Source organism: Felis catus, chromosome A3 (assembly GCF_018350175.1).
Source record: "Felis catus isolate Fca126 chromosome A3, F.catus_Fca126_mat1.0, whole genome shotgun sequence".
Classification (NCBI taxonomy): domain Eukaryota; kingdom Metazoa; phylum Chordata; class Mammalia; order Carnivora; family Felidae; genus Felis; species Felis catus.
The window spans coordinates 19,595,315-19,666,624 of NC_058370.1; the positions used below are offsets into that span (position 1 = coordinate 19,595,315).

A 71,310-nucleotide genomic window follows, 5' to 3' on the forward strand; every position below is an offset into this window, starting at 1 on the left:
GGTGACATATCTGAACCCAGGTCTGTCTGGCTCCTAAGCCTGGGCTCTTAACCTCAAGCTGCCACCAGTCTCCTTTGAGCGGAATTTGGAAGAACAAAGCCAGGTATTTTCGGAGTCACAGCGATGTGGCTCTGAGACCTCAGACCGTGTACCTGAGCCTTTTAATCTGTCTCAGTTATAGCGACCACTTCTCTAAGGTGGGGATTGTGAGTGTATATATCTAATAAAATTTGCGGCTTTCCTAGAGGTCCTTGGGTTTTGACTTTGGAAGATAGTTCAGTGATGATCCTCCCTACCCTAGATTTAAGAAGTCATCACTCTCTTGAATATCTCCCAAGACGGGCAGCTCACTCCCCTTGCGAGGCACCCCTTTCCCAAGTTGTAGAGTATCCCGTCTTACGGAGCCCTGGCTGAGTAAAGGTGTGGCCAAGGAATGGCCTTCACCCCCAGGGGATGGGGGAAGAGGAGGAGGAGGGGAGGGGGTGGGAATTTAATGGCTGCGTCCTGGTGGGTGTCCAGGGGGACGCCCCTGTGGTTGTGATGACTAGATGATGATAATGGGCCATTTTCCTAATTGGCATTAATGACACCATCCGGTCTGAACATCCACCTCCTGCTTTCTCGCCTGCCACACCTTGCTGAACCTCGGCTCTGAATGGTGACACCTGACCTGCCGACATCCTGACCTGTCTGGCCAGCACCAGGTGGTTCTGGAAGCTGGGGCCGATGACGTGCCCGGGGTCTCTGAGGACTGGGGTTCTGGTCTCTCTTGCCCTGGACACACGTGAAAGCCTGCGTTTCTTCCGAAGTGAGCGTTATAGGCCTCCCATGGCGCAGACAACGGCCCGGAGCAGAATTTGCTCCTCACTGGTTTGACGTGGCTTCCCAGGGCTGTGCCCACAGATTGTATGGAGACAGAGAGAAGCGGGGACCTTGAGATCCACAGGCAGAGGGAGGCACAGGGGGTCAGGATGAGCATTAGGAGAGAAGGGAGGGAGGGGGAAGGAGAGAAGGAAGGGAGGGAGGCAGGAAGGAAACCACAGCACATACTTTCACAAATGTTGATTTGGGGGAGGCAGAGATCCTCAGGCACCTCCCTCCCCGCCTCTCTACATTTTACCCGAGTTGTGCAGAGACTCTTAAGGACAAAGAGAAAACGCAGGGGTCCTAGCTCTGCCACTCAGCAGAGTCACTTCAGGCAAGTGTCTTGGCATCTCTGAGATGTAATCTTCACTGTCGAGCGGAGCTCCTCACTTCCAAATGGATATGGAGCTGCCCTGAGCCGCAGTGTCCCCGTTCTTGGCCTCTGGGGCGGGGGGGGGGGGCTCCAGGGGAGAGCTTAGGTCACGCCTCACAGGTCAGGGCCCGTAGGGCCAAGGCTGGGTCGCCTCACATGGGCTGCTGCGACCGTTGAGAACGTTTCTTGCCGCCCACGGGCACAGGCTGCCCGATACTCAGGGTCAGGCTGCTTCCTGGGGCCAGAGGGCCTGGGTGCCCCCGTGGGTCCCGGCAGCAGCTGCTGAGGGGGCAGCCGATGACATGGGAGTGACGCTTTGCAGTGGGGCTTGGTGGGAAAGCATCGCTGGGGACAGTCACCATCTGCTGTGTGCTCTGCCCTGTGCTTTTGACTGGCACTCCTTGCATTAACTTTACCAGGTGGGTTTCATCATTCCCATTTTACTGATGAGGAAACTGAGGCATAGAGAAGCTAAAGTCACACAGTGTGTGTGTGTGTGTGTGTGTGTGTGTGTGTGGCTGGTGAAGCCTGTACCTCCTTTAAAGCAAAACCAGAGAAATGCTCTTGGCCATGTGAGGGGTCTGAGGCTCTTAGCACATGAGAACAGAGTCCTGCACAGCCACAGCAGGCGGAGGGAGGCAGAGGGGGTGGTGGAGAGCCCCTTCTCTGCTCTGGGCTCTGGCAGGGGCCAGCTGGCAAGAGACCCCTGTCCTCCTGACCACCTCCTGGCCTCTCACCGTCCTCTGACCTGGGCTGACCGTGACTTGGCCCGTGCAAGGCTGGAAGACAGGAAACTTGCCCAAGACCACAGGCTACCAGTGGAGGGACTGGGAGTCAAACCAGGTGGGTCTGATTCCAGGGCCCGTACCTTTTTCTTTCTTTCTTTCTTTCTTTCTTTCTTTCTTTCTTTCTTTCTTTCTTTCTTTCTTTCTCTCTCTCTTTCTTTCTTTCTTTCTTTCTTTCTTTCTCTCCTTTCCTTTAATTTCTTTCTTTAATTTCTTTCTTTCTTTCTTTTCTTTCCTTTAATTTCTTTCTTTAATTTCTTTCTTTCCTTTAATTTCTTTCTTTCTTTCTTTCTTTCTTTCTTTCTTTCTTTCTTTCCTTTAACTTCTTTCTTTCTTTCCTTTAATTTCTTTCTTTTCTTTAATTTCTTTCTTTCTTTCTTTCCTTTTCTCTTTTTCTTTCTTTCTCTTTCTTTCTTTCATTCTTTCTTTTTTTCTTTCTTTCTTTCCTTTCTTTCTTTCTTTTCTTTAATTTCTTTCTTTCTTTTTTCTTTTCTTTCCTTCCTTCCTTTCTTTCTTCTTTCTTTCTTTTTTTCTTTTGTCCTTCCTTCCTCTTTCTTTCATTCGTTCTTTCTTTTTTTCTTTCTTTCTCTCTTTCGCCCTTCTTTCCTTCCTTCCTTCCTCTTTCTTTATTTCTTTCTACTACTTTTCTACCTTTTCTTAAATTTTTCTTTCATTGTGGATAATACATTAACATAAAATTCACCATCTTAACCATTTTTTAAAAAGTTTAGATTCAAGTTAGTTAACATATAGTGTAGTCTTGTTTTCATGAGTAGAATTCAGTGATTCACCACTTACATATAACAGCCAGTGCTCATCCCAACAAGTGCCCTCCTTAATGCCCATCCCCCATCTAGCCCATCCCCCCACCCATTTCCCTCCATCAACCCTCAGTTTGTCCTCTATAGTTAAGAGTCTCTTATGGTTTGCCTCCCTGGTTTTAGTTGTTGTTGTTTATTTATTTTGAAAGAGAGAGAGACAGAGAGAGAACAAGTGCACACATGAGCAGGGGAGAGGCAGAGAGAGAGAGGGAGAGAGAGAATCCCATGCAGGCTTTGAGCTGTCAGCATGGAGGTTGACACGGGGCTTGAACTCACGAGCTGTGAGATCATGACCTGAGCCAAAATCAAGAGTCCAACACTTAACCGACTGAGCCACCCAGCCACCCTGCCTCCTTCTCTGTTCCTCCCCTTCCCCTCTGTTCATCTGTTTTGTTTCTTAAATTTCACATATGAGTGAAATCATATGATATTTGTCTTTCTCTGACTTATTTCACCTCTTGCTTTGTTGGTGGGAATGCAAACTGGTGCAGCCACTCTGGAAAACAGTATGGACGTTCCTCAAAAAATTAAAAATAGAACTACCCTATGACCCTGCAATTGCATTACTAGGCATTTATCCAAAGGATACAAAAATGCTGATTCGAAGGGTCACATGCACCCCAACATTTATAGCAGCACTATCAACAATAGCCAAAGTATGGAAAGAGCCCAAGTGTCCTCCGACTGATGAATGGATAAAGAAGATGTGGTGTGTATATACGTGGAATATTACCTGGTGGTCACAAAGAATGAAATTTTGCCATTTCCATCTTAACCATTTCCAGGGTGCAGCTCGGGGGCATTAAGCACATTCACACTGTTGTGCAGCCACTGTCCTCCAGAGCTCTCGACACTGATACTCTGTGCACATTAAACACTGACTCCCCAGCCCCTTCCCCTCGGGCCCTGGAAGCCACCCTTCTACTCCATCTCTACGAACTTGTCTATTCTATGTGTCTCGTGTAAGTGGAATCATACAGCACTTGTGTTTTTGTTTCCGGTTACTTCCCTTAGCATCATGCCTTCAACTTTTGTCCAGATTGCAGCATGGGTCAGAATTTCCTCCCTTTCTGAGGCTGGAAAATATTCCCTGTATGGAGAGACCACATTTTGTTGATCTGCTCATCTGCTGATCAACACCCTGGTCGCTTCCCTGTTTCAGCGATTATGAGTCATGTTGTTATGAACACAGGTGGGCAAGAGGCCTTGCACGCTTCACCTGTCCACCGTGTGGTTGCCAGCTTCCCGGAAGTCTCCATTTGCCATCAACCTGAAGGCGTGCTATCACTATCACGTCTTTGAGGCTGCGGGATGGGGGCATTGTTTTCCCGAAGCTGCTATGCAAGATTATCAATCATTCTTTGCAAACCCAGGCTGTGTCCCCCCCCTCCCCAAACACTCATGGGGCCGGCTCACTCATCAGGCTGAAGAAGGGGCCGAGCCGGAGAGGTGAGGGATGGGTGAAGCTGGGGGTAGTTTGAGAAACAGCAAACTAGCAGCCAATCTCCGAGCCCAAGAAGCAGAAGTCAGAGATACTGCCCTGCTCTGTCCAGCAGCTGGCTGGGGACACTTTCTATCTGACATGTGGGCTGTGGACCAGGAAATCACAGGTCGTCTGGAGTGAGTCGTGCTCCCAAAGTAAGATATCCAGGTTGCCTTGTGTCATTGTGTTATTGCTTAATTTCTGCTTTTACCCCTACTTACCCCCTGTTCCCAAAGGCTGGTTCTCCATAGCTAGCACTATTCCCCACGACCCAGTAGGACATAAAATTTGGACTAAGTGCTACCTGCCTCGGAGACCCACTGAAAATAGAGGCAGTTCCCCATGTCTCGGTCCTGACCATAGCTAGTTTCCCCAACTCCCGCTCCCCCCACCCCGTGCCTCCTCCTGTCTCCCCTCACCCTTCAGTGTGTTCCCAGCATGCTCCACACTTGAGCCCATATGTCAAAGACCTCCTTTTGGACACAAGCTTTTATTTAACCTTGAGATCAGAGAATCTGTCCTTGGACGGAAGTCTGTCTCTGATGTGGTGTGCCCTGGGCCCTCTTTTGCCCGGGCCCCACAGACAGGGCAAGGCAAAAATCGGTGTTGATAAACCAATCATTCATCCATTCCTTTATATCGATGTTAATTCAGCACCACTATCAGCAGAAATAAGAATTAGAATACAGGGGCGCCTGGGTAGCTCAGCTGATTAAGTGTCTGACTCTTGATTTCAGCTCAGGCTATGACCTCACAGTTGTGAGATTGAGCTCTGCGTCGGGCTCCCCACTGAGCGTGGAGCCTGCTTGCAGTTCTCTCTCTCTCTCTCTCTCTCTCTCTCTCTCTCTCTCTCTCTCTCCCCTCAAAATAAATAAATAAACATTTGGAAAAAAAAAGATAAGAACACAGTGATAGTTAATGAGGGGGAAGTTAACCAGGAGGCTGTATCTGAAATGCATTTCATTGGGACCGGGGAATCAGGCGTGATTTTTTTAGGAGGCACTGATGTGTGAGTTGAAATCTGAACTAGGAGTAGGAATTTGCTAGAGAAACAAAAGTATTCCAGGTTCTGGAAGGTACACGTGCAAAGGCCCTGAGGTAGGAGAGAGCGTGGGGGCTTTGCCGGAACCTCAAGAAGTTTAGACAGGTTTAGGGGTTGTTTGTAAAGGACAATGTGTGTGGAAGAATCAGGCTGGAAGGTCCTCTAGCTTGTAAGGTAAAGATTCCTCAGGGTCTTGTCCACTGGTTTTTTTTTTTTTTTTTTAATCACATAATCCTTTTTCTAGAGAGTAAAGGCCATCTCAGAGGTAAATTATTGCAGAGGAGGAGCACAGATTGAAAGTATGGTTAACTTCGACTTTTTCTGCTGCCTTGCCTTCACACGTAAAGTAATTTCTGTGGGTGTCCCTTGACTTCTGAGGCTGGTTCTCCTCCCTCAGGCTCCTGTCCCGCCTACATGGCCCCCCACTTTTCTAGTTTCTCACCTAGCCACCTTTTTGCTCTTCTTTGGTGAACATCACCCCTTCCTCCCTGTGAGTTACAAGTTGCAGGGCACAGGCATGGCTAGGCAGACCCCTCTGCTGCCACAAAGGGAATGAATGCGAGGGAGACAGCAGGGCTGGAGAGAGACCAGTTAGGGGGTGTCGGGGTCTCCCTGGACTGGGGTAGTGGCAGAGTGGGTGCAGAGGAGAAGTTAGGTCTCAGAGGGCTTCAGGAGGTCTTTCAGATGGCTTGGGTGTGGTTTGGACGGACCTTTGGATGGACACAGACACTGAAGAAGAAACACAGGGAGGAGGGGACGGACAGTGGAGAGGGGCTGGAGACCAACGTGTATGTGACAAGTGAGATGACTCATTTTCAGAAATGGCAAATAAAAGCAGTGCTGTCTAGTTAACAACAGGCTCACAACCTATTGGAAATATGTACGAACCACCCGTCCACCCACAGTGGAGCCCCAAACCCTTAGACATTTCACTTCCTGGTTCGTCTCCCCCCACCCCATTTCGTGGACTTCTTTTCGTGGGATTTGCAATGAGCATGAGTCAGAGAACTGAAGTGCCACCTCAAGGAATGTACTTTTTGCCTTACGTGGGCATAGGGGACCTCGGGGTAAGGCTGTAAACTCTGCAGTCCTCAGCCAATGAGGAATCAGGGGAGGGACTTATATGCCAGGAGACAAATTGCCTTGCTGCGACTACCCGATTGTGCCTGTCCATCAGACACCCGCTCTTGCAAGGACGGTGATTAAAACCTCGCTTCACTGTGCTCCCCTTTGATTGGGGCAGTGGGCACACGGCACAACCTTGGGCAAGTCATTTAACCCTCTGACCTTCAGTTATTCCACCTGCGAAGCGGGGATGAACAGTCACCCTATGTCGCAAGGTGGCCGGGAGAATGAAACGAACAATGGTCAGTACTGTGATGGGCACCGGCCAGCTCTCTCCCCCTGCTACTCGAATACACTCTGATATGTTCCAATAAACGCACGGTTACCACAGGTCCAAAGTCTAGAAGGAGCAGGGACGGGAGATTCACTTTTGTGGGGTCATTGCTCCTGCCCGCAGGGTAAACGTCTGCAGGGTTCACGTCAAAGCATTGAAGGGCATCAGCTCTCCACAGATAGAGGTGGGTTCTTTGGAGGAACATATCAGAACGCAAGCAATTAATATGCCAATTGCAAACCAAGTTACTGCACTCAGCAGACCTTCCCCAGGGGGCAAGCTGTTGGTAGCGCTTGAGAATTTAGCTTGAGTTACCATATGAGTTCGAGAGCCATAAAACTACAGGTCACCTTTTTTGAAAAAGTGCAGTTCACTTCTTATTCTGACTGGTCTTCCCTCCCGTTAGCCTGGATTAATGCAGTGTCTGGAATCACTTCGAACTCACTTGTGTTTTAGTTCTCAATGGCAGGTGGCTGTGCTCTAAGGTGGGGATTGGGGGACACGCTCCTCTGCCTCCGGGGAGTCTGTCTGAGTAGCCGTGGGCGGCGGATGTTGTGAATTAGGATGATAAACCCAAGACCCCTCACCAGGCTCCAGGCTGACCATTTCTCCAGCCCACAGAGACAGACCAGTTGAACCAGAAGGCTTGAGAAAGGGGGCCTAGTGACAGAGGGGAGGAGAGGACAAAGAGGTAGGCCCTCTCTATCAGTTCTCTATTGCTTCGTGAGACACTGCCCCGGACTCGGTGGTTCAGGGCAGCGGCTCATCTGACTGGAGGCTTCTCTGCTGGGCTCACCATGGGGCTCCATCCAGTTTGGCCCCGGGCCCTGCCTGGAAGTCTTAGATGCCTGAGCCTCCTCCAGTGCCTGGGTCATCCTGACCTTCCCCTTGTTGCCAAACCGGATCACGTGGCCAATGCCAGCGTCCGTGTGGGCGAGGGGACCACATTAGTGTGGGTTCTGAGAAGGGGGATTTATTTGTTGGGGTCGCTACTAAGAAGATCTACTCCGGGAATCTACTCACTGTTTCCAAGATTCCAAGGGCTCACTGAATCACAGGACAGCGATGATGAGGATGCTGGTAATAACCCTACTACTACGATTAATAATGTATACCTTCTTCTTTAGTGCTTATTAAGTCCTGGGGCCTAAATAACGCGTTCGCTATTTAATCTCAGCAATTCTGCGAGATCAGGGCCGCTCCCGGGTTACGGAGGAGGAAACCGAGGTTTGAAAGGTGACGTTTGTTTCTCGAAGCGCATCTAGAGGCTGTAATTCTCTCTGAAGGGGGAGAGGCCTGTGGGGGCAGAGCGGGCGTGGAATCGTCCCACTCTGGCCCGGAGATCTCAGGACAAAGCCAAATCACCGTTTGCAAAGAGGGTCCTTGGATTTGCCGAAACGTAAGCAGCTTTCACCAAATAGCGGTTTGAGGAGCTGAGATGGTGTGAATCAGAAACACGAGGCTGATGTTTGTCTCCATCCTCGTGGGGGTTTGGCAGGCTCTGAGTTCCCTTGGCAGGCGGGATTCGGCCTCCGTCAAAACCTGGAGGTCTGGCAGAATAGTGTGGACCTTCCGGTCAGGCCAGGCCTCCCTTCCTGCCGTTCAAATCCCAGTCCCAGCCTCTTGCGGCTTCTGGCTTCTCCTGCTGCCTCTCCCGGCCCTTGAGCCCCGAGGACAGAACAGCAGGAGGCGTCCGCACAGCCCCGTCCCCGGCAGAGAAAGACGGCACAGAGCATGATTTCCTGGAGCCCAGTCAAGGAGCAGTTCCCCGGTGCCAGGAAACCCAGGGACGGAAACTGTGGCTGCGGGACCCATCCACGGGACGTGCTGTCGGGAATAAGCCCAGAGAGAGGAGGAGTGCGGCCGAACAGAAGGGCCAGACCTGCCCTGGGGGCGCCGACCAGGAGGTGACCTCTGCCGGGTTCCTTTAAGACCGTGGGATGTAATTCTGAGAAAAAGCGGCTTTCGGGCAGAAAGTGTTTAGAGCAGACCGGGTTCATCAGGCTTTTCTCTAATTGCACACCTTCTCAGAGCCTTCACTCTCTGAGGTGAAGTCCAAGGTGGGAGCAAGGGCTGTAGCAGATTCAGGCTCATCTGACAGAGGAGCACAGTGCTGGGCATTCTGTGGGACTGCTGTTCTACCGGGACGCACCGGGAGGAAGGCGTGCCGGTGTCCCTGCAAGTGTCAGGACACAAGCTCCGTGACGCGGGGATCTCATCTGCTTTACCCGTGTCCCCAGAGTCGAGTACAATGTCCGGCACAGTAAAGAGTGGATCAATCAATCAATCGATGTGTGCAGGGCTCTCTGCTTTCTTCGTTCTTGTTTCTTTCCCTTCCTGCAAAGCCATGTCCTCCCAACCTTCCTTCTTGTTCTTCCTTCCAAGTGTTTACCGTGACAAGCTCTGTGCCGATCCCGGGGACACATTAGTGAAAGAAAACAGGCCTGCTGTGTGCTCACTAATCGCGGGTGAGTAGCTGGAGAGAGGGGGGATGGGGTGGGGGCTGCCCAGACCCCCTCACGGCAGGCTGGTGGCTGGCTCGTCTGGGGCAGACCTCGGTCTCCTCCTTGCTTCCGTTGATACCCTTAACATCCCATTGTCCTGAGGTCCCAGATACCCCAGACCCGGCAAAGCAGGCCAGTAGCCCCTCACGGCTCCCCCAGTTTTCCTTGCCTGCTGCTGCAGGAACAAGCCACTGGCCTGTGAGCTCTGCGAGAGCATGGCCACATCAGTCGTGCTCCCAGGGCACCTCCAGGTCTGGCTGGGACCTGGCACTAAGGAACGTGGGACGAAAGATGAGGCCCCGGGGATGAGGCTGGTTTAAAGCAAAGGCCCACAGCCAGAGGTGAGGGAGAAACAAAAGGGGCAGGGGATGTTCTGGGACGTTCTGGGACGTTCTGGAGTTCCCGGCCACGGACGCAGCTCTGGGGATCCAGATGCCTCTCCTGTGAGGGCCGCAGGATGTCCTTCCTAGCCTTAGTCTCTCCTGTCCCTTATTGATCCCCAAGGCTGCAGCTCAGTCAGTGCCCCTCTTTCTCCTTTCCTCATCAACTCTTCTTCTGGGGATCCAGAAAGATCTCTTGGCCCCTTAGGGAGCTTTGCAGGTGCCATCAAGGAAGAGCGGTGTTGTTACTCTGAAGGGAGAAAGCTCGTGTGGGTTTAAGGTAACCCCAGCTTGCTCCCTATTGGCTGAATGCTTCGGGTCTTAGAGAGTCACAGGGGGTCCCTGGGGCCGTTCCTAATCCCCTGTCTGCCCTTAGTGCCTGCATCTGGTGGTGACACTGTTTGGTTTATCAGGTAGATGATGGAGCTCCCCTTGCTGGATTCAGGGCAAGGATCTGAAAGTGTGGGGAAGGTCAACGTTGTCTTAACCTAAGTGTGAAATCTGCTTCAGACCACAGTGAGGTGATTATGAGAGATGTGGTTTGAGAGGGCTTCCCCCAGGACTGAGCCGACATGAGGTTCAGGGCGCTGGACTAGGCCTTGTACTCAGGCTCCATACAATCCTGCAAGGGGCGGCTGGGGGGGGGGTGTTGCTGCCCACTTTACAGATGAAGAAACTGAGTCCCAGAGAACAAACATGACACGTCCAATTTGCTGAAATGGGGTTTGAAATCAGGAATGGCACATCTGAAGCCAAGGTGACTTTCAGACCACCCTCTGTCTCCTGTGATCAGAACGATGTGTGCCTGCTGAGGCAGCCTCCCTTGGGAACCTTGGTGACGGAAGGGGAAGGCCCAGAGGAGAGTATGACCAAAAGGCCATGTGGTGAGGAGAGAGGAGGAAAGTTACTCCTTCGTTCATTCAGATAATACTGAGCATCTATGTGACTGAAATGCCGGAGATCCAGCAAAGCGATACCCAGCTCTTGGCCTTGGAGACTCAGTAGGTGAGTCAGATATTTTTCAAGTATTACACAGAAAGTATAAATTGCATCCGTGGGCAGTTCTCTGAAGGAGAAATACAAGACACTAAGAGAGATTCTGAGAGGGCTGTGGCATGGTCAAGGGGATCATCAAGGTGGCTTCCCTGAGGAAGGAATGCTTTAACTGAGATCTCAGACAGGAGAAGGAATCCGCAAAGTGAGTGTGAGTGTGGAAGGGGAGGAGCAGGAAATGTTTCAGAGAGTCAAAAACACATGCAAAGTCCCTGTGGCAGGAGACATCTTGGTGCTCTCTGGAGACAGAGAGCAAAGGGTCGGGTGAGGTCCTGAAGTTAGAGCATAGGAAGCCAATGAAATATCTCAAGCAAAGGAGGGGACGTGATTCTATTTAAGTTTGGAAAAAGATTCCCCTGACTCCTGTGTAGGAGGATTTGCTTCCTCTTAACCATTGAGAGCAGGCTTGGCAAGAAGGGACTGGGAACTAATGGGCAAGTCAATTTCTTTGGCCAGGCTTCAGTTTCCCCCTCTCCCTAGTGAGTTTGGCTTCAGCGGTTGATCATTTTCACCTAGAGCAGATGTTCTGCCTGCCTTCCTCACTCCCTGAGCTGCCTCTCAACAGGACACTGAGTACCATTTACTATGAACCCTTCAAAAGGGAGTTTCCATGTGCACATGGACACATATCTGTACCCCTGGAAAGCAGAGAGGAACTGCTGTCTTGGGAGCACCATGCAGTGCTATGTACGAAACCTAAATGTGCTGGGGTGCGCAGATTCTACCACTTGTCATCGACTTTCGAGAACTACCTGCAGTGGGCAAAAGAAGAGTGTGTGTGGGTGTTCATGTTAACATTGTTTATGAGCAGTGCAAACCCTGGAGTCTGGACTTGGCAACTGGTAAAGACTAGGGCACACACCCAGTATGGGATACTAAGTAGCCATTAGAAGAACTAAGTGGAACCTTGGGGTGCTCAACGGGCAAATCTCCGAAGCATTGTGATGGATGAAAAAAGCAAGTTGTAGAAAGATACATTGTGCAGCGCTAAGAATAGAAATGCCCCCTTCCCTTCCCTCCCCCAACCCGGCCCCTAGCCTTTACCATGAGCTTCTATGTAACACATAACACCATACAAAGAACAGAGATTTGCAAGAGAAATAATTGACACTAGGGGTTGCCTCTGGAGTGGATCAGGATTGGAGGTACCGGCCTTCCCAGTAATATTCTACTCTTTTTAAAAAGAAGGATGCATTGGGACACCTGGCTGGCTCAGGCGGTTAAGCGTCCGACTCTTGATTTCAAGTTCTCGTGATTTCACAGTTCGTGAGATCGAGCCCCGCGTCGGGCTTTGTGCTGACAGGGTGCAGCTTGCTTGGGATTCTCTCTCTCTCCCTCTCTCTCTCTGCCCCTGCCCTGCTTGTACTCTCTCTCTCTCTCTCTCTCTCTCTCTCTCAAAAATAAATAAACTTAAAAAAAGAAGGGTGTATTTATAGATTTCTATGTAACTTAAAAGTACTTAAAAAAATAACAGGGCTCTTGAACATGCTCGGGAAAATATTGACTAGATTTGCTGCTGCAAAGGGGTGGCTTCCTGTTTCTCGTGTTCTATATTTGATTGTCTTTACATTGTTCAGAACGAGAATATATTTACACATTCATGGTGCAATAACACAAGGAAAAATGAAGCAGTTCTTCTCATTTAGTCTTCTCTATCTCCTTAGCCAGGAGCGCTCGGGGGGGAACTGAGGCCCAGAAACCCATGTGACTGCAAGCCAGCCTGCAGTGAGTCAGTGAGTGAGGGAAGAAAAGGCCATCCCAGAGCCCGCTGAGTCACGTGATGCCGAACACAGCAAACTGGCTTGTTTTGCAACCCAGGCAGGCCCTTTAACCACAAGCCTGCTGGCCGGCCCCATGCAGGGGCGGGGGGTGTGGGGGTGTGGGGGGAGAGTGGAGACGATGCCAGTAGTCTCCCCTCCATGAGTCATGCTCCTTCCCGCAATAGTTAGGGGAGGATGTGGAGACGATGGGCTGGGGAGTAGAGGCTACTACCTTTAGACCCTGCCGGGCGGGGTGCCCCAGAGGGTGACGGGCCCCGGGGCCCTTGGGGAAGTCCCAAAGGGGCTGCTGCTCCCCTGTGTAGATTAATAGAAGCACGGACGTTTGCATCAGACCACCGCTGTGAGTGCCTGCGTGGTGACCAAAAGGACGAGGGCTTTCGGGGGCTTTCGCTGACCACTGAGAGCCTGTGGATGTGCAGGCCACTGTGCTCATGGGCCAGGAGAATTCCTAAGGCAGGGTTTGCTGGCTCTTTTCTACAGAGGAGGAAACTGAGCCTCCGTGGAGGTAAGTGACTTGTCCAAGGTGTAAGGTCCAAGCTGCAAAGTGGCTGCAGTGGGATGAAGTCAGATGTGGCTGAATTCAAAGCCCAGATGGCTTTCATTGCCCTCTGTTGCTTCCAGAGAGGCGTGTGCTCACAGGTATGTGTCCTTGGAAGCCACTCCTCACGGGTCACACTCCCGAGTTTGCTTGTGGAAAGGAAGGTCGGGTAGGGGAAGTGGGAAATCCTCTGAGGTGGCAGCAAGAACCTGGCACTTCTGAGCACTTCTCTGGCCAGGTGCTGGACTGAGTGCTTTACTTTCATGGGCTCCTTAGTCCCTTCGACAACTGGCAAAACAGGTGTCTTTGTTCTAAGGACGGGCACACTGAGGCTCAGGGAGTGAAATGACTAACTGCACAGCTAGTGAGATGAGGCAGAGTTCAAAACGGGGTCTGTCCGATTCCAAAACCTCCCCTCCATACTTACCCATAAGCCCTTTCCCCCTGCAGACATATGAGGCCCAGGTCTCAGCTCTCCCTTTGCACTGCAGTCTCATCCTTGTCCACCAAGCAAGTCGTCTTTCGCGCTCAACACCCCATGGGGCATCACCTCCTCCAGGAAGCCTTCCTCAGCTCCAAAGCAAGGGGTTCTCACGGTGCCCCCACAGCTCCCTGACCACACGTGTCGTTATTACCCGTGGTTTTGTGACTCTTCCTACTTGTCTTTCCAGAGGACTGTGAGCTCTTTTAGGGTAGAGACGATGTGATGGTGCGTTTTATGTGTCAACTTGACAGGGCTAAGGGATGCCAGTGAAGCACCTGTAGGTGTGTCTGTGAGGGTATCTCTGGAAAAGATTAGCAGAATCAGTAGACAGAGTAACGAGGATGGGGCGGGGGGCGTGATCCAACCTGTCGAGGGCCCGACCAGAAGGAAAAGGCAGCGTGAGGGTGACTTTGTCTCCACTTGAGCTGAGACGTCCATCTTACCCTCTCAGGCCTCGGAGCTCCTGGTTCTTGGGCTTCCCAGCTCCCAGTGGGGCTTCTCAGACCTCCGGCCTTCGGCTGAATCTCACCACCCTGTTTCCGGCTACTCCAGCTTGTAGATGGCAGCTTGCGGGATTTCTCAGCCTTGGCAATCACATCAGCCAGCTCCTAGAATAAATTTCCTCTTACATGCACATCTCTGTAGAGTCTATTGGTTCTGTTTCTCTGGAGGGCCCGAACTAATACAAATGGTATCATGTTCACCAACAACTTTTAACACCCTTTGGTCATAGTTTCCATCCAAGGCTAGGGCAGTGGTTATGCCGTGAGCCTTATCAACCCATAGATCTGGGTTCGAATCTGGTCTGGGTGGTGTTGTGTCAATAACTTGACTTCTCTCCATTCCGTCTACAAAATGGAGATTCTAATGTTCACTTTTCAGTGTCAGTGGAGGGACTGAGTGAGACGTTTATGGAGAGTGCTGAACACGATGCCTGACGCACAGAGTGCATTAACATCGGTAGCCTCCCAGCCTAGCCCGGTCAGAGGTCAGCAGATGACGGGCTGGGAGGAAATATGGCTGTCCTTCGGTGTGGCTGCCCCCAGGCCGGGGTGAGGACCGTATTCCAAGCTCTGAGTGATGCCCGTCGTTTATGATGCCAACCTCTGAATAGATCATTCCTTATTTCCCAGAGGGGGGTGATTTATGCCCAAACTTACAGATGCAGAAAAGGAGTGAGAAGGTGAGCTGAATCGACCTGTAAACCAAAATTCACATACAAGTAATATGAAGAATAAACAAGCATTTAAAAAATGTTCACTCTTCTTCTTTTTTTAATGTTTATTTTTATTTTTGACAGACAGCACAAGCAGGGGAAGGGGGAGGGGCAGAGAGAGACTGGGGACAGAGGATCTGCAGTGGGGCCTGACCGAAGAGAGCCCGATGCGGGGCTCGAACCCGCAAACTGCCGAGATCGTGACCTGAGCCCAAGTCAGAAGCTCAACCGACTGAGCCACCCCGGCGCCCCCAAAAATGTTCATTCTTAATTCTGTCCAAGGGAATTACAATAACTTACATCAATCACCTAAGGAAAAAAAATTATGCAATGATGCCCGATTCTAGTGAGGTTGGGTCAAAAAATCATATACACAAACACTGCTTGTGACCATCCAAATTCTTACAAACTTCGGGGATGATGTGACCATTTATTGTCGCACCCTGGTATTTATCCCGAGAAAAGAATGTTGAAGGAAGGAATAGGCGTAAGCAGAGATGTTTGCTGCATCAGTGTCTGTTGGGGCAAGCACCTGGGTAACCCTCAGAGGATCATTTACAGGGGACTGGTAGGTGAAGCGGGGACATCAACGGACTTGTCAACAGTGTCAGTGATGGAGGTCTCGTTGAAACACGCAAGATGTTTATTACACAATTACCAGGAAAGTAAAATGTGACCTGGAATTTACTCTGCGAAAGCAAGAGTGTCACGTTTGGGTAAATGTGAGTGAGGGCAGGGAGGCAAAAAGAAAGAGTCGTTGTGGCGGGGGTGGGGGAGGGGCTGTGGGTGGCTTCGGATGTTGTTGTTGAATTGAGTCACTATTTCTGGGGCACACTGTAAGTGGCCGGGAGCAGTCCCCTCACCCTGGGATTTCATACCCAGATTCCTTCCTGCCAAGCTGCCCAGCCTCTCTCTGGCTTTCCGGCAGCCAGATCACCCCAGCAGGCCAATACCGCTTCCGTGCTAGCCTCAAGGTGCAAACACACGTAATGGCCTCTTGTCTGGCCTCCGAAAGAGGACTGGTCTTCACCAGGGACTTCCAGGAAGCCAAAGCACTCCAATCTGGACTGGAAGCTTCTCCCTTGAGGTGCTTTCCGGCATTGGTCAGCAGGGGCTGGTTTTGCAAAATGGCTCCTGAGAGCACTTTCCATAGAGGCAGAGAGCCCTGCACGGGAGGGAGGCTGCGTGAGTCCTAATGGGGCTGATGGGAGTCCCATTAAGTTAGGGACTTTCACCGCCCAAGAAGCACACGTGGGAGTCACGCACTTTTGCCCACAGGACCATTTCGAACTTTAGACAAAGCGAAGTCATGGATGAAACCATTTCTATCTGGACGGAACTCCAAAGGGACCCTCAGAGCGGGAGGGAAAGTGCTCAGCTCCCCAGCAGCCTTCTTCCCAGGATCCTCTTTGGTCTGGCTGATGCCCATCGGTGTCGGATGCAGGCCCTGCCCCCTGCTGCCACAGGTCTCTGTCACAGACGGCCTCTGCCTGTGCCCAGCTGCAGAGGACAGGCATCCATTCCCAGTCAACCCCAACCCTGCCCCAAATCCTGGTCTTCCAACCTGCATGACCAAGTAGCTGGAGACTGATTTGCCTTCATTGCCTGCCTTCCTTCCTTCTTCCTTTCTCCTTCCTTCCTTCTTCCTTCCTTCCTTCCTTCCTCCCTCCCTCTCTCTTCCTCCTTCCTTCCATTTATTATCTGTTTTTCAACCATTAAGTACCACCTATTCTATGCCAGGCATTATTCTAGGCCCTGAGGTTATGACAAGACAGCAGTGGCCCTGGGTATGAATAATAAACAAGTGAATAATAAAAAGCTAACAAGTTCTAGAAAAGAAACCCACTGAGTGTTGTTTTCTGTTGGAGGACAATAGCTGGGAGCAAGTAGGGCAGACCTTCATTGCCTCGAGTGGCCATTGGAGGCCTTTCTGAGGAGAGAGGAGAAAAAGCCAGCGATACAAGAAGCAGGCAAAGCATCCTCGAGGCAGGGGTAACAGCTGAGCACAGGCCTCAGGTGGGGGCTGCGTGTGCTCTAGACATCCCACCGGGCCCCCTCACCCTCCTTCCTTTTCTGTCCGTCTGCCTCGCCTTCCCAATCTCGTCGATGACTTGATGTCTGTCCTGTTTTGGCTCCTGGCTCACTTTGAGCCTGGCCTGTGTCTTCCTGACTCTTGTCTTCCCCCACCCAAGTGGCTCAGGGCCCCCGAGTCGGCACTGCCCTTTCTCAGCCGTCGTCTCCCGTCCCGAGTGCCGGTGCCGTCTCTCTCCCTTTCTTGCTCTGTCTCCACTGACTTCAGCTCCGTCTATCTCCCCTGTCCCACTCCTCTGCCACGTCTCTCCTGTTCCAGAGCAGAGGCCACCGCGAAGCCCGTCTGACTGATATTGCTACTGACAGCTTAAAGCCCCGAAATCTTCCCACAGGGCATCTCTGGGAGGTGTTAAGCTGGCAGTGTTTTGTCTGCACCCGGAGAAAGACAGGGGTTTTTAAACAAATATATACATTCTCCAAAATCCCAGCGATTGTATTTCTCCATTGATCCGTTATGACGTTGAGTAAGTATAAAGCTTCCCTGGTGCCTGCGGGGGGATTACAGAATGAGCAGGCTGTGCTGGGGAAGGAGAGGGAGGGCAGCGGAAATTGTCCCAGTGGGGGCCGGGGCTCGGCCTGGGCTCTGAGGACCTGACAAAGGGGCTAATCTGTGGAAGGGAGAGAGATTACTTCTTGCCGGGGGAGTCACAGGAAGCCTGGTGATGCCCGAGTATCACCCCTTCAGTAAAGCCTTGCTGACTGCCTCTCCAGCCCCACGGGGTGGGGGGGGGGGGTGACAGACAGCTAGCTTCCCTCTTTGTTTCCACTTGGCTGTGTTGGGATATCTAGCACAGCGCCGGGAACTCTGACAGGCCTTTATCTGCCACAGATTCCTCTTCCCCACTGGACCGTGAACTTGGTGGAAACAGCGACCCAGAGGAGCTCCGGGTCCCCAGCGGCCGTCCCCCCAGCCCATATCCCGTCTGGCAGGGCCAGTTTCCAGTGAAACGCTCATTCGGGGGTCTCTGCAGGGAACACATGGCAGATGGCATTTAGTGGGCTTTGGGAAAACGCCTCAGTTTCCCCATCTCTGAAATAAAGGGGTCAGTGAACCGTGCAGTCAGAGTGCTTGGAACACGGTGAAAATGCTCGGTAATGTGAGCTCCTGTGACTCTTAGGACCATCACCTTTGTGTCATTGCCATCAGGGACACCGTCGCCCTCTCCAGGCCTGGGCGCCATGCAGATGATTGGCCACAGAATCCTCGCGTGCTGTGTTATGAAAGGATGGAAGACGGTGATTTTGGGTGCAAAAGGCTAGTCGTGACCTGTGTGAGTTCTTTCTTTCTTTCTTTCTTTCTTTCTTTCTTTCTTTCTTTCTTTCTAAATTCTCCCAACTATGTTCTTTTACACCCTGTGTCCCTGCCGTGAGATATTTGAAGATTTCGGGGACCAGAGCTTGGTCGCATCAGAGTGTTAACTCTTCTCTTTTCTCTCTGTGTGTCTGCTCTGTCTGGAAAGATCTTTCTGTGGTGAGGCTTCTCCCCTACCTCCAGGTTGGCTCAGTGCCTGATTCCAGGCCCTCACAGGCCTTGGACCGAGCTAGGCAACCCCCTTCAAGTTTCCCTACCTGCTGAGTCCCTGCTCTGTCTGCCCATTTGAGCAGTGTTTTGGGGGTGCTCAATTTATTTTATTCCAGAACTTTTTACCGCTTCTCTGTGAGTCTTAGCTTCCCCAAGGATAGAATGGGAGTATCTTATAGCTTGAATGTCAAGATGAAGTGAGATGGTGACTGAGATACACTGTGTCCCAACAGTCAGCAAATCTCAGCGCTCTGTCCTCACCTGAGTGTGAACTCTCCGAGGGCAAAAGCTCTCAGATTCATCTTCAGAGATCTACAACTGGGACGTCCAATATGGTAGCCGTGGACCACGTGCGTGTGGCTGTTGAGCACTTGAACTGTGGCTAGTCCGGCTGAGCTGAGCTGCAGGTGTGAAATGCACACTGGGTTTTGAAAGCCTAGGATGAAAAGAAAGATGTCAAATAACTGGTGAATGTTTTTATCTTGACGACATGTTGAAATGATCATACGTTGGCTCTACGGAGTTAAAATAAAATGAATGATGATGTCAGTAAATAGGATTTATATTTTGTATGAAAATAAATATGTGACGTATGTTAAAAGACTTACACCATTCCATAACAACAATAATTATTAAAGAATGTAATTATTACATAAATTGACTTCATTGGTTCTTTTAACTTTATTTATTATTATTTTTTATTTTATTTTACTGAGAGAGAGACAGAGAGAGAGAGAGAGAGAGAGGGTATGTAAGTATGCAAGAAGGGGAGAATGGGAAGTTGGAGAGACAGAGAGAATCCTAAGCAGAATCCACACTTAGCACAGAGCCCAAAGTGGGGGCTCAATCCCATGACCCAGGGTTTATGACCGGAGCTGAAATCAAGAGTCACTCAACTGATTGAGCCACCCAGGTGCCCCCTCTTTTTTTATTTTTTAATGTGGCTGTTAGAAAATTTAAAATCCTTTATGTGGCTCACTTTATAGTTCTGTGGGACAGTGCTGCCTTAGGACATAGAGAAGAGTCTTTGTAGCACAGAAAAACAATACACGTGGATGGCGTGGACACGTGGAGGGGTAAGTGGAGGAAAAATAAATGCGTGACGGATCCATGAATAGATGAACAAGTGAACAAGTCGCTAATAAATGGGTAAATGAACAGATGGGCATAGATGAATGGGTAGGGGAATGAATGAATGAATGGAACGGTGGGTGGACAGAGGGACGGAAGGAATGATGAATGTATGTGATGATGGAACGGAAGAAGGGCTAGAAACAACAACAACAAAAGGATAGATGAGCAGATGAGTCAATGACTGAAAAGATTAAATAAGTAAGTGCTTAAGTACAAAAATAAATACATACGTCCAGAAAGAATAGACGCCCGGTGAGCCCAGGGTTTGACTTTGATGAGAAGCCCTGCTCGTCTTGCTGGGCTCATGGAGTGTAAGCCTTTGACCAAGAAGAAAGGTTTACCCTTGCTCTTGGGGGATTTATTATTTTAATTGTTAGTCTTCATCAGAAGTTATTGGAATTTTTTTTCCCCCTCGGACAGTTTATCACTTGTAAATTATTTGTCACATCGTTGTAATTCTATCCAGATCCTTAACTTTCTAATCATGCATCTTTTATGGGGTCTCCTTTAAAGAAGCACTATAATTACGTGCCAAGGGTCCCAGTAAATTTTATCAGGCCATAAAATATTATACTTTAATTATTTGGAAGGGGAAGAAAGGCAAATGTTCCCTCTACAAGGCTGGCGATCAATGCTGCTGGGCTTGTGGTGGCACAGGTACATTCAGACGTCCTCGTCTTCCTGGACGTGTCCCTCCCAGGGCTGTGTTTTTTGCCCCAGCCGCGTCTGCATAGAGCAGTGGGGCCCCGTGGGCTCAAGCCTCTGTCGTGATTCTCGGGCGGATGCGGAGCCATCATGAACTCATCATGTCCATTCTTGAAAGGGTCTCACTGTGCACAGCAGGTCCAGGAGGAGGTTGGGGGAGGGGGGAAGTTGTTCCTTCACTGTCTTCACACATGAGGAAACTTAGACCCAAAGAGCATTTGGAGATGGGACTCCAACTTTGCTCTCTTGACTCTGCAGTAGATTTTTCTTCCCTCACCATGCCAGGCCCACTCAAACCCGAAAATATATACATGCTCAGCAGGGTCGGGCTTTTTTTTTTTTTTTTTTTTTTTACTCTCCAGGTAATGTAGAAATGCTATGGCAGCAGAGATTTCCTCCAACATTTCAGTCATTGGAATAGATATTTTATTTTATTTTTTTAATTTTTTTTTTCAACGTTTATTTATTTTTGGGACAGAGAGACAGAGCATGAACGGGGGAGGGGCAGAGAGAGAGGGAGACACAGAATCGGAAACAGGCTCCAGGCTCTGAGCCATCAGCCCAGAGCCCGACGCAGGGCTCGAACTCACGGACCGCGAGATCGTGACCTGGCTGAAGTCGGACACTTAACCGACTGCACCACCCAGGTGCCCCTGGAATAGATATTTTAACCAGGCCCCCACTGGGTGCTGGGCCCTGATACTAGAGTGAAGCTGTAAAAAAATACAGATAAGTCTCTGGGGCTCATGGTGTCTTTGAGGAGACAGGCGTTAGTTAAGTCTTCCCACTGATCATGGAAATTGCATCTGTGGTAGGTGCTAACCAGAGGGGCTTTGAAAACTTAAAAAGAGAGGTTTTTTTTTTTTTTTTTTAATGAGTTGGGGGAGGTCAGGAAAGGCCTTCCTGAGGAAACAAGTGATCTGATATCTGAAGGACAAGTAGATAAACAGACAAGGGAAAAGTATTCTAAGGAAGGAAAGAGCATGTGCAAAGGGCCTGTGGTAGGAAGGCCTGGACAATAATCCAGGGTGGCCAGAGCAGAGTTACCAATGGGAGACTGTGAGGTAAGGCTGGAGAGGTATCAGGAACTGGGTCACACAAGGTCTAGTGGGTCATGTTATGAAGGCTTTAAGTTTTTATCCTAAAAGCATTGAAACTTCAGTAAAGGTTTAGGTGAGGGAAAAGAGATGTTTTATAAGGCAGTGCAGGCAAGGGAGGACTGGGCCCGGGAGGAGGGAGGGAGAGTGATCTTCTGCATGGATGGGTGTTGGGCAGGCGAGGGTTTATCTGAGCACAAGGGCAAACTCAGGAAGAGGAGGAAGGCAGAGGGGGATGACTAATCCCCATTCATTCCCCTGGTCTTGGCTTTAGTGTCATTTCCTTGAGAAGACCTCCCCTGACCCCCAGTTGGGCCAGGTCCCCCACCCCCAAATGGTGGTCCCCACCCTCCACTTCCCCTTTCACAACACACAACACTATTACTGCCACGACTTACGTAATGGCCTCTTCCCCTCGCTGGAGGGGGGCCCCCTCCCTGAGGCAGGATTCGGAGTGTCTCCGTCACTCTCAGTGACCCCACTCCCAGCCCAGGACCCGGCTCCCAGCTGGCAAGCGATACACAGACCTGAGTGAGCGAGTGCGTGAACGGACAGCCCAGAGAGAAGAATTGATGGGGGGCACGTTTCTTCCAGCCTCTTCACCACTACTGTCCCTCCCGGGCCCTCCCCCTTCTCCTTCCTTCCTTCCTTCCTTCCTTCCTTTTATTACCCTAAAGCTGGACTCCTCCAAAATCCCTGCCCAGGGGCTCTCAGCTGAAAGACGTGATGACACATGAGACAATGTCTTAGCTCTGGATTTGAAGCATCAGTTTCCCCGGGAAGGCCTGCGACGCATATGTTCGTTTTAGAGAACTGCCTTGTGTCCAGAGGTAAGGCGACATGGGCAAGACCGCTCCCAAGGAAGGTGGCGGAGCAGCTTCTGAAGCTCCTCCGCGTCACTGACTTAGGGTGACTCATCTTGTCGCTAGGCTTGTCGCTCGTGATGTTGGCGTGAACACTTTTTGGTGAACCCTGTGGTTATGGGGCTGGTGAAATCCCCAACAAACTCTGCTGCCTAAAGACAGTTGCATTTATATCAACAACAATAATGCATATGCTAAGGGTGGCTGGCACTTATGCCGGGAACTTTCCCAATCCTTTATTGCAGGGGTCTGAAGTCTCTGACCCACAGGCCAGATCTTGCTTCTGTGAAAGAGGTTTTATTGGCACACAGCCATGCCGATTTGTTTATGGTCGCCTGTGTCTGCTTTCTTGCTGTCATGGCAGAATCGAGTGGTGACAGCCCGTAGGGTCCTCGAAGCCTAAAACATTCACCATCTGCCTCCTCACAAAAGGGGTTTGCCAGTCTCTGCTTTACATTCCTTATTGCAACACCATGACCTAGGTCCTATCATCACTCCCTTGCAGATGAAGAAACCGAGGCTCAGAGAAGATGGTTAATTTCCCTGAGGTTTCAGAGAGACCAGAACTCGGAGATTCTATGTTCGGAACCTGGAATTATCCTCACTTACTCTCCTAGAAGTGGCAGCACGGGGTCTGGCCTTGAAGGAGAAGGCAGGGGCCGGGCTGGTTCCTAATAGACTCCGGGAGTCCAAACACTGAATTGTCCAGCAGCATTTGCTTCTTGGGCAACTACTCTGAGTCTCCGCTGTTGCGTAAAGATGACCCCCAACAGGTGATTGGAAACAGCCGTCGCCTACTTGGCTCTCAAATCGGCAGTTGAGCAGTGTATGGAAGGGACAGCTGTTGTCCGCGTAGCATTGGCTGGGGCGGATCAAGCGGGGCCGGGGACCCACCTCCAAGGTGACTCACACATGGCTGGCAAGTCGGTTCTGGCTCTGGGTCTTTCTCTGCAGGAGCTGTCTCCGTGGGCTTCCTCACGGCGTGGAGGCTGGGTCCCAAAGAGGGAGCATCCTGAGATACGGGCGGGGGAATTTGCCAGTTGCTGAAGGCCTGGTCACTGCACGGGACCACTTCTACTGTGTGCCGTTGGTCAGATGTTATAGACCTGCCTGAATTCAGGGAGGGAGACAGAGACCCCATCTCTCAGTGAGACAGATGTCAAAGAATTTGGGGGCCATATTAAAAAAAACCCATAGGAAATATTCATATTCATCTCAGGGGTCCTTCGGGCCATCATTTGGTCCAGCACAGTCTATCTCTGGTTAGGGTGACCTGGTCATTTTTTTTCCCCCAAACTGGGACTCACCAGGGGAAAGAAAGAATGGCCTGAATAATAACAACACCAGTCAATGAGTGCAAAACAGAACCGTCTCAACAAAGTAGCTATGCGGTCACCCCGGGGGCAATGATAAATGTCTTCTTGACGTCCTCAAGTTATCTTGGGAAGGTTATATTAGGACCCCTGTGCTCTGTTTCATTATGGAACACATTAAGGAAAAAGTTGGTAAAAAGTTTAAAAATGAAGAGTGATTTTTCCCTGGGTGTAAACCTTCAGTTATCTGGAAAACTCACTTAAGTAGAGCTTCTGCTTCCCCGAATATTCCAGTTAACCACACTGCTCTTGTGGGACAGGGCCCCCTCGCACAGAGTCCCCCCTGAATGCAATGGCTGTGGCTGTGCTGGCCCCTCTAATTGAGTATTTGTTCCATGTTCAGTCTGGTACCAGATCCTGGAGAAGCAGAGATGGGTAAAACACGGTCCTGACCTCCAGCTGCTCATGACTTACGACATAAAATAGTCCAGTCAATAAACCAGTGCAACACCAGGTCATAAGGGCCATCAGAGAAATGGAAACCAAATATCATGGAAGCACCAGCAAATGGCTCCGTGGAAAAATCCAGGAAGGTTCCGCAGAGGAGGTAACATTCAAGTTGGGTGATTTATTTAGTTTTTCATTACCTAGTATGTCTCAGGCACCTTGCTAAGCATTTTACCTGTATCATCTCACTCAATATTGAGAAAGCCCGCTGTGAGGTGGGCATTGTTACTATCCCATTTTATAGTTCAGGAACTTGCTTAAAGTACTTGCAGTAATTTTCTGGAGTCTCAACAGGCAGCAAGGAGCAAAAGCAGATCAGGTGTTGAGGTTGGAGGAAGGATGGGTAGGAGTTTCTAAAGCCGCCGAGAAAGAGAGGACATGTTGGGGGCAACGGGTGTCAACACAGGCAGGTGAAAGAGGGCTGGAGACCTGGGGTAGAGCTGGCTCTTTGGTGTGTGTGGAACACAGTGGGGGTGGGGGGACGCAGTGGGGTCCTGGCCGGGAAGGACTCTTGCAACACAGGGGCCTCGGGTCTTCCCATCCCAGGCACCCGGCACCAGGCATCTCGAGAGAGGGCTCCTTGCCATTCCAGGTGTGATCCGGGACCAGAGGCGTCGCCTGGCTTTTGCGCAGAAACGCAGCATCTCAGGCCTCGCCTCAGACCTCCTGAGTCGGAGTCTGCGTGTTAACAAGACCCTTGGGTGGTTCACCGGCACACAGACGTTTAGAAGCACCGATCCAGCATGCTGCAGTTCAGAGTTTATAACGTGTATCATGTTTGCTCACGGTCAAGATCGTCCACTGATAGCTCCCAGTTCCAAAAACCCTAGCAACGTCTGGCAAGGGATTTGGGGGAGGATCAGAGGTCAGTAGGACCAATGACTGCAATCCGTCCATTAGATTTTCTTCCGGTCATTTTAGTGACTGCAGCCTGGACCTTGAGGAGTGGAGCCAGCCCCAGCCCTGGTTCCTGCTCACCCCTTCCAACAAACTCTGAGCAGGTCAGCTCTATGGCTCAATTTTGGGTCACCGAGCCCCCTACCCTGAGTATCTGCTGGGTAACTCCCCAGGTGCCGGTCCCTGGGGACAGGCACAGAGATGAACAGATCCCTGCCTTGTCCAGCTCCCAGAACCACCAGCCAAGGCTGCCGGGGAGGGTGAGATGGATGTTTCACCAGGGTAGGTGTTGCTCTGGCTGAGGGTGGGGGGCTGGAAATCGATCCCTTTGGCTGTCATACTCCCTGCCACCAGGAGATGCTCTGGGGCGGAAGTGGGGGCAGAATCTGTGTGTGTGTGTGTGTGTGTGTGTGTGTGTGTGTGAGAGAGAGAGAGAGAGAGAGAGAGGAGAACACGCAGAAATGTTGGCCCCTACATTTTCCTCCTGGCTCTCAGAGAGCCTTGACTACGTCCTGACGTCAGAAGTGGTGATGCTGATAAGACCGAACATTCCTGTCTCTTTCTCTCTCTCTCTCTCTCTCTCTCCCATTCCATGAGCACCTCCTGTGCAGCTGTGGGCGCTGAGGAAAGGAGAAGGAGCCTCTGGTTCTAAATACTAGACAGTCCTGTCATTCACTGTCTTTGTGCCTGGGAACAAATACCAGTCTCTTGGGTCCTCAAAGTTGTGGCCCATGTCAAGGTTGTGCTAGGTCCCTCCTTCAGAGTTTGGATGGGCACTGGACGGGGCCCAGCCGAGGATGTGGTGGGTGGTTGATGTTCGTAGACTCCTGGCCCCTGACCTCAGACTGCGAGCTGGGCCATCCATCCCGGCACACCATGGACGGTGAAGTACAAGATCTGGTTTCATTTCACAAACCACACTTGGCCCGAGCTCCTCCCCGTCTTGCAGGGAAGTGACCTTCCTCAAGTGCCCAGAAGAAGACAAAGGGCTCTTGCAACACTGACGATTCCCTCGCTGCTGTGCAGGAGTGAGGGGGAGAGAGGAAGCAGGGGTCCCTCGTTCCTGCATGGTCTGCAGGGCTCTGCTGCTGGCTGTGGGACGTTAAAGCCATTGTTCTGCAGATGGAATTCGGGGTGATTGAGGAACTTGCCCTGAAACTCTGTCTTCCTTTTCTGCTTTCTCCTCCTTCTCCTTCCCCCTCTTCTCCTCCTCTTTAACAACACACCTTCTAGGTGCTTCCTTGAGCCTTCTTCCACAGCAGGTGGCCCTCAGAAAGCAGGGAACCCATCTAGGCTCTGTCCAGGCTTGGCAGATGGGCTGGGCAGACAGCGTAGAGGAGGAGGCCGCGCTCGCAGGAGAGCAGCGAGGCATGAGGCTGGTTCGCAGAACCCACAGAAGCTTCAGAGACCCGGAGCAAATAGGCGTGGCATCAGTGGGGACTGGGTCCAGCGGAGGACGAGAGACATCACTCTTCCCCCCTCTGGCCAGACTCCACTGGTTCTCGAATGCTCAACCCAGAAAGTTTTCCCCTGAGAATCTGCTCTTCTTGTCATCCTCAAGGCCTTTAGTCTCGGCAACAGGCGATGACTAACCCCCTCGTGGGAGCAGCCAGGACTCTGCTGTCCTTTGAAGACAGCGTGAGTAATGGGTACATTTCTGCACTGTGGCTTGGCCTCCTGTCCTGGTAGTCCCCTGGGGTGACCCATGGCACCCACTCTTAGGGGCTCACAGCCACCCCAGCTCCCCTGCATGCCCACTGGAGCGTGCACGTTGACTTTCACCCTGCCACACACTTGCATGCCCGGCACGGGTGCAGACACCTGCCCCCAATGGCTCACAGTCCCCTCCACACGCGAGTCCCACCCACCGGCTCCATTAGGGAGCTTTACTGCCTGAGCTCGCAGGTGTTTGCAGACCTGATGTTGGCAGTGACTGAGTGGGCCTTTTGGTGACACTTCCATAAAACCCCATAAATCGCCTCTGTGCAGCGTCACATGCACATTTTTATTTTCCTCAATAAATACGAACATTCTTATTTCCTAACTGCTCCAGCCTTGGCTGAGTGCCCGGCCAGAGGGTCCACTTCCTGTGCGTTTGGCCGGGATGCATCGTGGACAGGAATGGGGACCACTCCCGTTGGTTGTTGGAGGCCCAGGACATCCTCGGGGATCTGGGGTCACAGAGGCCTGATTTGATGGGATATTTAGGGTCAGCTCGTCCAGCTGCAAATTACACCCCTCCCCTCGCAAGCCATTCCTCTTTGTGTTTGTTCGTTTATTCCATCTAGAGTCTTCCACTGACGTTTTAGGTGAGGGCTGCTACTAAGCCTGTTTTTCAGGCTCAGAGAAATGAAGTAACGGTCGATGCCAGGACCTGAAATCTACATTCAAACAGTATTTCAGAGCATTCTGATGCAGGTAGCTTTGGTCACCCCTTGAGAATGAAGGCCTCTTTGTGAACGGCTTGGGTCTCAGGGTATAAGCCATGTTTCCCCCTTTCTTAGGACAAGAACCCTTTGGAAATGATTGCTTTGAAGGGGTAAAGAGCAATTCCAAGGACAAACATTTTTTAACTCAGAGCATTGGTATCCCTTACAGCTGTAAGGACCTTGGGGTTGACTCTCCAGAGAGGCCGGCTGAGGCCGGCTCTCTGCCAGTTTCCGTGGCTGTGTAGCCCATCACCTCTCCTGGCTTGGGTGTAACTTCAGTGCACTGTCCTCTGCCCCTCCTGGAAACACAATTGCACTACTTGCACAAGGTGATAAATGTTTACCCCTACAAGCCTCTTCCAGTGGCTGTTCTCCTCTCTGTGGTCCAGATTGGGAAGCGGGGACGTCAAGGTAAAGTTTCACTGCCAGAAAGTGGCAGACCCTGGCTTAGGAGTCCAGTGTCCTGACCTTCGGAAGAGCTTGTTGTCTGAGCAACATTGTGTGCACCTGTCCACCTGATGTCGGGGGGTTAGAGGGGGGTGAACTTCCGGGGCCAGTGGGATGTGTGTTCGGAGTCCCAAGACGGCTGTGCATATGGCCGTGCTAAGCGATCTCATGGAACCGAGAGAAGGCAAGAAAAAGAGAGGTGAGGGCTGGGGGCAGCAATGAGGGGGAGAGAGAGGAGGGTCTCGCACTCCGTGCTGCCCTATTTTCTGCCATTAAGTCATACTCGGTAGGTGCCGTGTCAGGAGCAGAGGGACGGAATGTAAAGCAAAGGAGAGGCCTTTTCTCTGAGGCTTTTAAAGTTAAAAGCTTGGCTGAGGTGGAAGGGAGGGAGGTGGGTGCAGGAATTATATCTTCACTTTGATGTGGTCCGTTGGGAGGTCCATTACGAAGGAGCCATCAATAGTCCGTGAAGGTCGCGGAACAGAGAAGGGCATGGGCCACAGGAGGGCCCATCGGCTCTGATGCACTCACTTCTCTCTGTGGGTCCCCCAAACCATGCCATCAGGACGTGGGACAGGGCAAGGGCTTGCCTCTGGGGAATGCTCGCTGAGTGCAGTGTGTGGGCAGATGCATGTGGCCGATCACTTACAAGTGCTGTGCCCTTCAGAGATACTTCTGGAATACACCGTGAGAAAGACGATAATATTACCCCGACTCTTCTGACTCACCCACGCGCAACCATTGGATGCTCCAGAGTCCTGGATTCCCTGGTTCCCATTGTCCCTTCCCGCTGCGTCCTGCTTTGCTCTTTTGTCCGCCTAGCACAATGAGATGTGACCCGGGAGTCTCTTGAAACCTCCTCTGTTACCTGAGGCCTGTATCTCATCAGCCAAATGGCTGCAGTGGCAGGGATGGAGGTTCACATGGGTTCAGGAACAGGGACTCTCATCCGCCAAGGTTAATCTGGTTAAAGTGACTGCTTGGTGCTCTACCTGCCGCTGGGAACAGCCAACTCTGAGCCCCTGATATGGTTCTGTTCCCAAAGGGACCAGCCCGGTTGCAGAGAGAGTGCACTGAATTGTTTCCATCATAGACGGGGCCATGCTTTGATCTCATTGGAATAGAAACATGGATGTCATTGGAACTCTGGATATCGGTTTGCCTTCCCTGCCTTTTTCCCAAACAGCAAAATACACGTGCAAAACACGCCCCTACACCCCCCGAGGTCTTTATTCATTCCCGCATCAACTCGGAGGGCTAAAAACCCAAAGTCTCATCTAAATATCATCTAAATCAGAGCTGAGTGACACTCCAGGTATGATTCATCCTGAGGCAAATTGCTCTCTGGCTGTGGAGCTGTGAAATCAGACAAGTTAGGTGCTTCCAAAATGTAAGCGTGCGACATGGAATAGATATCCCCATTCCTAAAGGGGGAAATAGGAAAGAAGAAAGGGTTAACAGGTCCTGTGAAAGTCCGAAACCTAACGGAGAAAACACCATGAAAGCTTAAGGCTTGAGAATAATCTTCTTTGACCTGATGCTCTGGCCTTAGACCCAATGGGGTCCTGCCGCCATCGCTGTCTTGGGTTGGAGTCATCGCCTTATGTATAAGGGATATAAAGGAAGGTAATTAATGTGACTAAAATAATGGAAAGACAATTCACATTACCATGTAGTAAAATCAGGTGCTTTTCTATTGTATTATTTCCTTCCATGTCTGGTGGAAAGCATTACAGCTTGTTAATAAATGTCTCTCCCATTTATTGATAGCTTATTACCAGATGTTTTATGTTTTAAGATAGATATAAGAGATCTATATTTTTACAGTTGTAAAACTGAGAGATTTCCATTCCATTTTCTAATATGTTATTATTGCAATATTGAAAAATGTATATTTATTTCATATGATGCCCCCTTTAAATTTTAAAAAATTTCAGTTTTTAAATTAATGCATTTTTAGTTGATTTTCTTTGGGCTTGAGGTAGGCCATTATATCATGAACAAATATTCATAATTTTGTTTTTTTTTTTAAATAATTTCACATCAGTTTTTTTTCTTTCCTTATTTCATTGACTAGAATTTCCAGAGTGATTATTAGTGGTGATACTGTAGGGAATATTCTTGTCTTCCTCTTATTTTTAATAGCAGTGCTGTTTATATATTGTCATTAACTATGAAATTGAGATAGATATTTCAGTCATGATATATTAGACTTGGTTATTCTTTTTTTTTAATTTTTAACATTTATTTATTTTTGAGAGAAAGAGAGAGACAGAGAGTGTGAGCGGGGGAGGAGCTGAGAGAGGGGGAGACGCAGAATCTGAAGCAGGCTCCAGGCTCCGAGCTATCAGCACAGAGCCCAACGCGGGGCTCAAACTCACGAACTGTGAGATCATGACCTGAGCCGAAGTCGGACGCTTAACTGACTGAGCCACCCAGGTGCCCCCTAGACTTGGATATTCTTATTCATTATATTCTGTAATTTTTTTTTAAAGGCATGGGCATCAAATTTACCAATTACTTCTTCATATTTGTTAAGATGATTGCGTTTTAGTTGACCTGATAAATATATTTGTAACAGATTTCCTAGCATTAAATAATCTCTTCGTCACTGGTTCTGAGTGACTATGCTTTTTATATTTCAACGAGTTAAATTTGCTGGTGTGCTTTGAGAGTTTTTGCAACAATCGTTAAAAGCAAGATACGTTTGTAGCTCTGATGTTAATATAGTACATGCATACTGTTATAAGAGATGGAAGCAAAATAAATCAAACTGTTAGCAGTGGTCTCCTGTCTGTTAGGTGGTAGAATAAGGGTGGATTTTGTTATTCTTCCTTTAAAATTTAATATGCATTTTAAAATGAAAGAATCAAACATTGTATCAGTTATGCAGAGCTGTGTAACAAGCCATCTGGAAACTTAGTGGCTAAAATGACAATGATTTTATTTGGTCACGATTCCAAAGGTCAACCATTTGTGCTGAGCTCAGATGAGCCTTTCTTCTGTTGCTCTTGCCCAGAGTCACACGTTTTGCTGTTTCAATGCTGCGATTAAATGTGATTAAATGCCGAATTTGCATTCAGCTTGTGGGTCCACTGGGGGCTGGTTCATCTAGAGACCTCAGGTGGCACAGCTTCTCTCTGTTTCTTGTGACATCCTTCTTTTATTTTTAAAATTTTTTTATGTTTATTTTTGAGAGAGAGAGAGAGAGAGAGAGAGAGAGAGCATGAGCAGGGGAAGGGCAGAAAGAGAGGGAGACACAGAATCTGAAGCAGACTCCAGGCTCTGAGCTGTCAGCACAGAGCCTGATGCGGGGCTTGAACCCATGAACTGTGAGATCACAACCTGAGCCGAAGTCGGACGCTCCACTGACTGAGTCACCCAGGCATCCCTGAAACCCTTCTTTTTGATGGAAGAAGCTGCAAAGTCACATTGAAAAGTGGGGTGCATGCAGAGGTGGGAGGAACTGCTGGGGACAACTTTGCAAACAATCTGCTATGAACACATGTTATAGTTAAAAATAAAAACCACAGATTAAGAAAAAGAAAAAAAGGGATAATACGCAACGCTGATAAGGATATGGCAAGATAGACTTTCTTACACATTGCTGATGGGTCTATTGAAAATATAATAAAAAAGACTTGACAATGTATTTCATGAATGGTAAAATATTTTTAAAATTATTATTTTACTGAAATTAACCAGTTTATTAAAGGGTATGATAAAGGGTGTGAATCAACATCCAGATGAATAAATCCATAGGGTGAGGTCTGGGGAAAAAGTTGGTTTCCATGCTTTCTCCAGGCAATCCGTGAGGGGTAAAACGTTAATAGACTTTGACCTAGTTTTTCAATACCTTGGAATTTATCCCAAGAAAAAAATGAGAATTCCGCATACACAAAAAATTAGGCACAAAGATTTTTATGTATAGCATTATTTGTAAATGAAAATCTAGACCTAATCTAAATGTCCAATATGAGAGAAATTAATGACATCATCTCCATACGATGGCATATTATATAACGACTACATTCATGTTTGAGGATATAAAGTTTAAAAAGTAGATTTGTGTGTGTTCGTTGTAATTCTAACTTTGAAAGTTGATTGCATTCATACATATGTATGTGTATTCCCATATACACGTTGTATTGCATATGTTGAATTCATACGTATATTTGAATACAGTCAACTTTCTATGTACATATATATATATATATATACATAAAATACTACACGTGAGCATAGTAATGGTGATTATTTCTTGGCAGTTATTGTGTTTCTGGTGTTTTTCATATTATAATGATTATTGGAGCCACAGGTACCAGAGGCGGGTCACCTTGCCATTTTGAACTGAAAAGAGTGAACTGTAACTGTCACCTCATGTCCCGTGGAAAGTCTCCATCTGGCTCCTTGAGGGTTTTCATTCCCATTAGAACCTCTGTGAGGGCCTTCCTATCTTTGGAATCGTGTTGCTCCTGTCTTTTGTGCTTCCTCTTCGATACCTGCCCGGGCATCTTGCCCGATACATGGGCCACAGTCCCTTCCCCTTTATTTCGACTTCCAATCTTCTCACATTCTGGAACTTGCTTTTTGTACCAGACTTTTACTAAAGATCTCTGTTCTGTGTCCCATCATGGAGACGGGTTATCGTGTACAATATTGTAGTCAAATTAAGTCCCATATTAGACCAGAGGGACTTAAAAGATTTTTTTGTTGTTGCTGTTTGTTAGACCCTCTTGGCAATCTTATGAGGACCGTAGACCTCTTCCAAGTGTAATGTTTTTAAACGCATATAATCAAATACAGAGGATTTCCAAGAAAATGAATGATATTGAAACAAACTCTTTGAATATTTAAGAAAAAACAAATTTATGATATGGTGATGCATGCGTTTCTTCATTAACAATGCATTAAATGATATGCAAGGAGTTCTAGTTAGCCAGCAGTTGAGTATAATGTGAAAGTAACAGTAGATATAAGTGGTATTTTGTGATATAAATACAACAACCATACTATGCTATAAAAATATCTGTGATTTCTATTGGTTACAAAGCTGCACAGATTGCAACTACTGTCGTTATGGGTTGTTTATGTTCATAACTTTAAAAATGCCAATTTTCAGTTGGAGAGTGGTAAAAATCAAGCTGTAACTTTACTTATTTATTTATTTATTTACAATTTATTTTAGAGAGAGAGAGAGTGAGCACACGTAGGGGAGAGGGGCAAAGGGAGAGGGAGAGAGAATCCCAAGCAGACTGCACGCTCAGTGTGGAACCCTGATGCAGGGCTTGATCCCACAACCCTGGGGTCATGACCTGAGCCAAAATCAAGAGTCGGATGCTCAACTGACTGAGCCTCTCAGGTGCCTCAAGATGTAACTTTTCCCTCATCTCAAGGATCCCCTGAGTTCTGTCTGGGCCATGTGGGACCCATGAGCCCTGAGTTAAGAACCCTGGTCAGGCATGCCTGTTCTGCCACCGGAGGCCATGTTCAGCCTGATTCTCTTACCATGTTTCTCTACTCTTTTTCCCTTTCTCTCCTTCCAGTTTTTTTTTTTCTGGAAATGTGGAATCCTTCTCAACTCTATTAGTGTGATTGATCCTTCAGTCTCTGGTTCCTAATTTTGAAGCTAGCTCCTGCCTTATCTTTGACTGTCCACAACCCATCAGAGTGTTTTCAGCCAAAAGACGTGGTCATCTACTCCATGTGACATCACCAGAGTCAACATTCATGCAGTATTTTCCTCCTGGGCACTGCTCTGAAGAAGGCATTATTTCTTTTTATTGCCCAGCATTGGGAAGCCTGCTTGAAGTCATGTGGTTATCAGGCTGCAGACACCAGGCTTGTACCCACTGCACTGCACGGCTTCCCTTTAGTCGCACCCGGACGAAAGTGAAATTCAGCTACTCGGGTCCCTCCTTTAATAGAACCAGCCATCTTTAGGAGGTAATGGGACTTTGGAATAATACTTTGTTTCCGCGGGTACGTCTCTAGATCTTCCACAATGGTCATTGATTTTCAATGTTCTGTCCGCCCAGGCTCCTGCTGCTCTGGGAACCGCTGGGAGAAAGCAAATGCATCTGATGTGCAAAAACCGGGGGAAGGACTGTGAGAGGAGCAGAGAGGGGACGTGCCGGCACGTCCTGGTTCCAGCTTGTCCTGACGCTTGGCTGGTGCCTGTACTCTGGGTTCTATATAACCCATGTCGTTTTCTATCACAGGCTCCCCTTAGACATAAGCTGGCTTCCGTTGGTTTCTGCTACTTGCAACCGAAAGTGTTTAATAGTGAATAATAGACATGCTTTTCCTTTAAAATCGGAAAAAGGAAATATGTTATTAGCAAAGTGTTACCGGTTGTGGGAAAGGATTTGTCATCCTTCCCAGCCTTACTCCGGAGGCATTCTAGTGACAGTAGAAGTGATGACCATGGTGGTAGAATGTCACCTCCCATGTGTCTCAGATCACCCAAGGAGAACACACACCCTTCTTCGGGTGTCTGCTCTCTTATACCTCCTATCTTAGTCATTCTTTTTAGGACAAAATAAACTTCCGCTGCATATAAATGTTTATTTGTTGAATTTGTCTTTCTGCATTTCCACCCTGTTGGAGCATATATATATCAGCAAAGCAAAGGCCACCTTTGTATCTCCCAGAACCAAAAGCCCAAGGAAAAGGCCAAATGCTGGATGGCCACCATGATGCTTTTGATACTTGGTGGATCCTGATGCTGGGGAGGGTGGTGCCTCCCATCTTGATTTGTATTTTTGAAGTCAGACCCTTACCTCTACTACCAAAAATGTCGATCCATAGAGGAAACTCACTGCACTGCACGGGCGTTGGGAGCACTGGTCTCAGATTGTCTGCTCTCGCTGCGAACCTGATCTTAGCCTAATTCTTCTAGACTTGACGCTTGTGTTTTGTCGCCTCGGTATGAGGTGCCTGCTTTTCCTTGTGGAATCTGGCTTCATCTTATCGCACTCTCTTTGGGCTAACTTGGGTAGGAGAAGGTAGTCAGCCGTTAGAATCTCTGGCCCGGGCTCTGGCTTAGCAGACCAAACCCCAGTATGGAATGCCAACCCTAAGTGTATTTGGGGGTGAGGGTGAATGATGTAGAGTAGATGACAGGATAGTTGTTTTGATCAGAATTCTTTCATTTGCAAGTGAAAGAAATCCCATTCAAACCCTGTTTCAAGCAAAACAGGCAACATTTTGATGTAAGTGATTGAAGATATAGGCGTGGCCAGATCTAAGGGGTCTGATTTCCTGAGGAATCCTCTTTCCTTCCTTCTGACCTGTTGCCTCCGGTGTGCGCATCACTTTAAGTAAGCTCTCTTTACTTGGTGGCCCTAGAGGGTCTCTAGCAGTTTTAGGCTTTACCCAGTTCATCTTTGTGATCCCACAGAGAGAATGAAAAGAACAGCTGTGAAACAAATATGGTTGAGTCTTGGACCCAAATGCAGACTGATGACAGATCCACATGGATGGGGAAGGGAGAAGGGAGAAGAAAGAGGTGTGATGGGAAGACCCAAACAATAGATGATTCACTGTAGCGGAGAGGGCTGGAAGGACAGGGATTGTGGAGAAGGTGGGCGGGGCAATGGTGAGGACGAGAGAAACACAATGTGCTGGTGCACGTGGTCCAGGACGTGGTGATGCTGCTTGTGGCGAGGTGTTGGTGGTCGTGACAGTGAGGCAGAACAGATATTCCTTCTTGTGCCAGGTCCTACTGAGCCCAAGACCACAGTCCAACAGGATGGTGCCTCCAACCCCATTAGTGGAGACACATGATTTCCTGTGGTTCTTGCCTTGAAGGGCAGGGAGGGCGGCACATTTGTCCGAGAAGAAATCCAACGGTTCCTGAGTCAGCAAACTCCCGGGGCTGTGGAAGCAGATCACATGGTATCTCAGAAACGTACCTGTGCATGTTAGCAGAAGACCAGAGCAAAACAAGCTTCCACCACCAGGATGGCAGGAAATGTGGTCAGCTTTCTTTGAGCACCCAGGGAGGTGGAGCCAGGATGGAAGGTCACTGGCTTTTCCTAATGAAGACGCACAGAAACTGCTGATTTAAAGGATAATAATAAAAAAGGCACCCCGGGGGACATTTTATTGCACTTAGAAATGTTCGATTTCATCCCTCATATGAAAAAAATAAAAAAAAGAAGCATTTTGATTTTCATAAAAGCCAAAAGATGAATATAAAGAGGAAAAGTTCCCAGCCAAGAACTGAGGCAGTGTTGTGTTTGTGGGTATGCCTGAGCTGACTCCTCTGGCCTCATGTGAGTGCCTGCATTTGGCCCACAGATCCCTTGTTCTGTAAAAACTATTTCAGGAACACTTTGAAAAGGCTGCCCAGTGATGGCTGCCTCATTTGGGATTTATTATAATATCATTAGGAGGGGTTATATCACTTGGTATAATGTCAGACACATTGTAGCCTGTGGTTTTATGATGTGGACAAATATCACACTCAGGAATAAGATGGTTCTGAACAAATCAGTTCCATCTGGGTCCTACTGTAAACAGAGATTTTCCCTTCTGCTGGGGAAGAAGGATTCCACTCTGCATCCGGCCCCCTGACCTTCTCTCTTGCAGGCTCTTTTTCTTCTAGGTCTCCTTCCTCTTCGACCCCCGGGGCCTAGGAAAGAGAGACAAAGATGGTTCTGTAGGACCCCCAAACCCACTCTGCGGGGGAAGGTGCTTGTCAAAAAATGTGGGGAGAGAGGGGAATTAGGTTCTATCCGATGTCTGCCGCATGTCTGCACCCGTGCTGGATAGCTTCACCTGTGTCACCTCACTCTGCCCTCACAGAGAACCTACAGAGTCTCGTAGCTGTTTTACAAAGAAATGTTGAGACGGTACGATTAAAAATGGTACTTTGCACGAGGTCTGTACCCTACGAAGTGAGGGTATGGAGTATTGAGGGTTGTCTGACTCTGAACCCTGTGACTCCTCACGGTACCCTTCAGGGTCTGTGTGCTCATGAGAGGGAGGGAAGGCAATCAGGACAAGTGGGTGCCAGTTGTGTTTAGTTAAGACCTAGACGTTTTCAAAGCATGTAGGCGCATGGCGGAACCACCTTGGAAAGCTATTTGGCAGTTTCTAATAGAGTTAAATGTGTGCCTCCCCTAAGACCCGGCAATGTCATTCTCAAGAGAAAGGAGTACCTATTTCCACAGAAAGACTTGCGTGAGAATGTTCATGGCAGCTGTTCCATGACAGCTGGGAACTGGAAACGGCCCAAATGTTCATTGGTGCTGACCTCTGGGATAAAAGGTAGAGCCTGCTTGGGAAGGGGAGAGAAGACTTGCTGAGGGGCGCCTGACGGGCTCAGCGGGTGGAGCACGCAACTCTTGATCTTGAGGTCATGAGTCTGAGCCCCACGTTGGGCTTAAGAAAATAAATAAAGGGGCATTAAAAAAAAACTTGCTGAGAACGGCCATGGAAATACTCTACCTGGGTGGTGTGGCATGGGTTTATACGTAAGTATCGACGAATTGAGCTGTTTGTTTAAGGTTTTACTGGTTATAGACTACACCTCAGTCAAAAAGCAGAAAATAATAAAGAGTTTAATAGAAAAACTAGGAGAAGGTAGCCAAATGTGTCATGTCCCAAGTGTTTTTTATAAACTGGTTGTTTGATTAACTTTGACTGTATCCATAAAAAATAGTATGGAAATGAGGAAAGATAACACGTTATGCTGGAATACCAGATGTTGGATGTTCAGCCAGAATAAGTAAATGAATGGTCGACTGATGGATTTCTAATACTTCATATAGAAAGTCAAGTGTCATTTTCCTCCCTCGGTAAATCGTGACGCGCATCTCCGACACCTGCCTGCCCGCTTTCCTTTTCCGTTCTTCCTCCTCCTATGAATGCTACTGCAGAGTGCAACAGAAGAAGAGATTTTAGGTGGAAAGAAAGAGGAGGAAAAAGAAAAGCGAACCACTTCCATTTTGGTGTTAAAATGTGACAAAGTACTTTGCACACACAGTTTGCACAGTTTTTATTTTCTCAGAAGAGATCTTGTGGGTCGATTCCCAGATTGTCGTAATGACCTGTTTGTTTCTGCCCACAGAGACCATCGAAATGAGATCGTTAATTTATTTGAGCAGACGAGGATCAGATTCCCTCCGAAGACCAATGCCAGGATGTCATATCGGCAGATACTCTTGAGGATCGCCAACACGGTTTTATTTCTGTCACTCTGAGGACAGCACTGCTACACTGGGATTTGTGTCTATGTATATTTCTTCCACCAACACTCCTTACCTCGGTGGTCTCAGTGAAGGGTAGGGCAGAACAATTCTCGAGGAAGGTGAGGCCACCTAGGAGAGAATGACCCCACTCTCTGGCTGACGGCATCCTATTTTGCAGAGATGTTTGTTCTGAATACGCAAGGGAGAAGGGTGAACGGGTCAGGGTGAGTGGAAGATTAACCTTTCGATGGTAGAAACGCAGGAACTCCTGGATTCCTTCTTCCCACGAACCACAAGATGTTCTCCACTTCTGTAGTTGGAGAAGAAGTGAGAGCAGAGTTTGTATTATCGCTGGTGGGGAGTAAGTTGTCTGGGCTGGCACAGAACAGAGGACAGAAGAGCCAAGTGCTGACCTCAGTGATGTATGCCTAATTTCTAGTGCAAGGCTTGGCTTCGTAATGGGATCTTGGTCACAATTACTCATGGATGCTCATGGCTACCTCGACAGGCCCCACACCCTCTCTGTCCATGGCAGGAAGTCATATGAGGCCAAAAGATGTGAAATTCATAAAGTCCTTTTAAATACCTAAGTCTGTGAATACTATTAGTCTGTGAAACATGAGGATAACGGGACCATTTTTTCCCCCTTAATTTAAACCTTCAGACTTTAATTTCGCTCTGTTCCTTATAAAATAGATGTTTTCTCAGCTACATTAGGACACTTTAACTTTTAGTCTGCTGAGGTTGTTTTTTTTTTAATTTTTTTAAATGTTTATTCATTTTTGAGAGACAGAGAGAGACAGAGACAGAGCATGAGCAGGGGAGGGACAGAAAGAGAGGGAGGCACAGAATCCGAAACAGGCTCCAGGCTCCGAGCTGTCAGCACAGAGCCTGATGTGGGGCTCGAATTCATGAATGTTGAGATCTTGACCTGAGCCGAAGATGGCCACTTAACCAACTGAGCCACCCAGGTGCTCTTAATTTTTTTTTGAAGTCTATTTACTTTTGAGAGAGAGAGAGAGAGAGAGAGAGAGAGAGAGATAGCATAAGCTGGGGAGGGGCAGAGAGAGAGAGGGAGACACAGAATCTGAAGCAGGCTCCAGGCTCTGAGCCATCAGCACAGAGCCAGATGTGGGGCTTGAACCCACGGACCATGAGATCATGACCTGAACTGAAGTCTGATGCTTAACCGACTGAGCCACCCAGGCGCCTCTAGTCTGCTGAGGTTTCACATCCAAACGCTTTAAGGTTTTCTCCTCCGTGTATTATGGCTATTCTTTGTGTACACAATCCATTCCACAAATGTGTATTGAGCACCTAGTATGTGCTAGGCAGAATTCTAGGCCATGGGGACAAAGGGGCGAAGGAAGCGGACAGCATCCCTGTTATTACAGGGCTTGTATTCTCGTGGGGGAGATGAGCAGTAAAGGAATAAACAAACGCACACTGCCAGGTAATGAGATGTACTCTGGCTGAGAAACAACATGGGATTCGAGGGTGTGGATGGAGCAGGGGCTGTGCTTGTAGCTGGGCAGACAAGGAAAGGGCTTGCTGATCAGGAGCCTATCACCCAGTCGCCCTCCAAGCATTTGTAAGGGTGGTAGACCTCAGGGATGAGTGGCAGTAGGGGCACCAAGAGCAGCTTAGATCAGGGCATCACGAGCTGCTTTCGAGCGAATGTTAGACGATGCACTTAGTCAAAATATTCTTGGGTCCCAGGAGCTCTGGAGAAGGCTCGCTGGCCCATTCCCTAGCCAACGCCACCTCAGCCTTCTGGAATCTTGATGGCTTTTTCATTCTTTCCCCTTCCCCAGCTCTCCTGTTCATACCCGCTTTCACGGCGCGCTCTTGGAACCTCCAGATTCCTCTGGTGTTGTGCAAAAGTGTTCGACTGTCCCCGGCTCCAACTCTACCTTCAGTCAGTACTTATCTATCTAAACTTATCAACATCCTCGGGGCGCCTGGGTGGCTCAGTCAGTTAAGCATCCGACTTCGGCTCAGGTCATGATCTCGCGGTCCGTGGGTTCGGGCCCTGTGTCGGGCTCTGTGCTGACAGCTCAGAGCCTGGAGCCTGTTTCAGATTCCGTGTCTTCCTCTTTCTCTGACCCTCCCCTGTTCATGCTCTCTCTCTCTGTCTCAAAAATAAATAAATGTTAAAAAAAAATTAAAAAAAAAACTTATCAACATCCTCAACAGGACAAGGGCCTTTTATTAAACACGACACATTTCCTTTAGAGGGCATCCGAGACAGAAGACTGCCAAGAACGAAGCACGGTGTACATAAATCTGGTACGGACGCTGGGGTGGTGTATTCTGCTGTGTTTGTCTAGGGGCTGAGTCCGGGGTTGCCTCCTCATGAAGGGAAAGGGATGAATGTTATGTGTAAGAGTCACCCGGAGAGGAGGCAGATCCCGAAAAAGGATCTGGCGATGTGGAAGCCACACCTGTGACTGGAGAGATTGCCTCTTTAGGCTTCTCTCTTGGGCCCAAGAATTCAGGATGTGCTCAAGGCTTCCAGGAAGAGAGATCTAGGTTTTATCTGGGGTTGCAGCTCTACGCCTACATGACTTGATAGCCTGGAAACGCTTTGCGAGAAGAGGCCACGTACGGCCACGGAAGCACATACAGCTAGCATTCCGCTTTCAGGGACACCGTGTGATAATTCTGTTCTCTGCGAGTATTCAGCAAAGGCACCAGCCCCTGATGAAGGCAGGATGTACATCAGAAGTGAGGAGGCCCGTTCTCTTTGACCACCAATTCTTCTAGAAATATGACCCACGGATACACTTTTACATGGCATATGCACAAGAATTATTTATTGAATCCGTGTTTGTGATAACAGGTCACTGGAGAGAACCTCAACGTACGTATTGGGGAGATTTTTAAATTTCAGAAATGATACGTTTCTAGATGCCTATAATGGGAGCCATTGGAAAGGATGCAGACTTTGTTCATGGACCGATACGGAATGATATCCAAGATATGTTGTCAAGTGGAAGAAACAGAGAACAGGAGGATACATACAGCAAGCTCTGTAGACGCAGCCTTGCAAGAGTATTTCCAAGGAAAAGACTTTGTGGGGATTAGTGTTAGATTGAGCTGTGTCTCATCGTCTGGGCTGGTCCCTCCTTTTAAAAAAAAATTTTTTTTTAATGTTTATTTTTATTCTTGAGAGAGAGAGAGGGAACAAGCAGGGCAGGGGCAGAGAGAGAGGGAGGCCCAGAATCAGAAGCAGGCTCCAGGCTCTGAGCTGTCAGCACAGAGCCCGACTTGGGGCTCGAACCCATGAACCATGAGATCATGACCTGAGCCCAAGTCAGGCACTTAACTGACTGAGCCACCCAAGCACCCCTGGGCATGGTCCCTCCTAACCTGGGTGTTCTGGCTCCCTGGGAGTAGCTGTCCGAGTACCTGGCATGGTTTCGGACACATGGAAGGTCTCCATTTTTTCTGGAACCCCTCCAGGGACAGAGCCCACCACTGCACTTCTTTTGTGCTTCACGATGCCCGTTCTCAGGAGAAACCCGATGTGAGCCCCTGTGCCTCTTTCAAACCTCTAGCAGGAGTCCCGGCTTGGCTTGGGAGCAGGGATCGCTCACTTCAGGAAGGCTAGTACCTTGCGCGGATGCGTGGATTCTCAGCCCGATCTTCTTCCAGATTCTCAGTAGCTCCGACGTAGACGCCAAAGCTGGGAAGAAACATCCACACTTTTGAGATAGAGTTTCCGCGGAGCGCGTGGTCATCGGCCACTGCTGTTAACACGTCCTGACACATCTCCGGACACGGAAGCCTGTCTCCCCATTTGGTAAGTTCTTCGTTGCTGTGTTCTTGGCCCTCTCCTGTACAGGGATAGATCTTCCGAAACGCTTATCTGGCTGCCTCCAAGTTCAAGGCTATTGGCCATCTCGGCTCTGTTTTATGTGTTTTAATGAATTGTTACTCTCTTGTGCCTGCGCCCTACGGTGATTTTTTTTTTTTTTTTAAACCACAAAGAGCAAGCTTAAGAAAATCAAATAAATAAATACTAATGAACACAGAAATGAGGCCTGGGGAGGTTAATTGAGTTTCTGGGGCTGCAAGGCAGCCCGGGAGCCGTTGTCGGCTCTGGGGGGGGGGGGGCGGGGGATGGAGGGGGCTGGTCTGGCCACCTCCTCCGGGCTGACCGCTTTGCCATTTTACTGCCCGAACGAGGGCCTCCTTCGCGGCAAAGATATAAATGGAAGTAACTTTTCCAGCAACTTGTTGGGTCTTTTTCCACTTAGGAATATTGATTTTTTTCTTCACTCAGCCTGGGACGGAGCTGAGTAGATGAGTCTCTCCGGGTCTGAACACCAAGCCTGTGGGTGTGGTGCCCACTTGCATGAACGCCAGTGAACGAGGGCTGTGGCTATCTCCCTGAGCCCACAGCCTCACTGGGATGGCCTGGTTATGTAAAAGCTCTGAGACACCATAAAAACCTGGCCCGGTTTATACATGGGAGGAGGCAGTTATATGATGTACATTATACTGCTCTAATCACACCATTTACTTTAATGAGATACAAAATTGTGCCAGTTTCACAATTATGATATATATCAGGGCTTAATTATATGTACAGGATGGCGTGTTTGATTGAGCACGTGGAAATGGAGATTTCCATTTTACGCGCTTCCCCCACTTTCCCCGACCAAGAAGCATCCAGACCTTTCGGGCTTATGGGCCTGCTGGGGAATCGACCCACACCACACACTAGCTTTCAGAATAACCAGGAAACACTGGAACCCCATGACCAGAGAGTTAAGGAGACTGAGTAAATAAAAGTGAACATGATAAAAATATCATGGCTTTGAGAGCCATGCAAAAGCATCTGGCTTCAATTTGCAGGGATTTTCTCATTTGTTAAATGACAAAAAAAAAAAAAAAGAGCTAATAAAAATTCTGTGGTTAAAGGTCTTTTAAAAAGTACTAGAAAAGCAAGTTGAGAGCTGTTGCTGCATTTGTTACTGATTACGGGCAAAAAAATAGGGACAAATATTGACCTCGTGACTTGGATTTGGACGTGCTGATGAGGCCCTAGGGACCTGGGTGTGTGTCACTTTTGGATGCCCGGGGAACGTAGGTCGGGGGGCAAGAGGGAGAAGCTCCTGCCAGGCCCCTGCTTTGTTGCATGAGTGGCTTTGGGAGGGTCATTCTCGCATTCTGGCTCCACTTTAGGACATGCCTCCAGCCGTCAGGAACGTGCCCCTTTAGAGGCACCTGGTACAGGGGACAACGCAAAGTGAGAAAGAAGAAATGGAAGGCGAGAAGGAAGGATGGGTGACTGTCTTCTGTGTCCCCGGGTTTGGAGTAGGTGCTGGGCAGCACGTCGAGGGTGACCCCATATCTCCAGGAGGCAGGGAGCGAGGCAGCCGATTTTAGGAACACTTGTTCCCACCCAGAACTACCAAATGACTCCCAGAAAAGTCTGTGCAGCCTGGGTTTGGGGAGCGGGCGGCTGCTCTTTGTTCGTGCTCTGCGATCCTGACGCTAAGGAGAAAGAGTTAGCGGTCCGTTAAGCAAGCTGCGTTACTCAGACCTGAGAGCAAGCGAGTATCTCATCCATTCATTGGCTCACTTCCCTTACCCATTCTTCATATGAGCCCCTACTCTGTGCTGGTTCAAATGCGGAGGCCTTAGGAATGCAGAATGAAGAAAAACGAATCCTGCTCTCAGGACTCCGAGACCTTCAGCATCTTTTGGCGGCCTTAGACAATGCCCGGGAATGGTGTGGCCCAGTGGCTGCAAGAAAAGAGACCACACTTGTGGTAGGTAGTGTCCTAGCTGAGGTTCACAGAAGCAGGTGTAAGGAATGTCGCCTTAGGCGGGCGTGATTTTGCAAAAGAGAAGATGTTTGAAGTAGCAAGAGAAATTCGCCAGGTTGGAGAGAGAATTTCTGGTCAAGGCGTTTGGGACATAAACAGCAAAAAGCCCCAAACAGTCAAGGGTTGTGAGAGGTCTGCGGTCTGGCCACATGGACACTGGCTTTTAGTGAAGCGTCTTGATCACTGGATCCAACCCAACTCCATTCAGTGAAAGCTTTTTGATTCACATCTAGAGCTCTGTCCAGGCAGCTGATGTCCTCTGTGGGGACAGGGGAGCACGGAGGCTAATAGGTGAGACTCAGGTTTTGTCCAGGATGGGTTTCTAGTCTAGGCGAGGTAGGGGCCCCTGGGTGGCTCCGTCGGTTGAGTGTCCGACTTCGGCTTAGGTCATGATCTCACGGTCCGTGAGTTCGAGCCCCGTGTCGGGCTCTGTGCAGACCGCTCAGAGCCTGCTTCGGATTGTGTGTCTCCCTCCCCCACTCATGCCCTGTCTCTCTCTGTCAAAAATAAAATAAACATTAAAAAAATTATAAAAAAATGTCTAGGCGAGGCAGAGGCACGCAGGTCTCCTGTACGGGGTGTGCCGGGGCAGTGCATCTGGGAGGCTCAAGGAGATGATTGCCGGAAACAGGGGAGAGACCACGTGTTCCATAAACAGTCCAGGAAGGCTTACTGGACAAGGATGAGTTAGGGCTGGGCCTCTGAGGATGGAAGAGTAAAGACCTCCTCCTAGGCAGAGGAGGATGCATGAACAAAGGCATGGAAGGTAGGCATTTGACATTATTTCTACTGCCAAAGGCCAATGAATCTTCCAAAACAGACAGTCTCCAGGTTATGCATCAGGTCCTCCGGGGGATTAAATAGAAATTACCGGGACTCCCTTCCAGAAATTCAGATTTTGAGTGGAACACACATTTCAGCACACCCGGCAGGGGATCCTGATGCCCAGCCCACAGGTGAGATTCCATGTGCTGGGGATCAAGGACAGGCTTTGGGCGTCTCCGGACATGGCATTGAATCATGGATTTGCTTTCTAATCATTTTGTGATTTTGGGTAAAAACGCTTGATTGCTCTTAGCCTCACATTCCTTGCTCTTAAAAGGTAATAAATAATAAAAGACTAGAGGGGTAGTAGTAAAAATAAATGAGATGATATGGGTCAAGTTGTGAACCCAATTTCTGGCCAAAAATAGGTGGTGGATAAATCTGTTTCTTCCTCTCCTTGGTTTAGTAAAACTGACATTGTCTTCTGGGGAAGTAAAAAAGCCCAAAAGGCATAATTCTTGGCCCTCGGAACGTGTCAGTCAGAGACAGGCAAGACATTTGTGTTCTGGAATAAATCGTCAGGCACAAAGAAGATTCCTGGACTTTCAGCATCTTTTTCGTGCCTTAGACGATGCCCAGAATCCTCCAACAATGCCCTTTAAACGTGAGTATTAGAAAGGTTTTGTATTCGGTGAATGTACAGGGACCCCGAGGAATATCAGCAGATTAAGCCCTTGAGAACTCACACTTTAGTAAGAGTTAGTGAAGTGACAGCTTAATGCTGATGTGATAGAGGAGTGTCAGCTCTCCAAGTTCACAAGTCATGGTCTGAGTCCAGTGCTTTGTGATGCCCTACAGATGGGACCGCCGTGTCTGGTTATGCCCTGACCATCTCTAGGAGGAGCCGTCCCCATAGTCTACAATGCGGACGGCACCTCCTAAGGTCATGTGGTCTGTCACCTGCACAGCTGTCTTTGGGGGATCTACCCAAGGGCTTCCTTAAAGCCGATTTCATCAGGAGGGTGAGGGTGCAGGTAGGGACACACGGCCACAGGTACTTCCTTGCCTTCAGATAAGCCCCGTGGTACAAAGTGAGGTTCCACGAAGGTTCTCTTTAAAGATAAAGAGAGGTATAAGCCGGCACCCTATTCAAACTCTCCATTTTGCAACTGGGGAGCTCAGGTTGCGTTGTGAGAACGGGGCAGAGCTGGCACCAGAGCTCGGGGTTCTTTGGCCTGTAGGGTCAGGGGTAGGTGTCCCCGTCTCTCAGGGCCGGGGCAGAACGTGAAGGCTCTGGCCAGGGCAACGTCCCGGAAAGGACGCCCCGCTGCCGGCGGAGCCTGGGGCTCGCCTCTGGAGAAGCTCTGCGGTCCCAGCTAACCAAAGGTCTTGGTGGCGAAGCATCTTCCGACTGCCTGTCCTTCAGCCCTGGGAGCCGCTAACAGAGTCCTGTCTAGGCCCCAGCCCAGGTCTCAGACGGTGGATTTGCTCATCAAGGCCGGGGACAAGCTTTGAAGAATCCACTTCCCCTTTGCCTGCTGAGTTACAAGAAATGGAGAGAGAAGGGCCCTAAGAGCCAGGAAGACAGGCGGAGGCAGCCGCTGGAGGAAAAGGAAAGTGAGATCAAGGGCAGGGGTGGGCGGGAGGGGGCTGCTCCCTCCTCCTCTGACCCTCCCGCTGTGAGCACCTCTTGAAGCCTCCCGGGGAGCCTGGGTCCGTTCCTGCGCAGGGACCTGAGCTGTGCCTGCGGTCGGCCTGCCAGACCTTTGGGGCACCTCAGGGCCTGCCTGTGAGTTTGGTTCCCTCGCCCCAGGGTCTCCTGGGAAAGCAGAGATGAGGCGGGCCAGCCTGGAGCACTTTCGGGCAGCAGTGACTTCAGTGCTTGTCCCCAAAATAAATGCACCACAGACAAGACAATGTGGTCAGGGGCCGAGGACTTACTGTAAATACCAGCCTGGGGCTCCCTATTTCTGTTCCGATGACTCCCTGGTGGGGGGGGGGGGGCGGGGAGGCCAAACCCTTCCTGGTGCGTTCTCTTCTCACTGCCGTCTCCAAGGAAAAATCTTGGCCTGGGCTTTCCTCACTGAGCTGCCCCAGGGACCCCTTGGGGGATTTGGGCCAGGGACCCTACCTCCCAAGGTGGGCTTAGACCCAGGGTCTGACTTTCCCCAAGAAAGGGGTGCAGACTCTAAGTGTGAGGTACTGTGGTGTGTACTTATATATTCTTTTTGTTTGTTTCAAAAAAAAAGTTTTTTTAACGTTTATTCATTATTGAGAGAGACACACACACAGAGCAGGAGCAGGGGAGGGGCAGAGAGAGGGGGAGACACAGAATGTGAAGCAGGCTCCAGGCTCCGAGCTGTCAGCACAGAGCCCGACGCGGGGCTTGAACTCACGGACCGTGAGATCATGACCTGAGCCGAAGTCGGTCGCTGAACCGACTGAGCCACCCAGGCGCCCCTTAACTCACGTGTTCTTCTACGCACGTCTCATGACAAGTCTGAAACACGAGTATAAGAAGAGTAACATCCATTATGCACTAAGTGTATACACTTAGTGTATGGTGTATATGCATTAGGCACTGTCTTAATGGCTTTCCGTGTTTCAGTGCATATATGGTCCCTCCCAAAGTCATAGGACATAGATCGTATTCCTGTACTCATTCTATGCTTGAGAGAATCAAGACAAAGGCATAAAGGGTCTTGGCCAAGAGTATCCCATCAGTAAGCCTGAAGTTCAGCCCAGGCAGCCTGGCTCCAGACCTGCATTCTTACCTCCTCCACTGCACAGGGAAGATGGTCATGACCTCATTTCGCACATGGTAGAAAAACCGTGTGGAGAGGAGGAAAATTGTTTGTTGAAGGGCATGCGGCAAGTGGGTAGGAAGGGTGGATTTGAATCCAAGTCCGGTGGACTCCAAAGGTCCTCCCACTGCGCTGGGGCGCCTCCTAGAGGCGATTGGGCAGCGTGTCGGTGAAGCCTCTGTTGGGACCCCTCCCCAGGTTCTGGGCAGCAGCTGCTTCCCAGTGTCTATACTTAGCAGAAAACCAATCCACATTCACGCGCACCCCCATGGAACCTTCTAGTTTGCGCGAGTTTACTGTTGCCAAGGCAAGACGGCCCCTGCCTTGGGCAGGTTGACCTGATTGTGGTGTTTCCTGTCTCTAAAGTCTCTGGTGCTCCCGAGGCATCTCCCTCAGAGTTCTTGCAGTCTTGAGTGGGCACGCTGCATTTGTAAACTGACTCCTGCCAGGAAATCTCACCGTGAACTCAGGGGGTGTCCGGCCCACTCAGGAGATGGACATTTATCTCATCCCATTCAACGCGTCTGCTATAGAACTAAGAAGCCAGGCGTTTTCCTCTTACGAGGGAGCGGTTGATAGGGTTGCAGACTGGGAAAGAAGAGACGGTGGTCCGAGTGACCACATGCAACAGAGGTTAAATGCTGGGTCGTTTCTTTCAAGCAGATCTGCTGAGGCCACGAGCAGGAGTCATACCTTCCTGCTCACACAGTGCACTCAGGGGGGATGGATGCCAGGGCTGGCTGAGAGCAGGCTGCTTTCTGCGGGCAATACAATTGTGGCATCTCATCAGTTTGCCTTGGCCCCTAAGATGCTCATAAACTTGTACTGAATTGTCATAACTTTTATCAAAAAAGAAGTTCTTGAAATACTTATACTCTCTTCATCCTCTACATACTTGTTCCTTTGTTTGTTTTTTGTTTTGGATAGGTCTTCTAAAAAACTTCTATTTTATCAGAGCTCTTATTATAAATCACCCGGGATTCAGAGTCAGATAAGTAAAATCCTACATGAGTCTGCTGATATAAGGCATCCAAAAGAGTCAGATTTTTAAAGTTTATTTAAAAATGTTTTGATGTTTATTTATTTTTGAGAGAGAGAGAGAGAGAGAAGGAGAGAGAGAGAGAGAGACAGACAGAGGTGAGCAGGGGAGGGGCAGAGGGAGAAAGAGACACAGAATCGGAAGCAGGCTCCAGGCTCGGAGCCGTCAGCACAGAGCCCGATGCGGGGCTCGAACTCACGAACCACGACGTCATGGCCTGAGCTGAAGTCGGATGCTCAACCGACTGGGCCACCCAGGTGCCCTGAAAATAGATTTATAGTTGCGGAGGATAAAGTGGTGGTCGCCAGTGGCTGGAATGGAGAGCTGCTGATCAAAGGGTACAGAATTTCATTTTCGTAAGAAGAGCACATTCTACGGATGTGCCGTTCAACATCATACCTGTAGACGACAATACTGTATTGCACACTTAGGACTCGGTTAGGAGAGCAGATCTTATGCTAAGCGTCCTTACTGCAACGAAATAAAAAAAAAAAATTGTAACTAGTATGTGCCAAGTGCTGTATAGTTTAAGTTCACATTCCCTATCCATTCATTATTTGTTTACTTATTTCTCAAATACTTTTTGAGCATTTCCCATAAGCCAAGCTGTCATTCTCATGCTGGGGATACTTTAGTGTGCAAGACTGACAAGGACCCTGCCTTTCTGGGGCTCAGTATGTAGCGTGGGGGTCAGTCATGAAACAAGTAAAAGGCACACACGGGCACACACACACTCACATGCGTGCACAATTTCACCAGCGGGGCCGGCGAGTGTTAAGTGCTCTGGAAACAAATGCAGAACAAGGAGCGTGTCTGGGCGGTGGGGCGGGGAGGTGGGGGCTTTGCTCTTTTATTTAGGGTCACCCACGAAGCCCTTTCAGCTCAGAGGTGAGCAGAGGTCTGAAGAAACAAACCATGGTCACGTGATCATGGGGGGAAAGGCAGGCAGGGCCCCTAACCTTTGCAAAAGCCCAGGGAGCGTTAACGCCACCAGGAGCTTTAAAAAATTAATTTCTTTTAATAGAGGAGGAATCTGAGGCCAAACCAGGTTTGCGATCCAGGACTGTGTTATTTCCCCTAGGGCGAGGCACTACGATGGTTACATGTGGAGGATTTGGGGCTGGACTGACCTGGTTTTGAATTACAGCTCTCCCACTCATGAGCTGGATGGACTGGAGCAAGTTCTGACCTCTCTGTGCCTCAATTTCCTCTTCTGTCAAATGGTGATGAACACAGTCCCTGCCTTGTTGAAATGTTTGGACAATTAAGCGGTTGGCTCAGTGTCTGGCCCGAGGTTGGCACCCAGTACATGAAAGCAGTTACACAATACTGCCGATGATCCGTCAAAGGAGACCGGGACAGACCCCTAAGTCACCCGGCGGACAAAAGTGAAGTCCAAGGACTTGCTTCTGGGGAACTCGCTGACCTCCTTCATCTCTGCCAGGGGCTCAGGGAGACTTAATTCGTACCAGAGAGGATTTCCTTGCATGCTGGCGCAGGGCAGCCCTGGGAACCAGGACGGGGGTGTTGCTCTCTCTCTCTCTCTCGGGTCTCTGTGAGCGGGATTTGAGGCTCCCCTCCCATGGCATTTGGAGGTGGTCTAACGGGGCCATTGAAGTTGCCCAGTGAGGGGTGGGGTCGACACCCAATGAACAATATAGCTACTTGGACTTTCCTACAAACTGTGCAGTGAAAACCTGAGTCCTGCCCTCCACCCACCAGCACGTTTCTTCAAGAATACAGAGGGAGATGCACAGGGGAGGCAGAGTTAATCAGAGCCATGCCGAATGGGCTACAGCTTTGGCCCTGGATGGCCGCGTGAATCACCTGGGAGCATGCGTATAGAGAATGATTTTTTGCTTCAGATAAAGCCCTCACTGGCCTCCTCTCCTGGTAATGTGAGGCTCTGGGTCTCGGGCATGATTGCTTTACCACGAGGTAAGGCTACAACCTTCAGCTGTAAGGAAGAAGGCAGGAGGGCAGGAGGGCAGGTAGGGTAACCCACTCAATCTGGTTTCCCTGGGACTTGCCTGGGTTTAGCACTGGAGGTCCTGCCTACATTGGGGTAGATGGTCACCCTAGAAGCAGAACTGATTGTCTGAACGACCTCTATGCCTTTTGGGGAAAAAATGCTGACTGCCAGGCCCTCCTTGGACCTCTTGAGTCTGCATCTCTGGGAGCGGGATCCAGGAATCTGTGTTTTTCAGAAGTCCCCCTAGTGGTTCCAAGGGAGCCTGTCAGGCAAAGTGGTGGGTAGGAGCACCCCCTGAGCCCTCACCAGTCACTGTGAGCATCCTGCCCAGAAGCAGTGGACAAAATGTCCCCCCGGGAGGGAACTTCCTAGGGGAGAAAGTTGGAGGAGGAGGTGGGAAGAAACTCTGAACTCCAGGAATGGTGGGGGATGGGCACGGGAGGTGGCCCATCAGGCCCATATGGCCAGATAATAATTAGGGGACAGGTAAGGGGTTTCCTATTCCTTCTCTACGGACATCTGTAGCTTGCCACAAGGAGATTTCTCTGACGGAAGCACCAAGAAAGAGCAGGGTTGATTTGGAATTTATTCATTTATTCGTTCATGCACGCACGCATACACGCATGCCGTACTCAGCAGGCATTTGCTGGACATCTGTGTGCCAGGTGTGGGTCCTAGTTTGGAGATACCACGGCGAGTGGGGCCAACTAAGGGCCTTCCTTTGTGGAGGTTCAATCCCGGTGGGGTCCGTGTAGCCACAGAAAGATCAGAAACTGAAGAGAGCCCATGCCTTCCAAATCTGCTCCATCCTTCCCCACCCTACCTGGTGCTCCAGGAGGCTGGCCCGTCACCTCGCAGGCCGTGATCAGAGGGATCATTGATTCCCTGGCTTCCTCCCTGCAGGGCCTCTGAGGACTGACCGCCTCCCTCCAGCTTGGCTTCTGCTCGGTGGTCCTCTCCTCGGGCCACGGCTGTCCCGCCTAGGTCCCTGCAACGGTCCCTTTCCCCATAGGCCTGGGGAGGTAACGGCTTCTCAGTGATGCCAGCCTCAGGACGCTGCACCAGCTCTCCAGCTCTTCTGGGTCTGCTGAACCCCGCTCTCCCTGCTGTGACTGCCCCTTTACTACGCGCTCCTCGGTTACCCCATCGAGCGTGCCATCTGTCTCTTCCCGGGACTTTCACCAACACAACCCTGAAGTGCATCTGCGTTCTAGAAAATAACGACTCAGTTCTGCAGACAGGAGTGTCATTCATTTTTAAAGAGACTTCCCACACTTATGCTTAGGGAATAGCAAATTTATTATTGTGTCAGTGAGGTAGGCTTTATGAAACAGTATGTTGACCATTAAGAAGTGTAAATGGCTAACAAACCGGAGAAGTCATCTTAAGTATAATAAAGTAAGTTACAAGTAAATGAAAATGATATCTCACTTTTGCTCTCTGTCTCTTTTTTAAAAAGTTTATTTATCTTGAGAGGGAGAGAGAGTAAGGAAGGGGGTAGAGAGAGAGAGGGAGAGAGGGAGAGAATTCCAAGCAGGCTCTGCTCTGTCATCATGGAGCCAGACGTAGGGCTCGAACCCAAGAACTGTGAGATCCTAACCTGCGTCGAAACCAAGAGCCGGATGCTCAACCGACTGAGCCACCCAGGCCCCCCTCACTTTCACTCTCTTAAACCCTGTTGCAGAGGTGTAAGTGAATCACTCAGAGAAATGTATTAAGAGCCTTAAAGGTTTTATTCCTATGGATCAAACGCTACTTTTGTTAAGAGTGTCCACTTAAGGAAATACTCAGAAACATAAAGATGTATGGGCAGAGATATCATCACAGAATGACCTAACAGTGACACATTGGGAACAATATAAATATTCTACAAGAGAAAGCTGGTGAAAGAAATCCGGCTGCTTCTGGAAGGCTGGCGCTTGAGTGCGCGGACTCTGGCAAGAACTCATTTGGTTGCACACTCTTGTCACGGTGCTAAGTGCTTTGTGGATGCGGACCCTTTTAATCCTCCATGAGGAGGAGACAGAGAAGCCCCTAAGAAGCGTTCAGTGGACATGAGCCTTTATGGATTTTGAAAAATTATTTTGCAAACTACCGAAAGAAGAGTTTTTGAAGAGTATTTAAATACGTAAACGTATTCATAGTATAAAATAAAAATAAGAATAAACAAAAGCCAGAATTTAGAATAGCCCTCATTATTTAAGCATGAAGGACATACGCTAAAATGATGGCTGTTTGGGTCTGGATGGTGTGATTACCGTAGATGTGAATGTTTTTGTTAGTTTTCAAAGTATTCAAAATAGATCATTATTAACTTGCTTCTCCCACCCTTCAATGTAAAGAAGTAAATGACAACAAAAACACAAATGGCCCACGATATCCCACCACCTCCCAGATATCTTTTGCGCGTGCACACACACACACACACACACACACACACACATAGTGACCATGAGCCTAGCGCTCAGTTTAAAACTGTACGAAAAGGTACAAAAACAAAACCGAAAGTCTTCCTTCTCAACCACAAGCCTCCCAAATGAAACCATTGATAATAAATCCTTTTGATTCATTGCAGAATATATGCATATGCCAGCAGACCCAAGTTCTTTTCAAATAAGCCTGTATTGATTTTACAATCAGAAAATTGTAGCACGCACGCATTTGAAATGTGGGCATTTTTACTGTCAGTCCCTCGAGCGGCCGACTGGGGCCCTGACCTGATTTGGAGGACGGGGGGTTAGGCATCACCGCTTGGAGGGGGGATCCAGAACGAGTGAAATGGCCATTGGCTTGGGATCTAAAGGTCTTGGATGGGCTCTGAAGCTCACACAACCCCTTGGTCCTCAGTTTCCCCATCAGAGGAATGGTACAGATAGGAGCACTGACACTTATCTTTGGAACAATAATCAGCGTTAATACACAAGTATTGATCCTCAAGTTCAAGATTGGTGGTTGCTGTTGGGTCTTCATGAGCATTGCTACCAGCTACTTTTCCATGTCCGTGCAAATTCTGGCGTTGGTTCTTCCCAAGGACCTAGACACTCTTGACTTCCCCAGTCCCCTAAACCTCTTCCTTCTGCTTCCAGTTTCCCTCCCTCTCCTTCAAACGAAGCTGAGTACATGTGTGTGTTTGTTTTGTCTTTATTTATTTAGTTTTTTTTTTTTACTTTTCCCTATTTCCCCCTTGCCCTACCCGACTTCCTTAGAATTTGGGTCATTGATTGCACAAAAAAACAGGGAACCGTAGGGTTGAATGCTCATGTTGAGCAACACACATAATGTTCATAAAATTCACTGGAAGCTCTTTCTCTGGGTGCAGTTCCCTACTCACTGAACTCATGTGACTTTTGAATAAATCACTCATCCTCTTGAAGCTTCCGTTTGTTCTGTGTGCAAAAAGAGATGGCTAGATAGATTGTCTGGGGTACAGAGTGATCACGGATGTGTCGGTGCTAGAGAAACTTCCATCTTCTCAGTACAGAGGAGAGATGTTGTGGGGGTTCACGGCAGCATTTGAAACCAGGGGGGTCACTGACTTCACGTGGAGGGTCGGGCCCTTTTACCAGAACACGTGCCATCAGGGAGCCAGGGCAAGATGGCTGCAGGAGTCCACCCCGAGGTCCCATGTGGATGCAGGGCCAAGCTTTCGTCCACAAACTCATGGAGTTCGTGCTGTTCTTTGGTTTGTGTGCATAGAGAGATTGGGTTGGAGTCTCTGCCCTTCACTCACCTGCCAAGCCCTCACCTGGTCAGGTTTCAGAGCGTTCTTCTGCAACACGGGCACGATGTTTTCGGATCGCTGTTGTGACAATAAGATGAAGTCATTGCAGCAAAAACGCTTTGCAGACACCATGATGTTAGGAGCATGTAAGGCATGGTCTGAGTCCAGATATTGGAAAATGAGCCCTATGGTAGTGAGAACGAAAAGATCCCTTTCTTGGGGCCCCTGGCTGGCTCAGTCAGTAGAGCGTGTGACTCTTGGTCTCGGGATCGTGAGTTTGAGCCCCACATTGGGAGTAGAGATTACTCAAAAAAATAAACAAACAAACCTAAAAGAAAGAGATCCCTTTCTTCATTTATTTTTTCCAGTAAACATGAAACACGTAAACAGTCTTTGTTGGGTACCATGTAGCCTTCTCAGTACTTGACAAATATCAACACATTATCTTGCCCTAGTTACCCAATGAAAAAGGTACAACTATCGTCCCTGTTTCGCAGATGAAAAAACTGTGGCACAGAGAGGTTAAGTCATGTGCCCAAAGCCACACAGCTAATAAGGGGCGGGAGTGGAACCCAGGCCATCTAGCTCCAGAGCCTATGCTCTTCAGCATCACTTATGCTGTCCTCTTTGCTAGTGTCATTTGGCATAGTAAAGATAACATGAGGCTTGGAACAGGCTGCTTGTGTATCTTAGCCCTGCCACTTGCCTGGGTGGCCTTGAGAAGGTTAATTAACCTCTCTGAGCCTTGATTTCCTTATTTATAAAACGGAAATAGAGGCGCCTGGGTGGCTCAATCGGTTAAGCATCCAACTCTTGATTTCAGCTCAGGTACGATCTCACAGTTTGTGGGACAGAGCCTTGCACTGGGCTCTGCACTGAGGGTTGAGCCTGCTTGGGATACTTTCTCTCTCTCTTTGCCCCTCCCCTGCGCCCTCTCTCTCTCTGTCTCAAAATAAATAAACTTAAAAATATAAAATAGGAATGAATATGCCCACATCATACAATTTTTGCAGAGGGTAAACTGAAGCACACCGTCTGGTCCACATGGGCACAATGAGGGTGCACAGGGAATGTGTGTTAAATCTGCATGCGGGACGTGAACCCAGCCTCTGTCACATGTCGCGTCTTTGCTTGCTGATTGAGTTTAGACTTGCCCATGCTGTACCCTCTTCCCTCCCAGAGGGACGTCCCGTCCTCGCCACATCCCTCAGGGGGTGCGGGACCCTACCTAGGCCAGCACACCACCCCAGATCGGGATCTGCCTGCCCTGCAGATCGGGGAGGGAAGCTCTGTTTACAGGCCTGCACACATTCAACAATTACAGCTTTTCAGGCCCAAGGAGTCTGTTCTCAGAATCCTGTTTCCTTTGGGTTCTGTATAGCAAACACGGACCCACACTTTCCTGTCTACCTCCCTTCCCAAAGCTTGCCAGTTAATGTTAGGTTTGGAGGGAGGCTCCGATGAGGGCCTGCCCACGTGGGGTTAAGGTTACCAGTGGCCTCTGCCTCTGGCCAGACTCGGTGGGAATGCAGCAGCCACTTCCCGAAGCTCAGTGGGGGCAGAGCCACGGCCTGGGCAGTGGGCGGTGGGCGGGCCCAGCATTTCCAAGATGCTGGGAGCCCCGCCTCGGCAGACCTGACCCACAGCCCAGGGTTTTTGCAAAAGAGGCAGTGAGTGTATCCAGCAGTCTGGATAGAATTTTAACTTTAGATATGGTCTGACACCAGCTGCAAAAACTTGATCGGGGTCGGGGCGGGGAGGGAGGGGCTCCGTCTGCCCCTTTAAGGGATACATGCTGACAGATTATCTTGATAATAAGGGTAATAAATCGAGCCACAGGACTTTACTCTCCATGAAAGGTATCACAAACCAGGTATTGGTTAAAAAATAAATAAATAAGAAGTGTGTACCAATTAAGAATAAAACTGACGGTTTATTACACTCCAAGCTTTAAGGCCAATAGAGACTAGAAAAACACTTGGTTTGGCCTCCTCTAGTGAGACATAATAATTAGGCAACTATGTAAATAACCTTATATTAAAACATGAGACAGGCTGTCATTTGCTCAGGGGTTCCTTGGTTTTGTGTGTGTGTGTGTGTGTGTGTGTGTGTGTTTTCCATTGGATCATAAGGATCAGCCAGTGATCCTGGTTCTCTGCATTGGGCAAAACTTTTCCCCCCCTTTCTGGCTATTCTACAAATTGTTACCCTCTCTTTCTTTTGCTGTGGATGGGCTTCTCCAAGACTCATCTTCCCGCTTGTTGGCGAGTTTTGCTGTTGAGCGAGCTCTGAGAGATCCTTGTTCACTTGGGTGTCCCATAAGCCTGGCCTAGGCACAACCCACATGTGGTGCTCTCTGTATTAGGTGGTGAGGAGCCCTGTGAAACATTAGGCAGGAAAAAAAGAGACCGGGAAATCTCAGGACTGTAACATTTCAAATAATGACAGTGTTTTCGCTGAGGTAGAAACTAAAAACAAGCAAAATATTTGAGCACTGACCTGCTGTAGACATGGCCAGCTAAGCCACCCTGTGTGTGCATGTGTGTGTGTGTGTGTGTGTGTGTGTGTGTGTGTGTGTGTGTGATGATTCTGGGCCCAACAAACGTTTGTTGAAAATGTAAATAAATGGCTCCCTCTGTCTAGAAAGTAAACTCCACCAGGGCAGGGTTTACTTCTTGCTTGCTGATGTATCCCACACATGGAGAACTGTGCCTGACACGTAGCAGGCCCTCAGTTAATATTTGTGGGAGGAATAGATAGTTGTCTTCAGCTCATGCATGTATGCTGTGTTCCCAAAGTCTTTCTGAAGCACCTGCTTTGTGGCAGGAAGTGAGTTAGGTGCTGGAAATACAATCCCCAAAAGACTGACCTGGCTTTGTCTTTTCTGATCTTTCGGGCAAGGGGAGGACAGAGAATTGGTTGAGCTAACGCTACAGTGCTTTGTAAGCAATCGCTCAGGAGCATTTGGGGAGACTGCCTCGGAGGATAGATTAAGATGCCTCACCCAGACCCGTGGAGTGAAGGAACAGTGGATGGGCAAAGACAGGACTGGATGGAGAGAATGTTCACCAAGAGGAAGTGAGGGAAAGCAAGGAGCCAGGAGGAACTGAGGATACCCTACGCAGTAAGAGTCGGGGAGTCAGGTGAGAGGTGGACTGCCCAAGCAGAGGCCAGATTGTACAGAGCCCCTCAAAAGGATTTGGATTTTACCCTAAAGACAGCACGAAGCCGTTGGTGGGTTTCTAGGGAATCAACATGGGAAATTTTGTGTTTTGGAAAGATCATTCTGGTTTCTGTGTGCAGGGGAGACTTAAAGGGGAGATCCCATCAGAGAGGGAGGCTCTCCTGTCAGCCAGGGCACCTGGATGGAGGCCTGGGGGAGAGTGGGGGAGGCTGCAGGCAGGAAGAGCTGGAGGGATTCCTGAGAGATTTAGAAGGAAGAGCTGACCAGGGTTGGGGCGGGGGGAGGAGAGGCAGTGGCAATGGGTGATCTGAGTTTGCTGTTTTGGTCAACTGAGCAGAGGGTTCGAAACAGTTCAGGTGCAACGTGGGAGAGAAAATTCACAGCGGGTCCATGTGTATGCCTTGGGATATGGGGAGTTTTATGGCCCCATTGAGGTAATTCCTCAGTTTACTTTGAAGGCAGATGGTTGAGAAGGAGGAAAAAAGATGATTTACCAAATCGCGTGGACGCACGTACGCATCTGCACCAAATGCCTGCGGATAAAGGGTGTGGATTGGTGTCCTGGGCTGGGCACGCTGGCTGTCTACCTTATTCAAATTCAAGGTCTTTCACCCAAAGTCTCCTGTGACTCTGGGGGCATTATTTAAAATATTCTCTTGGACGGTCTCTGGTGCCTTGAATATGAGTCCTCTTCTGGCAGCTGGGAGTGGAGTGGACTCGGGAGTTGGGCCAGTCACCTTTTTCAGAAATAATTCTCCTTGTTTTATGGGTTTTTGAGGTCCTCATCTGGCGTTCTCAAAGGGCTTTATTTCCTTCCGTTGTACTAATTTTGGAAGTGTGATTTTACGAAGCACGATATCAATATTGCAGAAGGAATAACCTCACACTTAGAATTCATTCACTTGTAGATCTATATCTACCTACTTACCAGTCAAGTGCTTTGGAACTGGAGTTGAAGTGGCTGATGTGATTCCTCTCGGGAGAGACTCAGAATGGGTGCTTTATCAAAGCTCTCCAGGTGATACTCCTGCGTGGCCAGGGTGGAGATTTAAGGTTCCACAAGAGCAGAGGCCATGTCTGTTCCATCTCTGCCACGTTTCCAGTGTTTCGGGCAGTGCCTGGCACAGAAATAGTGTTCAATAAATATTTGTAGAATATATTAGTGCAGTTACGCACACATCAACGTTTATTGAGGCTTGCCAGATTTTTTTTTTTCTAATTGACGATGCACATTATCTCGTGTCATTTTCCACAGACAGTCCCCGGGTACCAGGGTTCAGGAATTTAGTTACTACTGAATCATATTGGAACAAGGTTAGGATTTGTTGCTCTTTATCTCAAGTACTGGCGTTTCTTCTCGGGCACTTTTTCTTGTCTGTGGTCCCCTGAGGCCTCTGGACTGCCCGTGATTAGGGACAGAGGAAGTAAGCACAATGCTCCTTAGTCGGGGAAGGTGGCTGTCACTGTGCTGAGACCCCTTGTCCCTCTTTCAGGCACCACCTCCGGACTCCCCATCACTTAGAACAAATGCTAGGGGCACTGGTCCGAGTGTCTGAGCTGCAAGCCCAGAGATGCCCTCTCTGCCTTGTTTTGTCATGCCCTTCCGCCTCTGCGAAGCCTTGTCCATGCCTTACTTTCTCCTTGATTCCTCCCCTCTTCGTAGGTCCCCGGGGCTGTGACCAGAGACTATTTGGAGGTCTTGCTTTCTCAAGCTATGGAGATGGCTGCCACAGTTCTCTTGACCCACGAGAGTGTCTAGCTGATGCAGCAGGACCTTATTTCACTTGACTCCAATTACCTGTCCTGAGCCCCTTCCTTATATTGCCAAGAGATTTCCTGCAGATATGTAGCCCCGTGATTCAGGCAATTATTCACGTATTCCCCCACATCATTAGTTTTATGGAACACTGCCAGGGGGCATATTTTTCGTTCCCAGGACTCCAGAGAATAAAGGAAATAGAACTCTTACCATGAAGTCATATTAAGGAGTTTATTTCTTAGAAAATACCCCATAGCACTTTTATAGAACCTTACGTAGAGAGACTGCACTTAGGAGAAGAATTATTTTTGCCTCACCCGCTGCCGTGAGAATCACTGTCCAGGCTTCCTGTCTTCCAGAGCACGACTTTAGAAACAATTTCTGTGGTGTGTACTGACCCCAAAGGGGTGCCTGGGTGGCTGTAGGGAGGCCATGGTGCATGATGGGTCTCTCTGGGTTTAGGGAGGATGACTGTATAATCTAATCATCCAAATCATGATGCATGTGTTTGTGTGCGTGTGTGCGTGTGTGTGTGTGTGTGTGTGGGGGGGGTGATAACAGGTGTAAATCAGGACTTCCCAGCTCACTGGGACATATGATTACTCTAGACTTAGGGCTTTAATCCTACAATTTACTGAAATTTCCCTCCATGGGTCTGGCATTAGAGTAAAAACACTAACCAGAATTCAGCCAAACTGGACAAAATATCAGATTATAGTCCAGAGTGGCTGTTCTCTCCACTGAACTGGAGAGCAAAGGACGACGGGTCATATCAGTCAGCTCTTGCTACAATATGCTGTGCAACGAATGGCTGAACATCGTACCTTAAAGCAACAATCATCTATTCTCACTTAGTATACGGCTCACTTGATCCCGGGGGGGCTTGAATCCCAGCTTCGGTCGTGTCCGGCTCTGCTTCACGTGTCTCTCCTTCTCCATGAACCAGCATGCCAGCTGGGGTGTGCTCACCTCATGGCAATGGCACGTGAGCGGAAACATAAGCTGCCACCTAACACTAAGCCTTAGATCTGGTGCTCTGTCACTTTCGTCCACATTCTGTTGGCCAAAACAAATCCTGAGGACCGGCCCGAGCTCAGTGGGGCGGGGAAATACACTGTGTCTTCGGTGAGAAGTACACCGAAGGCACATACAAAGGGCACAGATTTGGGAAGGGGTAAAGAATCAGGGACAAGAGCATCATCTGTCACAGGGACCACTGGGCTAAAAGGGGGTTTGCTTCTCCCCAGACCTCCGTGGTGGGCTGGTTGAGTTTATTCAACCGGTTGCAGGCTGAGAAGGTAGGACGCCAGGGGCAGGATGCAGAGAAGTGGGCTCCTTCGCACTGAGAATGCGAGAGGAAGAGATGGGTAGAGAGCCTCACGATTCAGAGCCCCGATCCTGTCTGTGAAATGAGGGGTAGGGTTGGACTCTTCCATACACCAGTCAGATGGTGCATCTTACTTCCCACGGGATGGGGGTGGGGGCGTGAGGCTGGGAAGAAGAAGTGCTCATGCCCATGCTGAGAAGGAGGAGGGGAAACCCTCTGCCTAGGGGCTTGAAGTGTCTCCAGCTCACAGGCCCTTCTGGGGGATGTGCATGGGCCCACAGGGACCCTCCCCGCCTCCCACAGGTGGACGTTTGCGGGCTTGCCGGTGAGCGCTGGCTTGCCCATCTCACCCCACAAAGAAGAAGGGGCTCTTTCATGTTCAGGGATGGCGGAGGCAGCAGAGGTGTTGATCATGCAGACGGAGTGCTCATAGTCTGCAGAGCACCCAGTGGCGGGGGGCAGCCGGTGGTCACCAAATGTTGTAGGTTCCTTCCCACCCTGTTCTCCCCACCCCCTGCTACTATTCTCCTGGCTCAGGTCCTCTCGTCTCCGATGCGGCTCCTGCAATCGCTTCCTGGCTCGTCAGCCTGACTCTAGTCTCTACCGTCCTATATAGCACAGCTAGAGTGGCCTTTTCTAGTTTTTCATTATTTTACATAATTAGAAAAAAATGTAAAAAAAATAAGATAGAAAAGCGCACAGCTCTTACAGCTGACACCTACATATTTACCATTTCAAATCAACAAATGCCTTCTGCCATATTTTATGTCATCTATTTCTCTATCATCTATCTATCCATCTATCATCTATCATTTATCTATCTATCTATCTATCTATCTATCTATCATCTATCTTCATAATCATGATCCCTTATTAAAACACAGCGTACACATGGAAACATGCAGGCCACAGTTGTCTAGCTGTTGAATTTTCACAAAGTGGACACAGTCATGTAACCAGCACCACGAAAACAAACAACATTACCAGCCTCTCCTTTCGCTTCCTCTGGTCATTCTGCTTCCCTTACCCCCCACCCCCACGACAGGGAACTGCTGTCATCAGGCTATGGCATGGGTTGTTTTGCCTTTTCTTTTCTTTTTTTTTTTTTTTTCCTGGTCGCATTTAAAAAAACTACATAGTTGACACACAATAGTACATTCGTTTCAGGTATGCAATGCAGTGACGCAACAGGTTTACACATTATGCTGTGTTCCTCACATGCACAGCCACCCTCTGTCCTGATGCAGCGCTATGACAATGTCATTGACTATGTTCCTTATGCTATGTCTTTTATTCCCGCGACTTATCCATTCCAGAACCGGAAGCCTGGACCTCTCGCTCCCCTTTGCCCAATTCTGCCCATCCCTCAGCCCCCTCCCCTTCGTAGTTTGCCTGCTTTTGAACGTCACATAAATGTAGTCCCTCGATATGTGCTCTTTGCACGTCGTGTTTATTCTGAATCTTCCCTTTACAGAATAACGTTTTTAAAGATAAATGTGAAGTCCTCTATGTTTTATTTCATTATGATTTTTAATGTTTATTTATTTTTGAGAGAGAGAGAGAGAGAGAGAGAGAGAGCACGAGTGGGGGAGGAGGGGCAGGGAGAGAGGGAGACACAGAATCCAAAGCAGGCTCCAGGCTCTGAACTGTCAGCACAGAGCCTGACACGGGGCTCGAACCCACAAACCACGAGATCATGACCTGAGCCAAAGATGGGTACTCAACCCACTGAGCCATTCAGGCACCTCTATGTTTTAATTGTTCGAATTCTATTTCTTTCCCCGATGGCAGCCACATATCATAAATACAATCGTCAATTCATGTCTTTATATGTTTACGTATGTGTATAACATTTGCTTTGGATGTGTTTTGTTTTTATTTAAAAAAAAGGCTTCACAACGTGAGAAAGTTCTGCCAGTTGCTTCTGTCACAGAGTAAGCCTTCTAAACTGCCCATCAGGTCATGAGACTCCCTTTCTTTTTTTCTTTTTTTCCTGCTCCCCTGACCCTTTCCAGACTGCTTCTGCCCCTTAGCATCCTGTGAGTCTAACATTGTGCCTGGTGCTGTATAACAATGTGTAGGGTGAATGAATGAGTGAACAGAACAAAGGCTCTTCATGCCTTGAGGAACTTGAAAATCCAGAACCAGTATTTCCCTCCTCTACTGGTTCCCTCTTTGGGGGAAGGTTTTTTTTTTTTTTTTTTTAATTTCCTTTTCCTTTTTTGACTGCTTTGTCAGTCTGTCTATAAAACTCCCCAAGGACTTAAGGCCGTCATCAAGCCCAGCCTAGACATTTGACTTTATAAAGTGTTCCATTAGAAGAAGCAGACCTTTCAGAGCTGTGTAAGATCTCTGTAGCTGGCTCCAGATCTCTTTTCTTGGAACGGGGGACACTAGTGTTTTTCCTAGGCTTTTGCTTACTTAGAGCAAAAGTAAGTTTAGGACACACAATTCTCAAGGGGGTCTAAGGAGGTCACAATGTTAAATTCACACCCCTACAAATGGCTAAGACATCACTCATTGGACTTGGCCAGCTCTGGGGTTTTCATCAAATTGTGTTGGCCCTTCCATGTTCTAGGGAGAGGCATAAAGGGGTGGATCAGGACCAGAGGCAGATGGGTCATTGTTGATGGTCACTGTTGAAGGGGAAATCTCAAGGCGGTGTTGGGAAAAGAAATCGTAGTCCTGTCCGGTGTGGCCAGCCTTACTATTGTTGATAGTTCCCCAAACCCCAGGGCTTAGTCCTCAGGACTTATGTCCCTCCAGCCCTCCCAGTCCCTTCCTTCACCCAGGGCTCAGTCTCCATCCTCATGGACAAATGCCTTTTTAGATTTTGAATGGATCTTGGTTAACCCGCTGACCACATGATTTGGATAAGCTTGTGACCTCTCTGACATTAGTGTCCTTAACTGAGCTGTGAACATAAATCAGATTTCTTGACAAAATTAAACTACGATAAAGGCAGTAAAGGATGTGAAATGTCTGGCTTCTAGATGGCACTCATGGTATTTTTCTACTTGTGTGTACAGGTAGATGAAACAGTAGAAGAAAATATTACAGTTATGTTAATGCACCTCCATGCATTTTCTGTGTGTTTTTAGGGTCTGACTTTATTTCTAACATTTTACCATAAACATTTTCTCATCTCATTAAAAATACCTGCTCTGCATTGCTTTCGATGGTTGCATAATATTCTAACATGTGGTTGCACTGTGAATACACCTAATCTTCCCACATTGTAAGCCACTGTATTCATTTTCAATTAAAAATTTTTTAAAGTTTATTTATTTTTTTGGGAGAGAGAGAGAGAGAGAGAGAGAGAGAGAAGGGGAGGGGCAGAGAGAGAGGGAGTCACAGAATCTGAAGCAGGCTCTAGGCTCCGAGCTGTCAGCACAGAGCTTGACGCGGGGCTCCAACCCATGGACCATGAGATCATGACCTGAGCTGAAGTCGGATGCTCAACTGACCGAGCCACCCAGGCGCCCCTATTTTTTATCAAGGCAAGTTCTGAGATCAGCCGACCCTGATTTTGCTTTTTTTTTTTTTAAAAAAAAAAAACAACTCATTTGCAAACAATGTGTCTTCTATTATTTTTGCTTTGCTTTGTTTTGTTTTCTGCCTGGGATAGTTATAATTCATTTATTTTTCTTGATGTTAAGCTGTGGGTTTTTTTTTATCAGTTATGCTGGGTGCAGCATAGATCATTTTGTTTTGCATTTTTAGACCTTTTCTTTCAGTTCAAGAATGTTCTATAGATTTGATTGGTGTTTCAGTGTCATTACTTTTGGGAACACTTTTTTAGGAACACGTGCTTCTTTTTCTTTTGTAAATTGGATCACTTTTCTCTGTTCTTCATATATGCCATCTGTTTGCTCATTATTTTCAACTCTAGATTTTAAAAGATATATTTCAAAGTTACTATTTCTCTGAAACTCAGTTTTCTGCAGTATAAATTCTGCTCTTCATTCCTTCTAATGTAAACTGTGATTCTAAGAGTGCTTTTATAGTTTCTTTGCCTGATTTGGGAACTTGGCCAGACTTTTCTTCATCTCAGCCTATATATTCCTTTTGTATTTTGTCTCATTTTTAATCTCTTTTCCCCCTCTAGAAGTCTTGCCTTCTTGCAATGTATTGAGAAAAAAAAAATTACATGTACTTTCTAAGATCTTCCATTTTTTTAGTAAACAAATTTAGAGGCATTTCTTTTCTCTGTACCTTTAGGGAAACATGCCAGAGAAATATAGGGTAAACCATGGTCCATGGGCCACAAACTGGCCCATTCCCTGTTTTTGTAAATAAAGTTTTATTGGAACACAGCCACACTGACACATTCATATCTTGTCTATGGCTGCTTTTTTTTTTTTTTCACACTGCAGTGTAATTATGACAGAGAGTGTGTGGCCCACAAAAATCTAAAATATTGCTACTGGCCTTTTTGGGGAAAAAGTTTGCCAACCCCTGTATTATTCTCCTCTGTTGAATCATTGTGCCATGAAGACAGATTTTCCATTGTTTGACCCCAGAAGGGTACGGGTCCCGTTGCCTCTGTAGACGTTAATAAAGTTATTCTCTCAGATTTAAGTTCAAACAGAGCTTACCATCAGGGTATTCACAGGAAAGGGATAACATACTCATTCTGGCTATTGATAAAATATTTATTAAGGGACTATTTCCAAAGGTGTGGAAGGAGTTCAGGGATATAAAAAGGGATGTTGCAGTACCCCAAGTTTAGTACCTACGAGGCACCCTTATCTACCCTAGTCCTGAAGGTGTCAGGAAAGGAGAGGAAGGAACCAGAACCTAGAGAGGAGAGCTGTATGGAAAGTCGCTTGACACGAGTTGCGGCTTTCAACAGAGACCTGCATCGAAGTCACGGTGACCAGTAGGGAGGAAGCCAGAGTAACATATATCCTGACCTTTCTCTCCTGTCCTGAGGTACCATGCTGGGGTCTCCCAATGGCTGAAGTCAACCAGAAAGAAGAGGACAAAGGATTCTTTCACTGCCTCCTATACAGGTCTCCCTCCTGGGGACACAGCAGAGAGCGGGGAAGGATGAGTAAGTGAAAGATATCCAGCACTTGGAGTTTAGGTTCTTAGACTCGAGATCAGAGCTGTCTTTTAGAACTTTATGCAGTAATGGAAATGTTCCTTACTTATGTTGTCTAATATGCCAGCCACTAGCTACACGTGGCTACTGAGCACCGAGAATGTGTCCATGGGCTTAGGGGCGGAATCTTTCATTTTATTTAATTGAAATTAATGGAAATTAAAACAGCCACCGGGAGCTAGTACCTACCATAGAGGACAGACGGCACGGGTCTGGTGGATTTCTATTTTCCTGCATGCATGGACGCCAGTATGCTTTGCTGGACTGTCCCGAGATCTTCTGTCCCCCTGGTTCTCTGACAATTCATTTCTGGACATTCTGAGATAGTCTGTCTCTTTCCTCTTCTAGAAATAATATCTGAAGCTCACGACCTCTAAGAAGCATCAGGACCTCTAAGAAGCATCCTGGCCTCCTTTCATGACTTTGTCTGCCTAGCATCCCACCTCGGACCTCTTCCCCTTCCTTCCCCCTGTGCAGTCATGTGATGGTCCCTCAACCGAACTGGAAAACCCTTCCTGGTGATTTCAGGGAAGATGACTGTAGAAGGCTCTCTGAGCACATGACAGGGTGTCTGTTTTCTGTTTTCAGCAAAGATCTGGGGTCTCTGCCTGTGAACTGGGGTTTGACTGTGCCTATCAGCCTTGACGCTTTGCTTCAAGAGTCAAGATGCGCCCATCGAGAATGATTCGGTTTTATCCGTTCCCTTCCCTGGAGGTAGTTGGTAAAACTTCCGCTCAGAACTTGAGACTTGGTTGATTGTGCTTCTTAGCTCTGAATGTTCCATGTGTGTTTCGGAGGGAAGCTGGGAGAGGTCACACCAGGGTGGCTTTGTGGATCCTATTAACCCCAGAGCCTCCCCTCACCGTTTTCTCTGCGTGATTGCCACTGTTGCTGTTGAAAACACATCATGATTTTGAATGTGCATAATCTCAGGTCTGATGCAAAGCTAATACCAATTGCTTGATTTTCGCACCAAGACATTAATTACTATTTGTTTTGCATTTACATTCACAGGTATCTGTGGAGGCAAATTAGCATACTCTGTTGTTAGGCCATTATTAAAGTGACAGTTGGGAAAACATTTGAAAAATATTGTCTTTCTTTCTGCTTTTGTCTCTGGCTTTGCCGTTATTATTCTTTATCTTCTTGGCAACTTAACGTTCGTTGCACGATCTTGAAATTCCAGATAAGGAAGGGGAACCGTTCTGGGACACTGGGACTTACAGCAAAATCCACGGTGTGGGGACTCGGGCTTCCTCATGGCTTTTGCATCTGTGTGCAAACAAGCTGAACTGGTCAGGCTGTTTAAAGCTGGTGAATCAGAGGCACCTGTGAGATAATCTTTTGTTGCTTAAATCCTTGGAGGGGCACAGCCAACACATTTGGCTGACTGCTTCCTGCGGTTGGACCTGCCTGTGTCTGGGCTGCAAAGAGTAAGCAAAGGAGAATGACGGTCTTTCATCATTGTCTTAGCAAAGAATCCTGAAATCGGATTCATGTGGCCTGGGGATGCCGGAGAGTCGCCGAAGACACTTGGGGAAGGCGCTTTATTTTCTTATCTGTGATAATGCGACTCGCCCCAGCATGTCGTGGCAAAGCTCCAGTGAGGCGAAGCACCTTGTCAACGCTGGAGAACCACGCACGTTTGACAGGTGGCTGCGGCTACAGTTGCCTGTTTTGTTTTCTCCTTTGGTCTTTTCCTGTGAAGGTGAGATCTGGCCATGCTCTCACTGGGTGTTCATCCTCCTGCATCCGGGGCTCATCGCCGGGGTCCCTGAGTCTGGCTCCGCAAGAAATGATTGAACGTCGACACTGCCAGGTACAGGGTGTTCTGGGTTCCCATCCTTGGGGACTGAACGATCCGGGACAGCTCAGGATGTGTGAATTTTCCCCAAAGATGCGAGAATGTATTCGTTCGATTAATAGATTAATCTGTTCATGGAACAATCTTTTGTTGAGCCTCTTATGAAATGGGTCCTGTGTCAGGCACCGGTGACTGAAAGCGCACAGGGTAAGGTCCCTTCCTGCAAAGTTGCCAAACTCTTTGTCCGCTGTGCCTACAAATCCCTTGTGGGCTCAGTCTCACATTCAGAGTTCAGGACGCTTCCTGTCCTCACTCCCAGGGGATTCTGGCCAGGCAGCAGGAGTTGAAAGCTGCATTTTGAACAAGTCCCTGGGTGGCGGAGAACAATTGGAAATACTGCACTGGGGAATCCATGTGCTGTAAGACGCGCGCACACACACACACACACACACACACACACAGACACGACTAAATCAGTGTGGGAGAGCCAGAAAACGTTTGTCCGAGGTGGAAATCAGCTGTTCAGGCAAAACCTGCTTCCTGCCTCCACCTGACTTCCTTGGGCCCTTCCTGCCCTCGGTCGTGATTTCTTGCCCTCAGCAGTGAAACAGCCATAGACGGCCTCTTCACAGCCCCGAAGTTCCAATAAGAAACATAAAATCCACTCTTCCATTATAAAATATGCACATTTTTATACAGAAAAAGACAGGGAAATATTTTATGCATTATACCGTAAGTTTGTCCCCCTTATCGGTAAATCTTTTTGGAAAGAAAACCACCTTGGGTCGCAGTGTTTCACGCTGTTTGGCACACTACCCTTTGTGTAACTGATTTGTTTATTTTTTATTATTTTTGGATACAACGTCAGCAGTGGCTATGTAGTGAACCTTTACTCGGTGACTGCATGAAGCACATTCCATGCATTATCTCATTTAATCTTTGCAGCCAATCTATAAATTGAGTGTTGTTGTTTCCCCCATTTTACAGAGGATACAACTGAGACTTGTAGAGCTAGCCTCTGGCCCAAGGTGGCCCATTCACGGATGGCATTTCCAAATTTCTGTGCTTGCTTTTTTAGTGTTTCTTTATTTTTGAGAGAGAGAGAGAGAGAGAGAGAGAGACAGAGCGTGTGCAGGGGAGGGTCAGAGAAAGAGGGAGACACAGAATCCGAAGCAGGCTCCAGGCTCCGAGATATCAGCACAGAGCCCGACGTGGGGCTCGAACCCACGAACCGTGCGATCATGACCTGGGCCGAAGTCAGACGTTGAACTGACTGAGCCACCCAGGCGCCCCTGCAAATTTCTATTCTTCTAAATGGCACCAAAATGCCCATTGTGGGACAGAAACCTTTGGCCATGTGCTTGATTATTTCTTTATAACTGATTTCCCAAAGCAGGGATATTTGGGCGATTCTGTGCCTCATCCGGACAGACCTTCTTCCCTGACTTTTCCTTCTCTCTCAGTCGCCCTCACCGCCCCAGGAGCCCAGGGCTTTCGTGCTGTGCCTTTACTTCCCTGCTTTCCTGTGACTACCTCCCTGTCACAGATAGAGGGCTGTGAGTCAGGGCTCCTGGGACCCCCTTTCTTGGCCACCAATGTCTCCTCACGTCTCTGTGGGCAGTGACAAGTAAAGGCCAATAAAATCAGATTGGGGTGATGCTGTGACAAGGTGTCAGCACCTATGGTTGTCCCTGGATTGTGACAGGCACCTGGGCAAGCTTTCTCCACGACCCCTGGGTGACGAGTGACAAACAGCATCCATCACGAGTAAGGCTGGACTGAAAGCAGAAGGAGACTGCTGAAGGCAGCTGTGAGGAAGTCCCCCAGGCCTCCTGCCACCGTGAGCCCCTGGGACACCGCCAGTGGGAGACCTTCACAGGCCAGGCAGCAGGAGGGGAGGTGCCAGTAAGCAGGGAGTTAATAGTACGCGCTCTCTCCCTCCTGCAGGACAGGCCGAAGGTATTCGGAGGTTTGAGGGTCCCCAGCTTTTGGAGGTTCCATCCTGCATCATCAAAAACATTTCAAAACGCACTCACATCTCAAATCAAGCATGTAAATTGAGCTGCATTCAGTAGTCGCCATTTGGAGTATTTTGCAGGCATTTCGTGAACATTTATTTGTTGTCATTTTTTTCTACTGATCCGTTGGAGCCATATTTTGCAAAGTCCTAATATTTTTGGAGGCCCTTGAGTAATCCCATGAGCACTGAGTTTGTAACGCCCCGTGGGCAAAACAACCCTACCCTCTCAAGGACTCCAAGAAAGAGACCCTCCAGCTTATTTGTGACCTACGTGCAAACCTGTCCTCTACTCAGCCCCAGACTCCCCTGGCACCTTCCTCCTTCGTGTTTCAGTAGCACCCAGCTTCCATTGGCGCATAGGGACGATCTATGCTTGGTTGCTGTCATATCTGTCTCCTATGTTGGAACTGGAGCCGGGACTCTCTCTCGTGCCTGAACCCCCAGTGGCTCCTCAGGGATGCCAAGTGGGACATAACAGGACCTCAACACATGCCTGTCAAATGCATGGAAGAAAGGGTGGTGGCTGGAGCTGCGAGGCATGTTTCTGGATCTGGCTTCTCAAAATGCGATCCCTGGTTCCAGAGTGGCAGCCGCAGCTAGCATTAGCTAGAAGTGCATGTTCTCAGGGTCCTACGCTAGAGTCAGAGTCAGGAACTCTGGACCGGGGTTACCTCCAGGGGATACCAATGCACTCTGAAATCGGAAAACCATGCTCTGTATCAGGGCTTCTCCAAATGAGCATCCAAGGGTGTCTTAAATTGCAGATTCTGATTCAATATGTTTAGGATGGGACTGAGATTCTGCATTTTTTTTAATGTTTATTTATTTTTGAGAGAGAGAAAGAACCGGGGAGGGGCAGGGAGGGGGAGACACAGAATCCGAAGCAGACTCCAGGCTCCCTCTGAGCCGTCGGCACAGAGCCTGGCACGGGGCTCGAACTCACGAACCGTGAGATCATGACCTGAGCTGAAGTCGGACGCTTAACCGACTGAGCCGCCCCGGTGCCCCTGAGATTGTGCATTTCTAACAAGCTCCCAGATGATGCCGGTACTGGGTGCATGGACTGCAGTTTGAGTAGCAAGGCTCTAGACTATCCCAGTCCAAGGTCCAGCTTACTCATTGCCAGGCAAAGGGAAGGAAATCTATACTTGGTAAGTGACATCAATTCTCTGAGCCTCAGTTTCCTTATATGTGACAGGGGGACAATGATGCTTCCTTCACGAGCTTATGATTACGGATAAATGAAATAATACGCAAGGCACAGCGTTGGGACATTGTGGACTCTTGGTAAATACTTCTTTTCCCTCGATCCTTTCCATACAACTCCTTATCATTTCTTTTTCTCTCTAATTCGGGTATTAAAGCTCTTAAACACAAAGGCTGTGCTTTTATCCCTCTGAAGCCAGCCAGTGAAGGTAGTTATTTGAATGACTGATGTTAAGCGATGAGAAAAACCTTTAAAATCTCCAATTTTTCTTACGATCGTTTAGGATCTGACAAACAGGATTAAAAAGGATGGGGTGAATTCACAAGGGGTAGGAGTCAGGAGTGGAAGGAAGGAGGTTCTTTTGGTTGAGGCTCAGGGAAGAAGAGCTAAGAGAACACCCACGTGGCTCCGAGCCAACGGGCATTTACTGAGCACCGACTGCATGCATCGTGCCCGGCCCTTGGGGACACAGCCTCACTGGGATGCTGGAGAGGAATGGAATGCGGGGGCCCCGAAGCATTTTTCCTAATTGTGATCATTTGTCTTCGTGTAAGACGCAGACCCTCATTTGGACTTGGCTGGGGATTGTGTGGGCAGGGGAAGTATGGGTGTGGGGGGAGGCAGTCAGCATGAAATTAATTCTCTGCCTCTCCCCTCTGGAATGTCAATAATGTGCTGAGGACAGTGGGGGAGTGTGGTCGGCTGCCAGCACCCCCAGCCTCCCAACCTGGGCTCAGAGCCTCTGAGCCCTCCTGGCCGTTTGGGGGCTCCTAGGTCCCCAGGCCTGTGGCACACTGCTTCTCCTGTCCTGGAGAGCCAATCCACCATCCAGCA

The 71,310-nt window shown here is 48.7% G+C and overlaps 2 long non-coding RNA genes across 3 annotated transcripts; both read left to right on the forward strand.

The window, feature by feature from the left end:
• The first annotated feature begins 8,334 nt into the window (after positions 1 to 8,334).
• On the forward strand, positions 8,335 to 14,856 carry LOC102899964. 2 transcript variants are annotated; one of them, XR_006595181.1, is made up of 4 exons: positions 8,335 to 8,674; positions 9,153 to 9,235; positions 10,445 to 10,656; positions 14,390 to 14,856. It is a non-coding gene; the product is annotated as an uncharacterized LOC102899964 (long non-coding RNA). The 2 variants fall into 2 exon arrangements; XR_439903.4 differs by lacking the exon at positions 14,390 to 14,856 and having other exon boundaries at positions 10,445 to 11,891.
• LOC111559771 lies at positions 12,606 to 14,141 on the forward strand. Its single transcript, XR_002740970.2, has 2 exons — positions 12,606 to 12,990; positions 13,959 to 14,141. It is a non-coding gene; the product is annotated as an uncharacterized LOC111559771 (long non-coding RNA).
• Positions 14,857 to 71,310: the final 56,454 nt, after the last annotated feature.